A 72,089-nucleotide genomic window follows, 5' to 3' on the forward strand; every position below is an offset into this window, starting at 1 on the left:
TCACATACAGCCCCCCTGTAGATAGCTCCACAACCAGCCCCCCTGTAGATAGCTACACACACAGCCCCCCTGTAGATAGCTCCACACACACAGCCCCCTGTAGATAGCTCCACACACAGCCCCCTGCAGATAGCGTCACACACAGCCCCCCTGTAGATAGCTACACACACAGCCCCCCTGTAGATAGCTCCACACACAGCCCCCCTGTAGATAGCTCCACACACAGCCCCCTGCAGAGAGTGCAACACATAGACCCCCTGTAGATAGCGCCACACACAGTCCCCCTGTACATAGCGCCACACACAGCCCCCATGTACATAGCGCCATACACAGCCCCCCTGTATATAGCGCCAGACACAGCCCCCCCCCGTATATAGCACCAGACACAGCCCCCTGTATATAGCGCCACACACATCCCCCTGTATATAGCGCTACAAACAGCCCCCCTGTAGATAGGGCCACACACAGCCCCCTGTAGATAGCGCCACACACAGGCCCTGTAGAAAGCGCCACACACAGCCCCCAGTAGATAGCTCCACACACAGCCCCCTGTAGATAGCTACACACACACCCCACTGTAGATAGCACCACACACAGCCCCCCTGTAGAGAGCGTCACACGCAGCCCCCCTGTAGAGAGCTACACACGCAACCCCCCTGTAGATAGCTATACACACACAGCCCCCTGTAGATAGCTCCACATACAGCCCCCTGCAGATAGCGCCACATACAGCCCCCCTGTAGATAGCTCCAAAACCAGCCCCCCTGTAGATAGCTACACACACAGCCCCCTGTAGATAGCTACAAACACAGCCCCCCTGTAGATAGCTCCACACACAGCCCCCCTGTAGATAGCTCCACACACAGCCCCCCTGTAGATAGCTCCACACACAGCCCCCCTGTAGATAGCTCCAAAACCAGCCCCCCTGCAGATAGCGTCACACACAGCCCCCCTGTAGATAGCTACACACACAGCCCCCCTGTAGATAGCTCCACACACAGCCCCCCTGTAGATAGCTACACACACAGCCCCCTGTAGATAGCGCCACACACAGCCCCCCTGTAGATAGCTACACACACAGCCCCCTGTAGATAGCTCCACACACAGCCCCCCTGTAGATAGCTCCACACACAGCCCCCTGCAGAGTGCAACACACAGACCCCCTGTAGATAGCGCCACACACAGTCCCCCTGTACATAGCGCCACACACAGCCCCCATGTACATAGCGCCATACACAGCCCCCCTGTATATAGCGCCAGACACAGCCCCCCCCGTATATAGCACCAGACACAGCCCCCTGTATATAGCGCCACACACATCCCCCTGTATATAGCGCCACAAACAGCCCCCCTGTAGATAGGGCCACACACAGCCCCCAGTAGATAGCTCCACACACAGCCCCCCTGTAGATAGCTACACACACAGCCCCACTGTAGATAGCGCCACGCACAGCCCCCCTGTAGAGAGCGTCACACGCAGCCCCCCTGTAGAGAGCTACACACGCAACCCCCCTGTAGATAGCTCCACACACAGCCCCCCTGTAGATAGCTACACACACAGCCCCCTGTAGATAGCGCCACACACAGCCCCCCTGTAGATAGCTACACACACAGCCCCCTGTAGATAGCTCCACACACAGCCCCCCTGTAGATAGCTCCACACACAGCCCCCTGCAGAGTGCAACACACAGACCCCCTGTAGATAGCGCCACACACAGTCCCCCTGTACATAGCGCCACACACAGCCCCCATGTACATAGCGCCATACACAGCCCCCCTGTATATAGCGCCAGACACAGCCCCCCCGTATATAGCACCAGACACAGCCCCCTGTATATAGCGCCACACACATCCCCCTGTATATAGCGCCACAAACAGCCCCCCTGTAGATAGGGCCACACACAGCCCCCAGTAGATAGCTCCACACACAGCCCCCCTGTAGATAGCTACACACACAGCCCCACTGTAGATAGCGCCACGCACAGCCCCCCTGTAGAGAGCGTCACACGCAGCCCCCCTGTAGAGAGCTACACACGCAACCCCCCTGTAGATAGCTATACACACACAGCCCCCTGTAGATAGCTCCACACACAGCCCCCTGCAGATAGCGCCACATACAGCCCCCCTGTAGATAGCTCCAAAACCAGCCCCCCTGTAGATAGCTACACACACAGCCCCCCTGTAGATAGCTACACACACAGCCCCCCTGTAGATAGCTCCACACACAGCCCCCTGCAGATAGCGTCACACACAGCCCCCCTGTAGATAGCTCCACACACAGCCCCCCTGTAGATAGCTCCACACACAGCCCCCTGTAGATAGCGCCACACACAGCCCCCAGTAGATAGCGCCATACACAGCCCCCATGTACATAGCGCCATACACAGCCCCCCTGTATATAGCGCCACACACATCCCCCCTGTATATAGTGCCACACACATCCCCCCTGTATTTAGTGCCACACACTTCCCCCCTGTATATAGTGCCACACACATCCCCCCTGTATATAGTGCCACACACAGCCCCCTGTAGTATGTGTATGAAAGGAGGGGATGACATTCTCTGTATCTCCTGGATGTAGTGTATATATGTATATATAGAGGTATATGTAGTGTATGAGGAGGGGGTGACATTGTCTGTATCTCCTGGATGTAGTGTATATATGTATATATAGAGGTATATGTAGTGTATGAGGAGGGGGTGACATTGTCTGTATCTCCTGGATGTAGTGTATATATAGAGGTATATGTAGTGTATGAGGAGGGGGTGACATTGTCTGTATCTCCTGGATGTAGTGTATATATGTATATATAGAGGTATATGTAGTGTATGAGGAGGGGGTGACATTCTCTGTATCTCCTGGATGTAGTGTATATATGTATATACAGAGGCATATGTAGTGTATGAGGAGGGGGTGACATTCTCTGTATCTCCTGGATGTAGTGTATATATGTATATATAGAGGTATATGTAGTGTATGAGGAGGGGGTGACATTGTCTGTATCTCCTGGATGTAGTGTATATATGTATATATAGAGGTATATGTAGTGTATGAGGAGGGGGTGACATTGTCTGTATCTCCTGGATGTAGTGTATATATGTATATATAGAGGTATATGTAGTGTATGAGGAGGGGGTGACATTCTCTGTATCTCCTGGATGTAGTGTATATATGTATATATAGAGGTATATGTGGTGTATGAGGAGGGGGTGACATTGTCTGTATCTCCTGGATGTAGTGTATATATGTATATATAGAGGTATATGTAGTGTATGAGGAGGGGGTGACATTCTCTGTATCTCCTGGATGTAGTGTATATATGTATATACAGAGGCATATGTAGTGTATGAGGAGGGGGTGACATTCTCTGTATCTCCTGGATGTAGTGTATATATGTATATATAGAGGTATATGTAGTGTATGAGGAGGGGGTGACATTCTCTGTATCTCCTGGATGTAGTGTATATATGTATATACAGAGGCATATGTAGTGTATGAGGAGGGGGTGACATTGTCTGTATCTCCTGGATGTAGTGTATATATGTATATATAGAGGTATATGTAGTGTATGAGGAGGGGGTGACATTCTCTGTATCTCCTGGATGTAGTGTATATATGTATATATAGAGGTATATGTGGTATATATATGTATATATAGAGGTATATGTAGTGTATGAGGAGGGGTGACATTCTCTGTATCTCCTGGATGTAGTGTATATATGTATATATAGAGGTATATGTAGTGTATGAGGAGGGGGTGACATTCTCTGTATCTCCTGGATGTAGTGTATATATGTATATATAGAGGTATATGTGGTGTATGAGGAGGGGGTGACATTGTCTGTATCTCCTGGATGTAGTGTATATATGTATATAGATCTCTGCAGTGTATGAGGAAGGGGGGGTTCGTGTTCTGCTCCCCTCCCCCAGGATGGTTATATGGCAGCTGCTGTACAAGGGGAGGAGACACTTGGGAGCAGTGCACTGTGGGTAGAGGACGGGGCATGCTGGGAAGAGCTCGGGAAGGTGTAGAAGGATTTCAGGTTTGGTTACATTATTACTATTTGTGTACAATGTAAATTATCCGGCAGCCTGCAGATGATCTCACATGAGACGTGCTGCATATATTATCTGTACTCTCCATATATAACAGGACTGTCATTATCTGCAGATGATCTCACATGAGACGTGCTGCATATATTATATTATCTGTACTCTCCATATATAACAGGACTGTCATTACCTGCAGATGATCTCACATGAGACGTGCTGCATATATTATATTATCTGTACTCTCCATATATAACAGGACTGTCATTACCTGCAGATGATCTCACATGAGACGTGCTGCATATATTATATTATCTGTACTCTCCATATATAACAGGACTGTCATTACCTGCAGATGATCTCACATGAGACGTGCTGCATATATTATATTATCTGTACTCTCCATATATAACAGGACTGTCATTATCTGCAGATGATCTCACATGAGACGTGCTGCATATATTATATTATCAGTACTCTCCATATATAACAGGACTGTCATTATCTGCAGATGATCTCACATGAGACGTGCTGCATATATTATATTATCTGTACTCTCCATATAGAACAGGACTGTCATTACCTGCAGATGATCTCACATGAGACGTGCTGCATATATTATATTATCTGTACACTCCATATATAACAGGACTGTCATTATCTGCAGATGATCTCACATGAGACGTGCTGCATATATTATATTATCTGTACTCTCCATATATAACAGGACTGTCATTATCTGCAGATGATCTCACATGAGACGTGCTGCATATATTATATTATCAGTACTCTCCATATATAACAGGACTGTCATTATCTGCAGATGATCTCACATGAGACGTGCTGCATATATTATATTATCTGTACTCTCCATATATAACAGGACTGTCATTACCTGCAGATGATCTCACATGAGACGTGCTGCATATATTATATTATCTGTACTCTCCGTATATAACAGGACTGTCATTATCTGCAGATGATCTCACATGAGACGTGCTGCATATATTATATTATCTGTACACTCCATATATAACAGGACTGTCATTATCTGCAGATGATCTCACATGAGACGTGCTGCATATATTATATTATCTGTACTCTCCATATATAACAGGACTGTCATTATCTGCAGATGATCTCACATGAGACGTGCTGCATATATTATATTATCTGTACTCTCCATATATAACAGGACTGTCATTATCTGCAGATGATCTCACATGAGACGTGCTGCATATATTATATTATCTGTACTCTCCATATATAACAGGACTGTCATTACCTGCAGATGATCTCACATGAGACGTGCTGCATATATTATATTATCTGTACACTCCATATATAACAGGACTGTCATTATCTGCAGATGATCTCACATGAGACGTGCTGCATATATTATATTATCTGTACTCTCCATATATAACAGGACTGTCATTACCTGCAGATGATCTCACATGAGACGTGCTGCATATATTATATTATCTGTACACTCCATATATAACAGGACTGTCATTATCTGCAGATGATCTCACATGAGACGTGCTGCATATATTATATTATCTGTACTCTCCATATATAACAGGACTGTCATTATCTGCAGATGATCTCACATGAGACGTGCTGCATATATTATATTATCAGTACTCTCCATATATAACAGGACTGTCATTATCTGCAGATGATCTCACATGAGACGTGCTGCATATATTATATTATCTGTACTCTCCATATATAACAGGACTGTCATTACCTGCAGATGATCTCACATGAGACGTGCTGCATATATTATATTATCAGTACTCTCCATATATAACAGGACTGTCATTATCTGCAGATGATCTCACATGAGACGTGCTGCATATATTATATTATCAGTACTCTCCATATATAACAGGACTGTCATTATCTGCAGATGATCTCACATGAGACGTGCTGCATATATTATATTATCAGTACTCTCCATATATAACAGGACTGTCATTATCTGCAGATGATCTCACATGAGACGTGCTGCATATATTATATTATCTGTACTCTCCATATATAACAGGACTGTCATTACCTGCAGATGATCTCACATGAGACGTGCTGCATATATTATATTATCTGTACTCTCCATATATAACAGGACTGTCATTATCTGCAGATGATCTCACATGAGACGTGCTGCATATATTATATTATCAGTACTCTCCATATATAACAGGACTGTCATTATCTGCAGATGATCTCACATGAGACGTGCTGCATATATTATATTATCTGTACTCTCCATATATAACAGGACTGTCATTACCTGCAGATGATCTCACATGAGACGTGCTGCATATATTATATTATCAGTACACTCCATATATAACAGGACTGTCATTACCTGCAGATGATCTCACATGAGACGTGCTGCATATATTATATTATCTGTACTCTCCATATATAACAGGACTGTCATTATCTGCAGATGATCTCACATGAGACGTGCTGCATATATTATATTATCTGTACTCTCCATATATAACAGGACTGTCATTACCTGCAGATGATCTCACATGAGACGTGCTGCATATATTATATTATCAGTATACTCCATATATAACAGGACTGTCATTATCTGCAGATGATCTCACATGAGACGTGCTGCATATATTATATTATCTGTACTCTCCATATATAACAGGACTGTCATTATCTGCAGATGATCTCACATGAGACGTGCTGCATATATTATATTATCTGTACTCTCCATATATAACAGGACTGTCATTATCTGCAGATGATCTCACATGAGACGTGCTGCATATATTATATTATCTGTACTCTCCATATATAACAGGACTGTCATTATCTGCAGATGATCTCACATGAGACGTGCTGCATATATTATATTATCAGTACTCTCCATATATAACAGGACTGTCATTATCTGCAGATGATCTCACATGAGACGTGCTGCATATATTATATTATCTGTACTCTCCATATATAACAGGACTGTCATTATCTGCAGATGATCTCACATGAGACGTGCTGCATATATTATATTATCAGTACTCTCCATATATAACAGGACTGTCATTACCTGCAGATGATCTCACATGAGACGTGCTGCATATATTATATTATCAGTACTCTCCATATATAACAGGACTGTCATTATCTGCAGATGATCTCACATGAGACGTGCTGCATATATTATATTATCAGTACTCTCCATATATAACAGGACTGTCATTATCTGCAGATGATCTCACATGAGACGTGCTGCATATATTATATTATCTGTACTCTCCATATATAACAGGACTGTCATTACCTGCAGATGATCTCACATGAGACGTGCTGCATATATTATATTATCTGTACTCTCCATATATAACAGGACTGTCATTACCTGCAGATGATCTCACATGAGACGTGCTGCATATATTATATTATCTGTACTCTCCATATATAACAGGACTGTCATTATCTGCAGATGATCTCACATGAGACGTGCTGCATATATTATATTATCTGTACTCTCCATATATAACAGGACTGTCATTACCTGCAGATGATCTCACATGAGACGTGCTGCATATATTATATTATCTGTACTCTCCATATATAACAGGACTGTCATTACCTGCAGATGATCTCACATGAGACGTGCTGCATATATTATATTATCAGTACTCTCCATATATAACAGGACTGTCATTATCTGCAGATGATCTCACATGAGACGTGCTGTATATATTATATTATCAGTACTCTCCATATATAACAGGACTGTCATTACCTGCAGATGATCTCACATGAGACGTGCTGCATATATTATATTATCAGTACACTCCATATATAACAGGACTGTCATTACCTGCAGATGATCTCACATGAGACGTGCTGCATATATTATATTATCTGTACTCTCCATATATAACAGGACTGTCATTATCTGCAGATGATCTCACATGAGACGTGCTGCATATATTATATTATCTGTACTCTCCATATATAACAGGACTGTCATTATCTGCAGATGATCTCACATGAGATGTGCTGCATATATTATATTATCTGTACTCTCCATATATAACAGGACTGTCATTACCTGCAGATGATCTCACATGAGACGTGCTGCATATATTATCTGTACACTCCATATATAACAGGACTGTCATTATCTGCAGATGATCTCACATGAGACGTGCTGCATATATTATATTATCTGTACTCTCCATATATAACAGGACTGTCATTATCTGCAGATGATCTCACATGAGACGTGCTGCATATATTATATTATCTGTACTCTCCATATATAACAGGACTGTCATTATCTGCAGATGATCTCACATGAGACGTGCTGCATATAGTATATTATCAGTACTCTCCATATATAACAGGACTGTCATTATCTGCAGATGATCTCACATGAGACGTGCTGCATATATTATATTATCTGTACACTCCATATATAACAGGTCTGTCATTATCTGCAGATGATCTCACATGAGACGTGCTGTATATATTATATTATCTGTACTCTCCATATATAACAGGACTGTCATTATCTGCAGATGATCTCACATGAGACGTGCTGCATATATTATATTATCTGTACTCTCCATATATAACAGGACTGTCATTACCTGCAGATGATCTCACATGAGACGTGCTGCATATATTATATTATCTGTACTCTCCATATATAACAGGACTGTCATTATCTGCAGATGATCTCACATGAGACGTGCTGCATATATTATATTATCTGTACTCTCCATATATAACAGGACTGTCATTATCTGCAGATGATCTCACATGAGACGTGCTGCATATATTATATTATCAGTACTCTCCATATATAACAGGACTGTCATTACCTGCAGATGATCTCACATGAGACGTGCTGCATATATTATATTATCTGTACTCTCCATATATAACAGGACTGTCATTATCTGCAGATGATCTCACATGAGACGTGCTGCATATATTATATTATCTGTACTCTCCATATATAACAGGACTGTCATTATCTGCAGATGATCTCACATGAGACGTGCTGCATATATTATATTATCTGTACTCTCCATATATAACAGGACTGTCATTACCTGCAGATGATCTCACATGAGACGTGCTGCATATATTATATTATCTGTACTCTCCATATATAACAGGACTGTCATTATCTGCAGATGATCTCACATGAGACGTGCTGCATATATTATATTATCTGTACTCTCCATATATAACAGGACTGTCATTACCTGCAGATGATCTCACATGAGACGTGCTGCATATATTATATTATCTGTACTCTCCATATATAACAGGACTGTCATTATCTGCAGATGATCTCACATGAGACGTGCTGCATATATTATATTATCTGTACTCTCCATATATAACAGGACTGTCATTATCTGCAGATGATCTCACATGAGACGTGCTGCATATATTATATTATCTGTACTCTCCATATATAACAGGACTGTCATTACCTGCAGATGATCTCACATGAGACGTGCTGCATATATTATATTATCTGTACTCTCCATATATAACAGGACTGTCATTATCTGCAGATGATCTCACATGAGACGTGCTGCATATATTATATTATCTGTACTCTCCATATATAACAGGACTGTCATTACCTGCAGATGATCTCACATGAGACGTGCTGCATATATTATATTATCAGTACACTCCATATATAACAGGACTGTCATTATCTGCAGATGATCTCACATGAGACGTGCTGCATATATTATATTATCAGTACTCTCCATATATAACAGGACTGTCATTATCTGCAGATGATCTCACATGAGACGTGCTTCATATATTATATTATCTGTACTCTCCATATATAACAGGACTGTCATTATCTGCAGATGATCTCACATGAGACGTGCTGCATATATTATATTATCTGTACACTCCATATATAACAGGACTGTCATTATCTGCAGATGATCTCACATGAGACGTGCTGCATATATTATATTATCAGTACTCTCCATATATAACAGGACTGTCATTATCTGCAGATGATCTCACATGAGACGTGCTGCATATATTATATTATCTGTACACTCCATATATAACAGGACTGTCATTATCTGCAGATGATCTCACATGAGACGTGCTGCATATATTATATTATCTGTACTCTCCATATATAACAGGACTGTCATTATCTGCAGATGATCTCACATGAGACGTGCTGCATATATTATATTATCTGTACTCTCCATATATAACAGGACTGTCATTACCTGCAAATGATCTCACATGAGACGTGCTGCATATATTATATTATCTGTACTCTCCATATATAACAGGACTGTCATTATCTGCAGATGATCTCACATGAGACGTGCTGCATATATTATATTATCTGTACTCTCCGTATATAACAGGACTGTCATTATCTGCAGATGATCTCACATGAGACGTGCTGCATATATTATATTATCTGTACTCTCCATATATAACAGGACTGTCATTACCTGCAGATGATCTCACATGAGACGTGCTGCATATATTATATTATCTGTACTCTCCATATATAACAGGACTGTCATTATCTGCAGATGATCTCACATGAGACGTGCTGCATATATTATATTATCAGTACACTCCATATATAACAGGACTGTCATTACCTGCAGATGATCTCACATGAGACGTGCTGCATATATTATATTATCTGTACTCTCCATATATAACAGGACTGTCATTATCTACAGATGATCTCACATGAGACGTGCTGCATATATTATATTATCTGTACACTCCATATATAACAGGACTGTCATTATCTGCAGATGATCTCACATGAGACGTGCTGCATATATTATATTATCTGTACTCTCCATATATAACAGGACTGTCATTATCTGCAGATGATCTCACATGAGACGTGCTGCATATATTATATTATCTGTACACTCCATATATAACAGGACTGTCATTATCTGCAGATGATCTCACATGAGACGTGCTGCATATATTATATTATCTGTACACTCCATATATAACAGGACTGTCATTATCTGCAGATGATCTCACATGAGACGTGCTGCATATATTATATTATCTGTACTCTCCGTATATAACAGGACTGTCATTATCTGCAGATGATCTCACATGAGACGTGCTGCATATATTATATTATCTGTACTCTCCATATATAACAGGACTGTCATTACCTGCAGATGATCTCACATGAGACGTGCTGCATATATTATATTATCTGTACTCTCCATATATAACAGGACTGTCATTATCTGCAGATGATCTCACATGAGACGTGCTGCATATATTATATTATCTGTACTCTCCATATATAACAGGACTGTCATTATCTGCAGATGATCTCACATGAGACGTGCTGCATATATTATATTATCTGTACTCTCCATATATAACAGGACTGTCATTACCTGCAGATGATCTCACATGAGACGTGCTGCATATATTATATTATCTGTACTCTCCATATATAACAGGACTGTCATTATCTGCAGATGATCTCACATGAGACGCGCTGCATATATTATATTATCTGTACTCTCCATATATAACAGGACTGTCATTATCTGCAGATGATCTCACATGAGACGCGCTGCATATATTATATTATCAGTACTCTCCATATATAACAGGACTGTCATTATCTGCAGATGATCTCACATGTGACGTGCTGCATATATTATATTATCTGTACTCTCCGTATATAACAGGACTGTCATTACCTGCAGATGATCTCACATGAGACGTGCTGCATATATTATATTATCTGTACTCTCCGTATATAACAGGACTGTCATTATCTGCAGATGATCTCACATGAGACGTGCTGCATATATTATATTATCAGTACACTCCATATATAACAGGACTGTCATTATCTGCAGATGATCTCACATGAGACGTGCTGCATATATTATATTATCTGTACTCTCCGTATATAACAGGACTGTCATTACCTGCAGATGATCTCACATGAGACGTGCTGCATATATTATATTATCTGTACTCTCCGTATATAACAGGACTGTCATTATCTGCAGATGATCTCACATGAGACGTGCTGCATATATTATATTATCTGTACTCTCCATATATAACAGGACTGTCATTACCTGCAGATGATCTCACATGAGACGTGCTGCATATATTATATTATCTGTACTCTCCATATATAACAGGACTGTCATTACCTGCAGATGATCTCACATGAGACGTGCTGCATATATTATATTATCTGTACTCTCCATATATAACAGGACTGTCATTACCTGCAGATGATCTCACATGAGACGTGCTGCATATATTATATTATCAGTACTCTCCATATATAACAGGACTGTCATTACCTGCAGATGATCTCACATGAGACGTGCTGCATATATTATATTATCTGTACTCTCCATATATAACAGGACTGTCATTACCTGCAGATGATCTCACATGAGACGTGCTGCATATATTATATTATCTGTACACTCCATATATAACAGGACTGTCATTATCTGCAGATGATCTCACATGAGACGTGCTGCATATATTATATTATCAGTACTCTCCATATATAACAGGACTGTCATTACCTGCAGATGATCTCACATGAGACGTGCTGCATATATTATATTATCAGTACTCTCCATATATAACAGGACTGTCATTATCTGCAGATGATCTCACATGAGACGTGCTGCTTATATTATATTATCTGTACTCTCCATATATAACAGGACTGTCATTATCTGCAGATGATCTCACATGAGACGTGCTGCATATATTATCTGTACTCTCCATATATAACAGGACTGTCATTACCTGCAGATGATCTCACATGAGACGTGCTGCATATATTATATTATCAGTACTCTCCATATATAACAGGACTCTCATTATCTGCAGATGATCTCACATGAGACGTGCTGCATATATTATATTATCTGTACACTCCATATATAACAGGACTGTCATTATCTGCAGATGATCTCACATGAGACGTGCTGCATATATTATATTATCTGTACTCTCCATATATAACAGGACTGTCATTACCTGCAGATGATCTCACATGAGACGTGCTGCATATATTATATTATCAGTACTCTCCATATATAACAGGACTGTCATTACCTGCAGATGATCTCACATGAGACGTGCTGCATATATTATATTATCTGTACTCTCCATATATAACAGGACTGTCATTATCTGCAGATGATCTCACATGAGACGTGCTGCATATATTATATTATCTGTACTCTCCATATATAACAGGACTGTCATTATCTGCAGATGATCTCACATGAGACGTGCTGCATATATTATATTATCAGTACTCTCCATATATAACAGGACTCTCATTATCTGCAGATGATCTCACATGAGACGTGCTGCATATATTATATTATCTGTACTCTCCATATATAACAGGACTGTCATTATCTGCAGATGATCTCACATGAGACGTGCTGCATATATTATATTATCTGTACTCTCCATATATAACAGGACTGTCATTATCTGCAGATGATCTCACATGTGACGTGCTGCATATATTATATTATCTGTACACTCCATATATAACAGGACTGTCATTACCTGCAGATGATCTCACATGAGACGTGCTGCATATATTATATTATCTGTACTCTCCATATATAACAGGACTGTCATTACCTGCAGATGATCTCACATGAGACGTGCTGCATATATTATATTATCTGTACTCTCCATATATAACAGGACTGTCATTATCTGCAGATGATCTCACATGAGACGTGCTGCATATATTATATTATCAGTACTCTCCATATATAACAGGACTGTCATTATCTGCAGATGATCTCACATGAGACGTGCTGCATATATTATATTATCTGTACTCTCCATATATAACAGGACTGTCATTATCTGCAGATGATCTCACATGAGACGTGCTGCATATATTATATTATCTGTACTCTCCATATATAACAGGACTGTCATTATCTGCAGATGCTCTCACATGAGACGTGCTGCATATATTATATTATCTGTACTCTCCATATATAACAGGACTGTCATTATCTGCAGATGATCTCACATGAGACGTGCTGCATATATTATATTATCTGTACTCTCCATATATAACAGGACTGTCATTACCTGCAGATGATCTCACATGAGACGTGCTGCATATATTATATTATCAGTACTCTCCGTATATAACAGGACTCTCATTACCTGCAGATGATCTCACATGAGACGTGCTGCATATATTATATTATCTGTATACTCCGTATATAACAGGACTGTCATTACCTGCAGATGATCTCACATGAGACGTGCTGCATATATTATATTATCTGTACTCTCCATATATAACAGGACTGTCATTATCTGCAGATGATCTCACATGAGACGTGCTGCATATATTATATTATCAGTACACTCCATATATAACAGGACTGTCATTATCTGCAGATGATCTCACATGAGACGTGCTGCATATATTATATTATCTGTACTCTCCATATATAACAGGACTGTCATTATCTGCAGATGATCTCACATGAGACGTGCTGTATATATTATATTATCAGTACACTCCATATATAACAGGACTGTCATTACCTGCAGATGATCTCACATGAGACGTGCTGCATATATTATATTATCTGTACTCTCCGTATATAACAGGACTGTCATTATCTGCAGATGATCTCACATGAGACGTGCTGCATATATTATATTATCTGTACTCTCCATATATAACAGGACTGTCATTATCTGCAGATGATCTCACATGAGACGTGCTGCATATATTATATTATCTGTACACTCCATATATAGCAGGACTGTCATTACCTGCAGATGATCTCACATGAGACGTGCTGCATATATTATATTATCTGTACTCTCCATATATAACAGGACTGTCATTATCTGCAGATGATCTCACATGAGACGTGCTGCATATATTATATTATCTGTACACTCCATATATAACAGGACTGTCATTACCTGCAGATGATCTCACATGAGACGTGCTGCATATATTATATTATCTGTACTCTCCATATATAACAGGACTGTCATTATCTGCAGATGATCTCACATGAGACGTGCTGCATATATTATATTATCAGTACTCTCCATATATAACAGGACTGTCATTACCTGCAGATGATCTCACATGAGACGTGCTGCATATATTATATTATCTGTACTCTCCATATATAACAGGACTGTCATTACCTGCAGATGATCTCACATGAGACGTGCTGCATATATTATATTATCTGTACTCTCCATATATAACAGGACTGTCATTATCTGCAGATGATCTCACATGAGACGTGCTGCATATATTATATTATCTGTACTCTCCATATATAACAGGACTGTCATTATCTGCAGATGATCTCACATGAGACGTGCTGCATATATTATATTATCAGTACACTCCATATATAACAGGACTGTCATTACCTGCAGATGATCTCACATGAGACGTGCTGCATATATTATATTATCAGTACACTCCATATATAACAGGACTGTCATTATCTGCAGATGATCTCACATGAGACGTGCTGCATATATTATATTATCTGTACTCTCCATATATAACAGGACTGTCATTATCTGCAGATGATCTCACATGAGACGTGCTGCATATATTATATTATCTGTACACTCCATATATAACAGGACTGTCATTACCTGCAGATGATCTCACATGAGACGTGCTGCATATATTATATTATCTGTACTCTCCATATATAACAGGACTGTCATTATCTGCAGATGATCTCACATGAGACGTGCTGCATATATTATATTATCTGTACTCTCCATATATAACAGGACTGTCATTATCTGCAGATGATCTCACATGAGACGTGCTGCATATATTATATTATCTGTACTCTCCATATATAACAGGACTGTCATTATCTGCAGATGATCTCACATGAGACGTGCTGCATATATTATATTATCTGTACTCTCCATATATAACAGGACTGTCATTACCTGCAGATGATCTCACATGAGACGTGCTGCATATATTATATTATCTGTACTCTCCATATATAACAGGACTGTCATTATCTGCAGATGATCTCACATGAGACGTGCTGCATATATTATATTATCTGTACACTCCATATATAACAGGACTGTCATAACCTGCAGATGATCTCACATGAGACGTGCTGTATATATTATATTATCTGTACTCTCCATATATAACAGGACTGTCATTATCTGCAGATGATCTCACATGAGACGTGCTGCATATATTATATTATCTGTACTCTCCATATATAACAGGACTGTCATTATCTGCAGATGATCTCACATGAGACGTGCTGCATATATTATATTATCTGTACTCTCCATATATAACAGGACTGTCATTACCTGCAGATGATCTCACATGAGACGTGCTGCTTATATTATATTATCTGTACTCTCCATATATAACAGGACTGTCATTATCTGCAGATGATCTCACATGAGACGTGCTGCATATATTATATTATCTGTACTCTCCATATATAACAGGACTGTCATTACCTGCAGATGATCTCACATGAGACGTGCTGCATATATTATATTATCTGTACTCTCCATATATAACAGGACTGTCATTACCTGCAGATGATCTCACATGAGACGTGCTGCATATATTATATTATCTGTACTCTCCATATATAACAGGACTGTCATTATCTGCAGATGATCTCACATGAGACGTGCTGCATATATTATATTATCTGTACTCTCCATATATAGCAGGACTGTCATTACCTGCAGATGATCTCACATGAGACGTGCTGCATATATTATATTATCTGTACACTCCATATATAACAGGACTGTCATTATCTGCAGATGATCTCACATGAGACGTGCTGCATATATTATATTATCTGTATTCTCCATATATAACAGGACTGTCATTATCTGCAGATGATCTCACATGAGACGTGCTGCATATATTATATTATCTGTACTCTCCATATATAACAGGACTGTCATTATCTGCAGATGATCTCACATGAGACGTGCTGCATATATTATATTATCTGTACACTCCATATATAACAGGACTGTCATTACCTGCAGATGATCTCACATGAGACGTGCTGCATATATTATATTATCTGTATTCTCCATATATAACAGGACTGTCATTATCTGCAGATGATCTCACATGAGACGTGCTGCATATATTATATTATCTGTACTCTCCATATATAACAGGACTGTCATTACCTGCAGATGATCTCACATGAGACGTGCTGCATATATTATATTATCTGTACACTCCATATATAACAGGACTGTCATTATCTGCAGATGATCTCACATGAGACGTGCTGCATATATTATATTATCTGTACTCTCCGTATATAACAGGACTGTCATTATCTGCAGATGATCTCACATGAGACGTGCTGCATATATTATATTATCTGTACTCTCCGTAGATAACAGGACTGTCATTACCTGCAGATGATCTCACATGAGACGTGCTGCATATATTATATTATCTGTACTCTCCATATATAACAGGACTGTCATTATCTGCAGATGATCTCACATGAGACGTGCTGCATATATTATATTATCAGTACTCTCCATATATAACAGGACTGTCATTACCTGCAGATGATCTCACATGTGACGTGCTGCATATATTATATTATCTGTACTCTCCATATATAACAGGACTGTCATTACCTGCAGATGATCTCACATGAGACGTGCTTCATATATTATATTATCAGTACAGTCCATATATAACAGGACTGTCATTACCTGCAGATGATCTCACATGAGACGTGCTGCATATATTATATTATCTGTACTCTCCATATATAACAGGACTGTCATTATCTGCAGATGATCTCACATGAGACGTGCTGCATATATTATATTATCTGTACTCTCCATATATAACAGGACTGTCATTATCTGCAGATGATCTCACATGAGACGTGCTGCATATATTATATTATCTGTACTCTCCATATATAACAGGACTGTCATTATCTGCAGATGATCTCACATGAGACGTGCTGCATATATTATATTATCTGTACTCTCCATATAGAACAGGACTGTCATTACCTGCAGATGATCTCACATGAGACGTGCTGCATATATTATATTATCTGTACTCTCCATATATAACAGGACTGTCATTATCTGCAGATGATCTCACATGAGACGTGCTGTATATATTATATTATCTGTACTCTCCATATATAACAGGACTGTCATTATCTGCAGATGATCTCACATGAGACGTGCTGCATATATTATATTATCTGTACTCTCCATATATAACAGGACTGTCATTACCTGCAGATGATCTCACATGAGACGTGCTGCATATATTATATTATCTGTACTCTCCATATATAACAGGACTGTCATTACCTGCAGATGATCTCACATGAGACGTGCTGCATATATTATATTATCTGTACTCTCCATATATAACAGGACTGTCATTACCTGCAGATGATCTCACATGAGACGTGCTGCATATATTATATTATCAGTACTCTCCATATATAACAGGACTGTCATTATCTGCAGATGATCTCACATGAGACGTGCTGCATATATTATATTATCTGTACACTCCATATATAACAGGACTGTCATTATCTGCAGATGATCTCACATGAGACGTGCTGCATATATTATATTATCTGTACTCTCCATATATAACAGGACTGTCATTATCTGCAGATGATCTCACATGAGACGTGCTGCATATATTATATTATCTGTACTCTACATATATAACAGGACTGTCATTACCTGCAGATGATCTCACATGAGACGTGCTGCATATATTATATTATCTGTACTCTCCGTATATAACAGGACTCTCATTATCTGCAGATGATCTCACATGAGACGTGCTGCATATATTATATTATCTGTACTCTCCATATATAACAGGACTGTCATTATCTGCAGATGATCTCACATGAGACGTGCTGCATATATTATATTATCTGTACTCTCCATATATAACAGGACTGTCATTACCTGCAGATGATCTCACATGAGACGTGCTGCATATATTATATTATCTGTACACTCCATATATAACAGGACTGTCATTATCTGCAGATGATCTCACATGAGACGTGCTGCATATATTATATTATCTGTACTCTCCATATATAACAGGACTGTCATTACCTGCAGATGATCTCACATGAGACGTGCTGCATATATTATATTATCTGTACTCTCCATATATAACAGGACTGTCATTATCTGCAGATGATCTCACATGAGACGTGCTGCATATATTATATTATCTGTACTCTCCATATATAACAGGACTGTCATTATCTGCAGATGATCTCACATGAGACGTGCTGCATATATTATATTATCTGTACTCTCCATATATAACAGGACTGTCATTACCTGCAGATGATGTCACATGAGACGTGCTGCATATATTATATTATCTGTACTCTCCATATATAACAGGACTGTCATTACCTGCAGATGATCTCACATGAGACGTGCTGCATATATTATATTATCTGTACTCTCCATATATAACAGGACTGTCATTACCTGCAGATGATGTCACATGAGACGTGCTGCATATATTATATTATCTGTACTCTCCATATATAACAGGACTGTCATTACCTGCAGATGATCTCACATGAGACGTGCTGCATATATTATATTATCTGTACTCTCCATATATAACAGGACTGTCATTATCTGCAGATGATCTCACATGAGACGTGCTGCATATATTATATTATCTGTACTCTCCATATATAACAGGACTGTCATTATCTGCAGATGATCTCACATGAGACGTGCTGCATATATTATATTATCTGTACTCTCCATATATAACAGGACTGTCATTATCTGCAGATGATCTCACATGTGACGTGCTGCATATATTATATTATCTGTACTCTCCATATATAACAGGACTGTCATTACCTGCAGATGATCTCACATGAGACGTGCTGCATATATTATATTATCTGTACTCTCCATATATAACAGGACTGTCATTATCTGCAGATGATCTCACATGAGACGTGCTGCATATATTATATTATCTGTACACTCCATATATAACAGGACTGTCATTATCTGCAGATGATCTCACATGAGACGTGCTGCATATATTATATTATCAGTACTCTCCATATATAACAGGACTGTCATTATCTGCAGATGATCTCACATGTGACGTGCTGCATATATTATATTATCTGTACTCTCCATATATAACAGGACTGTCATTATCTGCAGATGATCTCACATGAGACGTGCTGCATATATTATATTATCAGTACTCTCCATATATAACAGGACTGTCATTATCTGCAGATGATCTCACATGAGACGTGCTGCATATATTATATTATCTGTACTCTCCATATATAACAGGACTGTCATTACCTGCAGATGATCTCACATGAGACGTGCTGCATATATTATATTATCTGTACTCTCCATATATAACAGGACTGTCATTACCTGCAGATGATCTCACATGAGACGTGCTGCATATATTATATTATCTGTACTCTCCATATATAACAGGACTGTCATTATCTGCAGATGATCTCACATGAGACGTGCTGCATATATTATATTATCTGTACTCTCCATATATAACAGGACTGTCATTATCTGCAGATGATCTCACATGAGACGTGCTGCATATATTATATTATCTGTACTCTCCATATATAACAGGACTGTCATTATCTGCAGATGATCTCACATGAGACGTGCTGCATATATTATATTATCTGTACTCTCCATATATAACAGGACTGTCATTATCTGCAGATGATCTCACATGAGACGTGCTGCATATATTATATTATCTGTACTCTCCATATATAACAGGACTGTCATTATCTGCAGATGATCTCACATGAGACGTGCTGCATATATTATATTATCTGTACTCTCCATATATAACAGGACTGTCATTATCTGCAGATGATCTCACATGAGACGTGCTGCATATATTATATTATCTGTACTCTCCATATATAACAGGACTGTCATTATCTGCAGATGATCTCACATGAGACGTGCTGCATATATTATATTATCTGTACTCTCCATATATAACAGGACTGTCATTACCTGCAGATGATCTCACATGAGACGTGCTGCATATATTATATTATCTGTACTCTCCATATATAACAGGACTGTCATTATCTGCAGATGATCTCACATGAGACGTGCTGCATATATTATATTATCTGTACTCTCCATATATAACAGGACTGTCATTATCTGCAGATGATCTCACATGAGACGTGCTGCATATATTATATTATCAGTACACTCCATATATAACAGGACTGTCATTATCTGCAGATGATCTCACATGAGACGTGCTGCATATATTATATTATCTGTACTCTCCATATATAACAGGACTGTCATTACCTGCAGATGATCTCACATGAGACGTGCTGCATATATTATATTATCTGTACTCTCCATATATAACAGGACTGTCATTATCTGCAGATGATCTCACATGAGACGTGCTGCATATATTATATTATCTGTACTCTCCATATATAACAGGACTGTCATTATCTGCAGATGATCTCACATGAGACGTGCTGCATATATTATATTATCAGTACTCTCCATATATAACAGGACTGTCATTACCTGCAGATGATCTCACATGAGACGTGCTGCATATATTATATTATCTGTACTCTCCATATATAACAGGACTCTCATTATCTGCAGATGATCTCACATGAGACGTGCTGCATATATTATATTATCTGTACTCTCCATATATAACAGGACTGTCATTATCTGCAGATGATCTCACATGAGACGTGCTGCATATATTATATTATCTGTACACTCCATATATAACAGGACTGTCATTACCTGCAGATGATCTCACATGAGACGTGCTGCATATATTATATTATCAGTACTCTCCATATATAACAGGACTGTCATTATCTGCAGATGATCTCACATGAGACGTGCTGCATATATTATATTATCTGTACACTCCATATATAACAGGACTGTCATTACCTGCAGATGATCTCACATGAGACGTGCTGCATATATTATATTATCTGTACTCTCCATATATAACAGGACTGTCATTACCTGCAGATGATCTCACATGAGACGTGCTGCATATATTATATTATCTGTACTCTCCATATATAACAGGACAGTCATTATCTGCAGATGATCTCACATGAGACGTGCTGCATATATTATATTATCTGTACTCTCCATATATAACAGGACTGTCATTATCTGCAGATGATCTCACATGAGACGTGCTGCATATATTATATTATCTGTACACTCCATATATAACAGGACTGTCATTATCTGCAGATGATCTCACATGAGACGTGCTGCATATATTATATTATCTGTACTCTCCATATATAACAGGACTGTCATTACCTGCAGATGATCTCACATGAGACGTGCTGCATATATTATATTATCTGTACTCTCCGTATATAACAGGACTGTCATTATCTGCAGATGATCTCACATGAGACGTGCTGCATATATTATATTATCTGTACACTCCGTATATAACAGGACTGTCATTATCTGCAGATGATCTCACATGAGACGTGCTGCATATATTATATTATCTGTACTCTCCGTATATAACAGGACTGTCATTATCTGCAGATGATCTCACATGAGACGTGCTGCATATATTATATTATCTGTACTCTCCGTATATAACAGGACTGTCATTATCTGCAGATGATCTCACATGAGACGTGCTGCATATATTATATTATCTGTACTCTCCGTATATAACAGGACTGTCATTATCTGCAGATGATCTCACATGAGACGTGCTGCATATATTATATTATCTGTACTCTCCGTATATAACAGGACTGTCATTATCTGCAGATGATCTCACATGAGACGTGCTGCATATATTATATTATCTGTACTCTCCGTATATAACAGGACTGTCATTATCTGCAGATGATCTCACATGAGACGTGCTGCATATATTATATTATCTGTACTCTCCATATATAACAGGACTGTCATTATCTGCAGATGATCTCACATGAGACGTGCTGCATATATTATATTATCTGTACTCTCCATATATAACAGGACTGTCATTACCTGCAGATGATCTCACATGAGACGTGCTGCATATATTATATTATCTGTACTCTCCATATATAACAGGACTGTCATTATCTGCAGATGATCTCACATGAGACGTGCTGCATATATTATATTATCTGTACTCTCCATATATAACAGGACTGTCATTATCTGCAGATGATCTCACATGAGACGTGCTGCATATATTATATTATCTGTACACTCCATATATAACAGGCCTTTCATTACCTGCAGATGATCTCACATGAGACGTGCTGCATATATTATATTATCAGTACTCTCCATATATAACAGGACTGTCATTATCTGCAGATGATCTCACATGAGACGTGCTGCATATATTATATTATCTGTACACTCCATATATAACAGGACTGTCATTATCTGCAGATGATCTCACATGAGACGTGCTGCATATATTATATTATCTGTACTCTCCATATATAACAGGACTGTCATTACCTGCAGATGATCTCACATGAGACGTGCTGCATATATTATATTATCAGTACTCTCCATATATAACAGGACTGTCATTACCTGCAGATGATCTCACATGAGACGTGCTGCATATATTATATTATCTGTACTCTCCATATATAACAGGACTGTCATTACCTGCAGATGATCTCACATGAGACGTGCTGCATATATTATATTATCTGTACTCTCCATATATAACAGGACTGTCATTACCTGCAGATGATCTCACATGAGACGTGCTGCATATATTATATTATCTGTACTCTCCATATATAACAGGACTGTCATTATCTGCAGATGATCTCACATGAGACGTGCTGCATATATTATATTATCTGTACTCTCCATATATAACAGGACTGTCATTATCTGCAGATGATCTCACATGAGACGTGCTGCATATATTATATTATCAGTACTCTCCATATATAACAGGACTGTCATTACCTGCAGATGATCTCACATGAGACGTGCTGCATATATTATATTATCTGTACTCTCCATATATAACAGGACTGTCATTACCTGCAGATGATCTCACATGAGACGTGCTGCATATATTATATTATCTGTACTCTCCATATATAACAGGACTGTCATTACCTGCAGATGATCTCACATGAGACGTGCTGCATATATTATATTATCTGTACTCTCCATATATAACAGGACTGTCATTATCTGCAGATGATCTCACATGAGACGTGCTGCATATATTATATTATCTGTACTCTCCATATATAACAGGACTGTCATTATCTGCAGATGATCTCACATGAGACGTGCTGCATATATTATATTATCTGTACTCTCCATATATAACAGGACTGTCATTACCTGCAGATGATCTCACATGAGACGTGCTGCATATATTATATTATCTGTACACTCCATATATAACAGGACTGTCATTATCTGCAGATGATCTCACATGAGACGTGCTGCATATATTATATTATCTGTACTCTCCATATATAACAGGACTGTCATTATCTGCAGATGATCTCACATGAGACGTGCTGCATATATTATATTATCTGTACTCTCCATATATAACAGGACTGTCATTATCTGCAGATGATCTCACATGAGACGTGCTGCATATATTATATTATCTGTACTCTCCATATATAACAGGACTGTCATTATCTGCAGATGATCTCACATGAGACGTGCTGCATATATTATATTATCAGTACTCTCCATATATAACAGGACTGTCATTACCTGCAGATGATCTCACATGAGACGTGCTGCATATATTATATTATCAGTACTCTCCATATATAACAGGACTGTCATTACCTGCAGATGATCTCACATGAGACGTGCTGCATATATTATATTATCTGTACACTCCATATATAACAGGACTGTCATTACCTGCAGATGATCTCACATGAGACGTGCTGCATATATTATATTATCAGTACACTCCATATATAACAGGACTGTCATTACCTGCAGATGATCTCACATGAGACGTGCTGCATATATTATATTATCTGTACTCTCCATATATAGCAGGACTGTCATTACCTGCAGATGATCTCACATGAGACGTGCTGCATATATTATATTATCTGTACTCTCCATATATAACAGGACTGTCATTACCTGCAGATGATCTCACATGAGACGTGCTGCATATATTATATTATCTGTACTCTCCATATATAACAGGACTGTCATTATCTGCAGATGATCTCACATGAGACGTGCTGCATATATTATATTATCTGTACACTCCATATATAGCAGGACTGTCATTACCTGCAGATGATCTCACATGAGACGTGCTGCATATATTATATTATCTGTACTCTCCATATATAACAGGACTGTCATTATCTGCAGATGATCTCACATGAGACGTGCTGCATATATTATATTATCTGTACTCTCCATATATAACAGGACTGTCATTATCTGCAGATGATCTCACATGAGACGTGCTGCATATATTATATTATCTGTACACTCCATATATAACAGGACTGTCATTATCTGCAGATGATCTCACATGAGACGTGCTGCATATATTATATTATCAGTACTCTCCATATATAACAGGACTGTCATTACCTGCAGATGATCTCACATGAGACGTGCTGCATATATTATATTATCTGTACTCTCCATATATAACAGGACTGTCATTACCTGCAGATGATCTCACATGAGACGTGCTGCATATATTATATTATCTGTACTCTCCATATATAACAGGACTGTCATTACCTGCAGATGATCTCACATGAGACGTGCTGCATATATTATATTATCTGTACTCTCCATATATAACAGGACTGTCATTATCTGCAGATGATCTCACATGAGACGTACTGCATATGTTATATTATCTGTACTCTCCATATATAACAGGACTGTCATTATCTGCAGATGATCTCACATGAGACGTGCTGCATATATTATATTATCAGTACACTCCATATATAACAGGACTGTCATTATCTGCAGATGATCTCACATGAGACGTGCTGCATATATTATATTATCTGTACTCTCCATATATAACAGGACTGTCATTACCTGCAGATGATCTCACATGAGACGTGCTGCATATATTATATTATCTGTACTCTCCATATATAACAGGACTGTCATTACCTGCAGATGATCTCACATGAGACGTGCTGCATATATTATATTATCTGTACTCTCCATATATAACAGGACTGTCATTATCTGCAGATGATCTCACATGTGACGTGCTGCATATATTATATTATCTGTACTCTCCATATATAACAGGACTGTCATTATCTGCAGATGATCTCACATGAGACGTGCTTCATATATTATATTATCTGTACTCTCCATATATAACAGGACTGTCATTATCTGCAGATGATCTCACATGAGACGTGCTGCATATATTATATTATCTGTACACTCCATATATAACAGGACTGTCATTATCTGCAGATGATCTCACATGAGACGTGCTGCATATATTATATTATCTGTACACTCCATATATAACAGGACTGTCATTATCTGCAGATGATCTCACATGAGACGTGCTGCATATATTATATTATCTGTACACTCCATATATAACAGGACTGTCATTATCTGCAGATGATCTCACATGAGACGTGCTGCATATATTATATTATCTGTACTCTCCATATATAACAGGACTGTCATTATCTGCAGATGATCTCACATGAGACGTGCTGCATATATTATATTATCTGTACTCTCCATATATAACAGGACTGTCATTATCTGCAGATGATCTCACATGAGACGTGCTTCATATATTATATTATCTGTACTCTCCATATATAACAGGACTGTCATTACCTGCAGATGATCTCACATGAGACGTGCTGCATATATTATATTATCTGTACTCTCCATATATAACAGGACTGTCATTATCTGCAGATGATCTCACATGAGACGTGCTGCATATATTATATTATCAGTACACTCCATATATAACAGGACTGTCATTATCTGCAGATGATCTCACATGAGACGTGCTGCATATATTATATTATCTGTACTCTCCATATATATAACAGGACTGTCATTACCTGCAGATGATCTCACATGAGACGTGCTGCATATATTATATTATCTGTACACTCCATATATAACAGGACTGTCATTACCTGCAGATGATCTCACATGAGACGTGCTGCATATATTATATTATCTGTACTCTCCATATATAACAGGACTGTCATTATCTGCAGATGATCTCACATGAGACGTGCTGCATATATTATATTATCTGTACTCTCCATATATAACAGGACTGTCATTACCTGCAGATGATCTCACATGAGACGTGCTGCATATATTATATTATCTGTACTCTCCATATATAACAGGACTGTCATTATCTGCAGATGATCTCACATGAGACGTGCTGCATATATTATATTATCAGTACACTCCATATATAACAGGACTGTCATTATCTGCAGATGATCTCACATGAGACGTGCTGCATATATTATATTATCTGTACTCTCCATATATAACAGGACTGTCATTATCTGCAGATGATCTCACATGAGACGTGCTGCATATATTATATTATCAGTACACTCCATATATAACAGGACTGTCATTACCTGCAGATGATCTCACATGAGACGTGCTGCATATATTATATTATCTGTACTCTCCATATATAACAGGACTGTCATTACCTGCAGATGATCTCACATGAGACGTGCTGCATATATTATATTATCAGTACTCTCCATATATAACAGGACTGTCATTATCTGCAGATGATCTCACATGAGACGTGCTGCATATATTATATTATCTGTACTCTCCATATATAACAGGACTGTCATTACCTGCAGATGATCTCACATGAGACGTGCTGCATATATTATATTATCAGTACACTCCATATATAACAGGACTGTCATTATCTGCAGATGATCTCACATGAGACGTGCTGCATATATTATATTATCTGTACTCTCCATATATAACAGGACTGTCATTATCTGCAGATGATCTCACATGAGACGTGCTGCATATATTATATTATCTGTACACTCCATATATAACAGGACTGTCATTACCTGCAGATGATCTCACATGAGACGTGCTGCATATATTATATTATCAGTACTCTCCATATATAACAGGACTGTCATTACCTGCAGATGATCTCACATGAGACGTGCTGCATATATTATATTATCTGTACTCTCCATATATAACAGGACTGTCATTATCTGCAGATGATCTCACATGAGACGTGCTGCATATATTATATTATCTGTACTCTCCATATATAACAGGACTGTCATTATCTGCAGATGATCTCACATGAGACGTGCTGCATATATTATATTATCAGTACACTCCATATATAACAGGACTGTCATTATCTGCAGATGATCTCACATGAGACGTGCTGCATATATTATATTATCTGTACTCTCCATATATAACAGGACTGTCATTATCTGCAGATGATCTCACATGAGACGTGCTGCATATATTATATTATCTGTACTCTCCATATATAACAGGACTGTCATTATCTGCAGATGATCTCACATGAGACGTGCTGCATATATTATATTATCTGTACTCTCCATATATAACAGGACTGTCATTATCTGCAGATGATCTCACATGAGACGTGCTGCATATATTATATTATCTGTACTCTCCATATATAACAGGACTGTCATTATCTGCAGATGATCTCACATGAGACGTGCTGCATATATTATATTATCTGTACTCTCCATATATAACAGGACTGTCATTATCTGCAGATGATCTCACATGAGACGTGCTGCATATATTATATTATCTGTACTCTCCATATATAACAGGACTGTCATTACCTGCAGATGATCTCACATGAGACGTGCTGCATATATTATATTATCAGTACTCTCCATATATAACAGGACTGTCATTATCTGCAGATGATCTCACATGAGACGCGCTGCATATATTATATTATCTGTACTCTCCATATATAACAGGACTGTCATTACCTGCAGATGATCTCACATGAGACGTGCTGCATATATTATATTATCAGTACTCTCCATATATAACAGGACTGTCATTATCTGCAGATGATCTCACATGAGACGTGCTGCATATATTATATTATCAGTACACTCCATATATAACAGGACTGTCATTATCTGCAGATGATCTCACATGAGACGTGCTGCATATATTATCTGTACTCTCCATATATAACAGGACTGTCATTATCTGCAGATGATCTCACATGAGACGTGCTGCATATATTATATTATCTGTACTCTCCATATATAACAGGACTGTCATTATCTGCAGATGATCTCACATGAGACGTGCTGCATATATTATATTATCTGTACTCTCCATATATAACAGGCCTTTCATTATCTGCAGATGATCTCACATGAGACGTGCTGCATATATTATATTATCAGGACTGTCATTACCTGCAGATGATCTCACATGAGACGTGCTGCATATATTATATTATCTGTACTCTCCATATATAACAGGACTGTCATTATCTGCAGATGATCTCACATGAGACGTGCTGCATATATTATATTATCTGTACACTCCATATATAACAGGACTGTCATTACCTGCAGATGATCTCACATGAGACGTGCTGCATATATTATATTATCAGTACTCTCCATATATAACAGGACTGTCATTACCTGCAGATGATCTCACATGAGACGTGCTGCATATATTATATTATCTGTACTCTCCATATATAACAGGACTGTCATTATCTGCAGATGATCTCACATGTGACGTGCTGCATATATTATATTATCTGTACACTCCATATATAACAGGACTGTCATTATCTGCAGATGATCTCACATGAGACGTGCTGCATATATTATATTATCTGTACTCTCCATATATAACAGGACTGTCATTACCTGCAGATGATCTCACATGAGACGTGCTGCATATATTATATTATCTGTACTCTCCATATATAACAGGACTGTCATTATCTGCAGATGATCTCACATGAGACGTGCTGCATATATTATATTATCTGTACTCTCCATATATAACAGGACTGTCATTATCTGCAGATGATCTCACATGAGACGTGCTGCATATATTATATTATCTGTACTCTCCATATATAACAGGACTGTCATTATCTGCAGATGATCTCACATGAGACGTGCTGCATATATTATATTATCTGTACTCTCCATATATAACAGGCCTTTCATTATCTGCAGATGATCTCACATGAGACGTGCTGCATATATTATATTATCTGTACTCTCCATATATAACAGGACTGTCATTATCTGCAGATGATCTCACATGTGACGTGCTGCATATATTATATTATCTGTACACTCCATATATAACAGGACTGTCATTATCTGCAGATGATCTCACATGAGACGTGCTGCATATATTATATTATCTGTACTCTCCATATATAACAGGACTGTCATTATCTGCAGATGATCTCACATGTGACGTGCTGCATATATTATATTATCAGTACTCTCCATATATAACAGGACTGTCATTATCTGCAGATGATCTCACATGAGACGTGCTGCATATATTATATTATCTGTACTCTCCGTATATAACAGGACTGTCATTACCTGCAGATGATCTCACATGAGACGTGCTTCATATATTATATTATCTGTACTCTCCATATATAACAGGACTGTCATTATCTGCAGATGATCTCACATGAGACGTGCTGCATATATTATATTATCTGTACACTCCATATATAACAGGACTGTCATTACCTGCAGATGATCTCACATGAGACGTGCTGCATATATTATATTATCTGTACTCTCCATATATAACAGGACTGTCATTACCTGCAGATGATCTCACATGAGACGTGCTGCATATATTATATTATCAGTACTCTCCATATATAACAGGACTGTCATTATCTGCAGATGATCTCACATGAGACGTGCTGCATATATTATATTATCTGTACTCTCCATATATAACAGGACTGTCATTATCTGCAGATGATCTCACATGAGACGTGCTGCATATATTATATTATCTGTACTCTCCATATATAACAGGACTGTCATTATCTGCAGATGATCTCACATGAGACGTGCTGCATATATTATCTGTACTCTCCATATATAACAGGACTGTCATTATCTGCAGATGATCTCACATGAGACGTGCTGCATATATTATCTGTACTCTCCATATATAACAGGACTGTCATTATCTGCAGATGATCTCACATGAGACGCGCTGCATATATTATATTATCTGTACTCTCCATATATAACAGGACTGTCATTACCTGCAGATGATCTCACATGAGACGTGCTGCATATATTATATTATCTGTACTCTCCATATATAACAGGACTGTCATTACCTGCAGATGATCTCACATGAGACGTGCTGCATATATTATATTATCAGTACACTCCATATATAACAGGACTGTCATTACCTGCAGATGATCTCACATGAGACGTGCTGCATATATTATATTATCTGTACTCTCCATATATAACAGGACTGTCATTATCTGCAGATGATCTCACATGAGACGTGCTGCATATATTATCTGTACTCTCCATATATAACAGGACTGTCATTATCTGCAGATGATCTCACATGAGACGAGCTGCATATATTATATTATCTGTACTCTCCATATATAACAGGACTGTCATTACCTGCAGATGATCTCACATGAGACGTGCTGCATATATTATATTATCTGTACTCTCCATATATAACAGGACTGTCATTACCTGCAGATGATCTCACATGAGACGTGCTGCATATATTATATTATCAGTACACTCCATATATAACAGGACTGTCATTACCTGCAGATGATCTCACATGAGACGTGCTGCATATATTATATTATCTGTACTCTCCATATATAACAGGACTGTCATTATCTGCAGATGATCTCACATGAGACGTGCTGCATATATTATCTGTACTCTCCATATATAACAGGACTGTCATTACCTGCAGATGATCTCACATGTGACGTGCTGCATATATTATATTATCTGTACTCTCCATATATAACAGGACTGTCATTATCTGCAGATGATCTCACATGAGACGTGCTGCATATATTATCTGTACTCTCCATATATAACAGGACTGTCATTATCTGCAGATGATCTCACATGAGACGTGCTGCATATATTATATTATCTGTACACTCCATATATAACAGGACTGTCATTACCTGCAGATGATCTCACATGAGACGTGCTGCATATATTATATTATCAGTACACTCCATATATAACAGGACTGTCATTACCTGCAGATGATCTCACATGAGACGTGCTGCATATATTATATTATCTGTACACTCCATATATAACAGGACTGTCATTACCTGCAGATGATCTCACATGAGACGTGCTGCATATATTATCTGTACTCTCCATATATAACAGGACTGTCATTACCTGCAGATGATCTCACATGTGACGTGCTGCATATATTATATTATCTGTACTCTCCATATATAACAGGACTGTCATTATCTGCAGATGATCTCACATGAGACGTGCTGCATATATTATCTGTACTCTCCATATATAACAGGACTGTCATTATCTGCAGATGATCTCACATGAGACGTGCTGCATATATTATATTATCAGTACACTCCATATATAACAGGACTGTCATTACCTGCAGATGATCTCACATGAGACGTGCTGCATATATTATATTATCAGTACACTCCATATATAACAGGACTGTCATTACCTGCAGATGATCTCACATGAGACGTGCTGCATATATTATATTATCAGTACACTCCATATATAACAGGACTGTCATTACCTGCAGATGATCTCACATGAGACGTGCTGCATATATTATATTATCTGTACTCTCCATATATAACAGGACTGTCATTACCTGCAGATGATCTCACATGAGACGTGCTGCATATATTATATTATCTGTACTCTCCATATATAACAGGACTGTCATTATCTGCAGATGATCTCACATGAGACGTGCTGCATATATTATATTATCTGTACTCTCCATATATAACAGGACTGTCATTATCTGCAGATGATCTCACATGAGACGTGCTGCATATATTATATTATCTGTACTCTCCATATATAACAGGACTGTCATTACCTGCAGATGATCTCACATGAGACGTGCTGCATATATTATATTATCTGTACTCTCCATATATAACAGGACTGTCATTACCTGCAGATGATCTCACATGAGACGTGCTGCTTATATTATATTATCTGTACACTCCATATATAACAGGACTGTCATTACCTGCAGATGATCTCACATGAGACGTGCTGCATATATTATATTATCTGTACTCTCCATATATAACAGGACTGTCATTACCTGCAGATGATCTCACACGAGACGTGCTGCATATATTATATTATCTGTACTCTCCATATATAACAGGACTGTCATTATCTGCAGATGATCTCACATGAGACGTGCTGCATATATTATATTATCTGTACACTCCATATATAACAGGACTGTCATTACCTGCAGATGATCTCACATGAGACGTGCTGCATATATTATATTATCAGTACACTCCATATATAACAGGACTGTCATTACCTGCAGATGATCTCACATGAGACGTGCTGCATATATTATATTATCTGTACTCTCCATATATAACAGGACTGTCATTATCTGCAGATGATCTCACATGAGACGTGCTGCATATATTATATTATCAGTACACTCCATATATAACAGGACTGTCATTACCTGCAGATGATCTCACATGAGACGTGCTGCATATATTATATTATCTGTACTCTCCATATATAACAGGACTGTCATTATCTGCAGATGATCTCACATGAGACGTGCTGCATATATTATATTATCTGTACTCTCCATATATAACAGGACTGTCATTATCTGCAGATGATCTCACATGAGACGTGCTGCATATATTATATTATCAGTACTCTCCATATATAACAGGACTGTCATTACCTGCAGATGATCTCACATGAGACGTGCTGCATATATTATATTATCTGTACTCTCCATATATAACAGGACTGTCATTATCTGCAGATGATCTCACATGAGACGTGCTGCATATATTATATTATCTGTACTCTCCATATATAACAGGACTGTCATTATCTGCAGATGATCTCACATGAGACGTGCTGCATATATTATATTATCAGTACTCTCCATATATAACAGGACTGTCATTACCTGCAGATGATCTCACATGAGACGTGCTGCATATATTATATTATCTGTACTCTCCATATATAACAGGACTGTCATTATCTGCAGATGATCTCACATGAGACGTGCTGCATATATTATATTATCAGTACACTCCATATATAACAGGACTGTCATTACCTGCAGATGATCTCACATGAGACGTGCTGCATATATTATATTATCAGTACTCTCCATATATAACAGGACTGTCATTACCTGCAGATGATCTCACATGAGACGTGCTGCATATATTATATTATCTGTACTCTCCATATATAACAGGACTGTCATTATCTGCAGATGATCTCACATGTGACGTGCTGCATATATTATATTATCTGTACTCTCCATATATAACAGGACTGTCATTATCTGCAGATGATCTCACATGAGACGTGCTGCATATATTATATTATCTGTACTCTCCATATATAACAGGACTGTCATTATCTGCAGATGATCTCACATGAGACGTGCTGCATATATTATATTATCAGTACACTCCATATATAACAGGACTGTCATTATCTGCAGATGATCTCACATGAGACGTGCTGCATATATTATATTATCTGTACTCTCCATATATAACAGGACTGTCATTATCTGCAGATGATCTCACATGAGACGTGCTGCATATATTATATTATCTGTACTCTCCATATATAACAGGACTGTCATTACCTGCAGATGATCTCACATGAGACGTGCTGCATATATTATATTATCTGTACACTCCATATATAACAGGACTGTCATTACCTGCAGATGATCTCACATGAGACGTGCTGCATATATTATATTATCAGTACACTCCATATATAACAGGACTGTCATTACCTGCAGATGATCTCACATGAGACGTGCTGCATATATTATATTATCTGTACTCTCCATATATAACAGGACTGTCATTACCTGCAGATGATCTCACATGAGACGTGCTGCATATATTATATTATCTGTACTCTCCATATATAACAGGACTGTCATTATCTGCAGATGATCTCACATGAGACGTGCTGCATATATTATATTATCTGTACTCTCCATATATAACAGGACTGTCATTATCTGCAGATGATCTCACATGAGACGTGCTGCATATATTATCTGTACTCTCCATATATAACAGGACTGTCATTATCTGCAGATGATCTCACATGAGACGTGCTGCATATATTATATTATCTGTACACTCCATATATAACAGGACTGTCATTACCTGCAGATGATCTCACATGAGACGTGCTGCATATATTATATTATCTGTACTCTACATATATAACAGGACTGTCATTATCTGCAGATGATCTCACATGAGACGTGCTGCATATATTATATTATCTGTACTCTCCATATATAACAGGACTGTCATTATCTGCAGATGATCTCACATGAGACGTGCTGCATATATTATATTATCTGTACTCTCCATATATAACAGGACTGTCATTATCTGCAGATGATCTCACATGAGACGTGCTGCATATATTATATTATCTGTACTCTCCATATATAACAGGACTGTCATTACCTGCAGATGATCTCACATGAGACGTGCTGCATATATTATATTATCTGTACTCTCCATATATAACAGGACTGTCATTATCTGCAGATGATCTCACATGAGACGTGCTGCATATATTATATTATCTGTACACTCCATATATAACAGGACTGTCATTACCTGCAGATGATCTCACATGAGACGTGCTGCATATATTATATTATCTGTACTCTCCATATATAACAGGACTGTCATTACCTGCAGATGATCTCACATGAGACGTGCTGCATATATTATATTATCTGTATCTCCATATATAACAGGACTGTCATTATCTGCAGATGATCTCACATGAGACGTGCTGCATATATTATATTATCTGTACACTCCATATATAACAGGACTGTCATTACCTGCAGATGATCTCACATGAGATGTGCTGCATATATTATATTATCTGTACACTCCATATATAACAGGACTGTCATTACCTGCAGATGATCTCACATGAGACGTGCTGCATATATTATATTATCTGTACTCTCCATATATAACAGGACTGTCATTACCTGCAGATGATCTCACATGAGACGTGCTGCATATATTATATTATCAGTACTCTCCATATATAACAGGACTGTCATTACCTGCAGATGATCTCACATGAGACGTGCTGCATATATTATATTATCAGTACTCTCCATATATAACAGGACTGTCATTACCTGCAGATGATCTCACATGAGACGTGCTGCATATATTATATTATCTGTACTCTCCATATATAACAGGACTGTCATTACCTGCAGATGATCTCACATGAGACGTGCTGCATATATTATATTATCTGTACACTCCATATATAACAGGACTGTCATTATCTGCAGATGATCTCACATGAGACGTGCTGCATATATTATATTATCTGTACTCTCCATATATAACAGGACTGTCATTACCTGCAGATGATCTCACATGAGACGTGCTGCATATATTATATTATCTGTACTCTCCATATATAACAGGACTGTCATTACCTGCAGATGATCTCACATGAGACGTGCTGCATATATTATATTATCTGTACTCTCCGTATATAACAGGACTGTCATTATCTGCAGATGATCTCACATGAGACGTGCTGCATATATTATATTATCTGTACTCTCCGTATATAACAGGACTGTCATTATCTGCAGATGATCTCACATGAGACGTGCTGCATATATTATATTATCTGTACTCTCCGTATATAACAGGACTGTCATTATCTGCAGATGATCTCACATGAGACGTGCTGCATATATTATATTATCAGTACACTCCATATATAACAGGACTGTCATTATCTGCAGATGATCTCACATGAGACGTGCTGCATATATTATATTATCTGTACACTCCATATATAACAGGACTGTCATTACCTGCAGATGATCTCACATGAGACGTGCTGCATATATTATATTATCTGTACTCTCCATATATAACAGGACTGTCATTATCTGCAGATGATCTCACATGAGACGTGCTGCATATATTATATTATCAGTACTCTCCATATATAACAGGACTGTCATTACCTGCAGATGATCTCACATGAGACGTGCTGCATATATTATATTATCTGTACTCTCCATATATAACAGGACTGTCATTATCTGCAGATGATCTCACATGAGACGTGCTGCATATATTATATTATCTGTACTCTCCATATATAACAGGACTGTCATTACCTGCAGATGATCTCACATGTGACGTGCTGCATATATTATATTATCTGTACTCTCCATATATAACAGGACTGTCATTATCTGCAGATGATCTCACATGAGACGTGCTGCATATATTATATTATCAGTACTCTCCATATATAACAGGACTGTCATTACCTGCAGATGATCTCACATGAGACGTGCTGCATATATTATATTATCTGTACTCTCCATATATAACAGGACTGTCATTATCGGCAGATGATCTCACATGAGACGTGCTGCATATATTATATTATCTGTACTCTCCATATATAACAGGACTGTCATTACCTGCAGATGATCTCACATGAGACGTGCTGCATATATTATATTATCAGTACTCTCCATATATAACAGGACTGTCATTATCTGCAGATGATCTCACATGAGACGTGCTGCATATATTATATTATCAGTACTCTCCATATATAACAGGACTGTCATTACCTGCAGATGATCTCACATGAGACGTGCTGCATATATTATATTATCTGTACTCTCCATATATAACAGGACTGTCATTACCTGCAGATGATCTCACATGAGACGTGCTGCATATATTATATTATCTGTACACTCCATATATAACAGGACTGTCATTACCTGCAGATGATCTCACATGAGACGTGCTGCATATATTATATTATCTGTACACTCCATATATAACAGGACTGTCATTATCTGCAGATGATCTCACATGAGACGTGCTGCATATATTATATTATCTGTACTCTCCATATATAACAGGACTGTCATTATCTGCAGATGATCTCACATGAGACGTTCTGCATATATTATATTATCAGTACTCTCCATATATAACAGGACTGTCATTACCTGCAGATGATCTCACATGAGACGTGCTGCATATATTATATTATCAGTACTCTCCATATATAACAGGACTGTCATTATCTGCAGATGATCTCACATGAGACGTGCTGCATATATTATATTATCTGTACTCTCCATATATAACAGGACTGTCATTACCTGCAGATGATCTCACATGAGACGTGCTGCATATATTATATTATCTGTACTCTCCGTATATAACAGGACTGTCATTATCTGCAGATGATCTCACATGAGACGTGCTGCATATATTATATTATCTGTACACTCCATATATAACAGGACTGTCATTATCTGCAGATGATCTCACATGAGACGTGCTGCATATATTATATTATCTGTACACTCCATATATAACAGGACTGTCATTATCTGCAGATGATCTCACATGAGACGTGCTGCATATATTATATTATCAGTACTCTCCATATATAACAGGACTGTCATTATCTGCAGATGATCTCACATGAGACGTGCTGCATATATTATATTATCAGTACACTCCATATATAACAGGACTGTCATTACCTGCAGATGATCTCACATGAGACGTGCTGCATATATTATATTATCTGTACTCTCCATATATAACAGGACTGTCATTATCTGCAGATGATCTCACATGAGACGTGCTGCATATATTATATTATCTGTACTCTCCATATATAACAGGACTGTCATTATCTGCAGATGATCTCACATGAGACGTGCTGCATATATTATATTATCTGTACTCTCCATATATAACAGGACTGTCATTACCTGCAGATGATCTCACATGAGACGTGCTGCATATATTATATTATCTGTACTCTCCATATATAACAGGACTGTCATTATCTGCAGATGATCTCACATGAGACGTGCTGCATATATTATATTATCAGTACTCTCCATATATAACAGGACTGTCATTATCTGCAGATGATCTCACATGAGACGTGCTGCATATATTATATTATCTGTACACTCCATATATAACAGGACTGTCATTATCTGCAGATGATCTCACATGAGACGTGCTGCATATATTATATTATCTGTACTCTCCATATATAACAGGACTGTCATTACCTGCAGATGATCTCACATGAGACGTGCTGCATATGTTATATTATCTGTACTCTCCATATATAACAGGACTGTCATTACCTGCAGATGATCTCACATGAGACGTGCTGCATATATTATATTATCTGTACTCTCCATATATAACAGGACTGTCATTACCTGCAGATGATCTCACATGAGACGTGCTGCATATATTATATTATCTGTACTCTCCATATATAACAGGACTGTCATTATCTGCAGATGATCTCACATGAGACGTGCTGCATATATTATATTATCTGTACACTCCATATATAACAGGACTGTCATTATCTGCAGATGATCTCACATGAGACGTGCTGCATATATTATATTATCTGTACTCTCCATATATAACAGGCCTTTCATTATCTGCAGATGATCTCACATGAGACGTGCTGCATATATTATATTATCTGTACTCTCCATATATAACAGGACTGTCATTATCTGCAGATGATCTCACATGAGACGTGCTGCATATATTATATTATCTGTACTCTCCATATATAACAGGACTGTCATTATCTGCAGATGATCTCACATGAGACGTGCTGCATATATTATATTATCTGTACTCTCCATATATAACAGGACTGTCATTATCTGCAGATGATCTCACATGAGACGTGCTGCATATATTATATTATCTGTACTCTCCATATATAACAGGACTGTCATTATCTGCAGATGATCTCACATGAGACGTGCTGCATATATTATATTATCTGTACTCTCCATATATAACAGGCCTTTCATTATCTGCAGATGATCTCACATGAGACGTGCTGCATATATTATATTATCTGTACTCTCCATATATAACAGGACTGTCATTACCTGCAGATGATCTCACATGAGACGTGCTGCATATATTATATTATCTGTACTCTCCATATATAACAGGACTGTCATTACCTGCAGATGATCTCACATGAGACGTGCTGCATATATTATATTATCTGTACTCTCCATATATAACAGGACTGTCATTACCTGCAGATGATCTCACATGAGACGTGCTGCATATATTATATTATCAGTACTCTCCATATATAACAGGACTGTCATTACCTGCAGATGATCTCACATGAGACGTGCTGCATATATTATATTATCTGTACACTCCATATATAACAGGACTGTCATTATCTGCAGATGATCTCACATGAGACGTGCTGCATATATTATATTATCAGTACTCTCCATATATAACAGGCCTTTCATTATCTGCAGATGATCTCACATGAGACGTGCTGCATATATTATATTATCTGTACTCTCCATATATAACAGGACTGTCATTATCTGCAGATGATCTCACATGAGACGTGCTGCATATATTATATTATCTGTACACTCCATATATAACAGGACTGTCATTACCTGCAGATGATCTCACATGAGACGTGCTGCATATATTATATTATCTGTACTCTCCATATATAACAGGACTGTCATTATCTGCAGATGATCTCACATGTGACGTGCTGCATATATTATATTATCTGTACTCTCCATATATAACAGGACTGTCATTATCTGCAGATGATCTCACATGAGACGTGCTGCATATATTATATTATCAGTACACTCCATATATAACAGGACTGTCATTATCTGCAGATGATCTCACATGAGACGTGCTGCATATATTATATTATCTGTACACTCCATATATAACAGGACTGTCATTATCTGCAGATGATCTCACATGAGACGTGCTGCATATATTATATTATCTGTACTCTCCATATATAACAGGACTGTCATTATCTGCAGATGATCTCACATGAGACGTGCTGCATATATTATATTATCTGTACTCTCCATATATAACAGGACTGTCATTATCTGCAGATGATCTCACATGAGACGTGCTGCATATATTATATTATCAGTACTCTCCATATATAACAGGACTGTCATTAACTGCAGATGATCTCACATGAGACGTGCTGCATATATTATATTATCTGTACTCTCCATATATAGCAGGACTGTCATTACCTGCAGATGATCTCACATGAGACGTGCTGCATATATTATATTATCTGTACTCTCCATATATAACAGGACTGTCATTATCTGCAGATGATCTCACATGAGACGTGCTGCATATATTATATTATCAGTACACTCCATATATAACAGGACTGTCATTACCTGCAGATGATCTCACATGAGACGTGCTGCATATATTATATTATCTGTACACTCCATATATAACAGGACTGTCATTATCTGCAGATGATCTCACATGTGACGTGCTGCATATATTATATTATCTGTACTCTCCATATATAACAGGACTGTCATTATCTGCAGATGATCTCACATGAGACGTGCTGCATATATTATATTATCTGTACTCTCCATATATAACAGGACTGTCATTATCTGCAGATGATCTCACATGAGACGTGCTGCATATATTATATTATCTGTACTCTCCATATATAACAGGACTGTCATTACCTGCAGATGATCTCACATGAGACGTGCTGCATATATTATATTATCTGTACTCTCCATATATAACAGGACTGTCATTATCTGCAGATGATCTCACATGTGACGTGCTGCATATATTATATTATCTGTACTCTCCATATATAACAGGACTGTCATTATCTGCAGATGATCTCACATGAGACGTGCTGCATATATTATATTATCTGTACTCTCCATATATAACAGGACTGTCATTACCTGCAGATGATCTCACATGAGACGTGCTGCATATATTATATTATCTGTACACTCCATATATAACAGGACTGTCATTATCTGCAGATGATCTCACATGAGACGTGCTGCATATATTATATTATCTGTACTCTCCATATATAACAGGACTGTCATTACCTGCAGATGATCTCACATGAGACGTGCTGCATATATTATATTATCTGTACTCTCCATATATAACAGGACTGTCATTATCTGCAGATGATCTCACATGAGACGTGCTGCATATATTATATTATCAGTACTCTCCATATATAACAGGACTGTCATTATCTGCAGATGATCTCACATGAGACGTGCTGCATATATTATATTATCAGTACTCTCCATATATAACAGGACTGTCATTACCTGCAGATGATCTCACATGAGACGTGCTGCATATATTATATTATCTGTACTCTCCATATATAACAGGACTGTCATTATCTGCAGATGATCTCACATGAGACGTGCTGCATATATTATATTATCTGTACTCTCCATATATAACAGGACTCTCATTATCTGCAGATGATCTCACATGTGACGTGCTGCATATATTATATTATCTGTACTCTCCGTATATAACAGGACTGTCATTATCTGCAGATGATCTCACATGTGACGTGCTGCATATATTATATTATCTGTACTCTCCGTATATAACAGGACTGTCATTATCTGCAGATGATCTCACATGTGACGTGCTGCATATATTATATTATCTGTACTCTCCATATATAACAGGACTGTCATTACCTGCAGATGATCTCACATGAGACGTGCTGCATATATTATATTATCTGTACTCTCCATATATAACAGGACTGTCATTACCTGCAGATGATCTCACATGTGACGTGCTGCATATATTATATTATCAGTACTCTCCATATATAACAGGACTGTCATTACCTGCAGATGATCTCACATGAGACGTGCTGCATATATTATATTATCAGTACTCTCCATATATAACAGGACTGTCATTATCTGCAGATGATCTCACATGAGACGTGCTGCATATATTATATTATCAGTACTCTCCATATATAACAGGACTGTCATTACCTGCAGATGATCTCACATGAGACGTGCTGCATATATTATATTATCAGTACTCTCCATATATAACAGGACTGTCATTATCTGCAGATGATCTCACATGAGACGTGCTGCATATATTATATTATCAGTACTCTCCATATATAACAGGACTGTCATTATCTGCAGATGATCTCACATGAGACGTGCTGCATATATTATATTATCTGTACTCTCCATATATAACAGGACTGTCATTATCTGCAGATGATCTCACATGAGACGTGCTGCATATATTATATTATCTGTACACTCCATATATAACAGGACTGTCATTATCTGCAGATGATCTCACATGAGACGTGCTGCATATATTATATTATCTGTACTCTCCATATATAACAGGACTGTCATTACCTGCAGATGATCTCACATGAGACGTGCTGCATATATTATATTATCTGTACACTCCATATATAACAGGACTGTCATTACCTGCAGATGATCTCACATGAGACGTGCTGCATATATTATATTATCTGTACTCTCCATATATAACAGGACTGTCATTATCTGCAGATGATCTCACATGAGACGTGCTGCATATATTATATTATCTGTACTCTCCATATATAACAGGACTGTCATTACCTGCAGATGATCTCACATGAGACGTGCTGCATATATTATATTATCTGTACTCTCCATATATAACAGGACTGTCATTATCTGCAGATGATCTCACATGAGACGTGCTGCATATATTATATTATCTGTACACTCCATATATAACAGGACTGTCATTATCTGCAGATGATCTCACATGAGACGTGCTGCATATATTATATTATCAGTACACTCCATATATAACAGGACTGTCATTATCTGCAGATGATCTCACATGAGACGTGCTGCATATATTATATTATCTGTACTCTCCATATATAACAGGACTGTCATTACCTGCAGATGATCTCACATGAGACGTGCTGCATATATTATATTATCTGTACACTCCATATATAACAGGACTGTCATTATCTGCAGATGATCTCACATGAGACGTGCTGCATATATTATATTATCTGTACTCTCCATATATAACAGGACTGTCATTATCTGCAGATGATCTCACATGTGACGTGCTGCATATATTATATTATCTGTACTCTCCATATATAACAGGACTGTCATTATCTGCAGATGATCTCACATGAGACGTGCTGCATATATTATATTATCTGTACTCTCCATATATAACAGGACTGTCATTATCTGCAGATGATCTCACATGAGACGTGCTGCATATATTATATTATCTGTACTCTCCATATATAACAGGACTGTCATTATCTGCAGATGATCTCACATGAGACGTGCTGCATATATTATATTATCTGTACTCTCCATATATAACAGGACTGTCATTATCTGCAGATGATCTCACATGAGACGTGCTGCATATATTATATTATCTGTACTCTCCATATATAACAGGACTGTCATTACCTGCAGATGATCTCACATGAGACGTGCTGCATATATTATATTATCTGTACTCTCCATATATAACAGGACTGTCATTACCTGCAGATGATCTCACATGAGACGTGCTGCATATATTATATTATCAGTACTCTCCATATATAACAGGACTGTCATTATCTGCAGATGATCTCACATGAGACGTGCTGCATATATTATATTATCTGTACTCTCCATATATAACAGGACTGTCATTATCTGCAGATGATCTCACATGAGACGTGCTGCATATATTATATTATCAGTACACTCCATATATAACAGGACTGTCATTACCTGCAGATGATCTCACATGAGACGTGCTGCATATATTATATTATCTGTACTCTCCATATATAACAGGACTGTCATTATCTGCAGATGATCTCACATGAGACGTGCTGCATATATTATATTATCTGTACTCTCCATATATAACAGGACTGTCATTACCTGCAGATGATCTCACATGAGACGTGCTGCATATATTATATTATCTGTACTCTCCGTAGATAACAGGACTGTCATTACCTGCAGATGATCTCACATGAGACGTGCTGCATATATTATATTATCAGTACTCTCCATATATAACAGGACTGTCATTATCTGCAGATGATCTCACATGAGACGTGCTGCATATATTATATTATCAGTACTCTCCATATATAACAGGACTGTCATTATCTGCAGATGATCTCACATGAGACGTGCTGCATATATTATATTATCTGTACTCTCCATATATAACAGGACTGTCATTATCTGCAGATGATCTCACATGTGACGTGCTGCATATATTATATTATCTGTACTCTCCATATATAACAGGACTGTCATTACCTGCAGATGATCTCACATGAGACGTGCTGCATATATTATATTATCTGTACTCTCCATATATAACAGGACTGTCATTATCTGCAGATGATCTCACATGAGACGTGCTGCATATATTATATTATCAGTACTCTCCATATATAACAGGACTGTCATTATCTGCAGATGATCTCACATGAGACGTGCTGCATATATTATATTATCAGTACTCTCCATATATAACAGGACTGTCATTATCTGCAGATGATCTCACATGAGACGTGCTGCATATATTATATTATCAGTACTCTCCATATATAACAGGACTGTCATTATCTGCAGATGATCTCACATGAGACGTGCTGCATATATTATATTATCAGTACTCTCCATATATAACAGGACTGTCATTATCTGCAGATGATCTCACATGAGACGTGCTGCATATATTATATTATCTGTACACTCCATATATAACAGGACTGTCATTATCTGCAGATGATCTCACATGAGACGTGCTGCATATATTATATTATCAGTACACTCCATATATAACAGGACTGTCATTACCTGCAGATGATCTCACATGAGACGTGCTGCATATATTATATTATCTGTACTCTCCATATATAACAGGACTGTCATTACCTGCAGATGATCTCACATGAGACGTGCTGCATATATTATATTATCTGTACTCTCCATATATAACAGGACTGTCATTACCTGCAGATGATCTCACATGAGACGTGCTGCATATATTATATTATCAGTACACTCCATATATAACAGGACTGTCATTACCTGCAGATGATCTCACATGAGACGTGCTGCATATATTATATTATCTGTACTCTCCATATATAACAGGACTGTCATTATCTGCAGATGATCTCACATGAGACGTGCTGCATATATTATATTATCAGTACACTCCATATATAACAGGACTGTCATTATCTGCAGATGATCTCACATGAGACGTGCTGCATATATTATATTATCTGTACACTCCATATATAACAGGACTGTCATTATCTGCAGATGATCTCACATGAGACGTGCTGCATATATTATATTATCTGTACTCTCCATATATAACAGGACTGTCATTACCTGCAGATGATCTCACATGAGACGTGCTGCATATATTATATTATCAGTACACTCCATATATAACAGGACTGTCATTATCTGCAGATGATCTCACATGAGACGTGCTGCATATATTATATTATCTGTACTCTCCATATATAACAGGACTGTCATTACCTGCAGATGATCTCACATGAGACGTGCTGTATATATTATATTATCAGTACACTCCATATATAACAGGACTGTCATTACCTGCAGATGATCTCACATGAGACGTGCTGCATATATTATATTATCTGTACTCTCCATATATAACAGGACTGTCATTACCTGCAGATGATCTCACATGAGACGTGCTGCATATATTATATTATCAGTACTCTCCATATATAACAGGACTGTCATTACCTGCAGATGATCTCACATGAGACGTGCTGCATATATTATATTATCTGTACACTCCATATATAACAGGACTGTCATTATCTGCAGATGATCTCACATGAGACGTGCTGCATATATTATATTATCTGTACTCTCCATATATAACAGGACTGTCATTATCTGCAGATGATCCCACATGAGACGTGCTGCATATATTATATTATCTGTACACTCCATATATAACAGGACTGTCATTACCTGCAGATGATCTCACATGAGACGTGCTGCATATATTATATTATCTGTACTCTCCATATATAACAGGACTGTCATTATCTGCAGATGATCTCACATGAGACGTGCTGCATATATTATATTATCTGTACTCTCCATATATAACAGGACTGTCATTATCTGCAGATGATCTCACATGAGACGTGCTGCATATATTATATTATCTGTACTCTCCATATATAACAGGACTGTCATTATCTGCAGATGATCTCACATGAGACGTGCTGCATATATTATATTATCTGTACACTCCATATATAACAGGACTGTCATTACCTGCAGATGATCTCACATGAGACGTGCTGCATATATTATATTATCAGTACACTCCATATATAACAGGACTGTCATTATCTGCAGATGATCTCACATGAGACGTGCTGCATATATTATATTATCTGTACTCTCCATATATAACAGGACTGTCATTATCTGCAGATGATCTCACATGAGACGTGCTGCATATATTATATTATCAGTACTCTCCATATATAACAGGACTGTCATTATCTGCAGATGATCTCACATGAGACGTGCTGCATATATTATATTATCTGTACTCTCCATATATAACAGGACTGTCATTATCTGCAGATGATCTCACATGAGACGTGCTGCATATATTATATTATCTGTACTCTCCATATATAACAGGACTGTCATTATCTGCAGATGATCTCACATGAGACGTGCTGTATATATTATATTATCAGTACACTCCATATATAACAGGACTGTCATTACCTGCAGATGATCTCACATGAGACGTGCTGCATATATTATATTATCAGTACACTCCATATATAACAGGACTGTCATTACCTGCAGATGATCTCACATGAGACGTGCTGCATATATTATATTATCTGTACACTCCATATATAACAGGACTGTCATTATCTGCAGATGATCTCACATGAGACGTGCTGCATATATTATATTATCTGTACTCTCCATATATAACAGGACTGTCATTATCTGCAGATGATCTCACATGAGACGTGCTGCATATATTATATTATCTGTACTCTCCATATATAACAGGACTGTCATTATCTGCAGATGATCTCACATGAGACGTGCTGCATATATTATATTATCAGTACACTCCATATATAACAGGACTGTCATTATCTGCAGATGATCTCACATGAGACGTGCTGCATATATTATATTATCAGTACACTCCATATATAACAGGACTGTCATTATCTGCAGATGATCTCACATGAGACGTGCTGCATATATTATATTATCTGTACACTCCATATATATAACAGGACTGTCATTATCTGCAGATGATCTCACATGAGACGTGCTGCATATATTATATTATCAGTACACTCCATATATAACAGGACTGTCATTATCTGCAGATGATCTCACATGAGACGTGCTGCATATATTATATTATCTGTACTCTCCATATATAACAGGACTGTCATTATCTGCAGATGATCTCACATGAGACGTGCTGCATATATTATATTATCAGTACTCTCCATATATAACAGGACTGTCATTATCTGCAGATGATCTCACATGAGACGTGCTGCATATATTATATTATCTGTACTCTCCATATATAACAGGACTGTCATTATCTGCAGATGATCTCACATGAGACGTGCTGCATATATTATATTATCAGTACTCTCCATATATAACAGGACTGTCATTATCTGCAGATGATCTCACATGAGACGTGCTGCATATATTATATTATCTGTACTCTCCATATATAACAGGACTGTCATTATCTGCAGATGATCTCACATGAGACGTGCTTTATATATTATATTATCTGTACTCTCCATATATAACAGGACTGTCATTATCTGCAGATGATCTCACATGAGACGTGCTGCATATATTATATTATCTGTACTCTCCATATATAACAGGACTGTCATTATCTGCAGATGATCTCACATGAGACGTGCTGCATATATTATATTATCTGTACACTCCATATATAACAGGACTGTCATTACCTGCAGATGATCTCACATGAGACGTGCTGCATATATTATATTATCAGTACTCTCCATATATAACAGGACTGTCATTACCTGCAGATGATCTCACATGAGACGTGCTGCATATATTATATTATCAGTATACTCCATATATAACAGGACTGTCATTATCTGCAGATGATCTCACATGAGACGTGCTGCATATATTATATTATCAGTACTCTCCATATATAACAGGACTGTCATTATCTGCAGATGATCTCACATGAGACGTGCTGCATATATTATATTATCTGTACTCTCCATATATAACAGGACTGTCATTATCTGCAGATGATCTCACATGAGACGTGCTGCATATATTATATTATCTGTACTCTCCATATATAACAGGACTGTCATTACCTGCAGATGATCTCACATGAGACGTGCTGCATATATTATATTATCTGTACTCTCCATATATAACAGGACTGTCATTATCTGCAGATGATCTCACATGAGACGTGCTGCATATATTATATTATCTGTACTCTCCATATATAACAGGACTGTCATTACCTGCAGATGATCTCACATGAGACGTGCTGCATATATTATATTATCAGTACTCTCCATATATAACAGGACTGTCATTATCTGCAGATGATCTCACATGAGACGTGCTGCATATATTATATTATCTGTACTCTCCATATATAACAGGACTGTCATTACCTGCAGATGATCTCACATGAGACGTGCTGCATATATTATATTATCTGTACTCTCCATATATAACAGGACTGTCATTATCTGCAGATGATCTCACATGAGACGTGCTGCATATATTATATTATCTGTACTCTCCATATATAACAGGACTGTCATTACCTGCAGATGATCTCACATGAGACGTGCTGCATATATTATATTATCTGTACTCTCCATATATAACAGGACTGTCATTATCTGCAGATGATCTCACATGAGACGTGCTGCATATATTATATTATCTGTACTCTCCATATATAACAGGACTGTCATTATCTGCAGATGATCTCACATGAGACGTGCTGCATATATTATATTATCAGTACACTCCATATATAATAGGACTGTCATTACCTGCAGATGATCTCACATGAGACGTGCTGCATATATTATATTATCTGTACTCTCCATATATAACAGGACTGTCATTATCTGCAGATGATCTCACATGAGACGTGCTGCATATATTATATTATCTGTACTCTCCATATATAACAGGACTGTCATTATCTGCAGATGATCTCACATGAGATGTGAGACAGGAGAAGTGGGACATGCAGACCAGGAGGTAACGCCCCCCGGCACGTGTTTGGCCCCTGCTTCTTCTGGGGACTCTCTTTGTCACCACGTTGAGCTCTGATTGGATACAGGAATTTATAAAGTAACACTTGTTGTATAGAGAAGATACATGTGACCCCGGTCTGGTTGTCCACCACTAGGGCACCATCTGAAGATGGGCAGCAGCTGTTATGGGGTCCAGAGGTTCAGGGGCCACTCAGGTGCAGGAACGTTGTTCTTTTTATGTGGGAAATAACAAGTTGGTGGCTTTTTCTCTCTGACGCTACGTCGGGGGTTCTCTGATATCTGGCGCTGTGATCTACACCTTTTAATTCTTGCTACTGATACCACTCATTCAGTTTCCTGTCACAGGGTGGTGGGGGCCCGTCTCGTGTTGCTATGGGGCCCTATAAACTCTGGTTACGCGCGTGCATGTGAACACGTCTTCCCCAGAGCGTCCTGTCTTATATGGTGGTCTAGATGTTCCTGGTGATTGTCTTCATCCATCTCATTGCTGGTCGTCCTTCTCTCCTCTACTTCCCACCATCTCACGAGATCTACGTCTTCTCATGATACATCCTAGATAAGGCCAAGCTTCAGTCTGGTCAACTCTGCTTCATCTTTAGTCCACGTGTTTGTCTTCTTGTTGTCCATGGTCTTCTCAGGTTTTCTCCGAGGCCCATATACAGGAGAACATGCTCCTCAGCTCATATGTATGTGATATTCTCATCATGTATGAAGACTATAATGTCCTTATACTTGTCTTCTGTCTCTGCAGGTTCTTCCGTGTATACAGCTGAGGGACCATGGCTGACTACACCATACGGGTGTACCAGAACAGGGACTACAATGCCGTCCGTATGTTGTTTGCAGAAGGCATGCTGGAGCACATCCCGGCTACCTGCACCTACTTGTTGAAGCTTCCCCGAGCCCAGTTTGTTCTTTTCATATCCTTCATCACCCTCCTCTTAATATCCGGCTCCTACTTACTCTCTCTGGTAAGTCTGGCCGTTGTGTTCACTGGAGGACGGCGCCTGCTGACCTCCGAGTACCACAAATATGTGGACACGTGTCAGAGAGAAGACTTGCTGGACATTGAAGAGTCCTACATGGCAAGTAACAACTCCAGCTTCTGGGTGGTAGAGACTGGCGGCCGGGTCATAGGCATGGTGGGCGTCCAATCAGTGCCACGCTCTAGTCAAGTCATGGTGTTGAAGCGGCTGTCGGTGGCTAAGGACCGGAGACACCAGGGAATCGCCAGCGCTCTCTGCCAGAAGGCCATGGATTTTGCACGTCAACGTGGCTACAAGGTGTTGAGTCTGGAGACGTCGATGATACAATTTGCGGCTCATAAATTATATGAAAAATTAGGATTTGAGAAAACCGATGACAAGATTGTCCCATCTCTGATTGGAAGATTTTCAAACTTCTCCACCCTGACCTATGAGTATAGGATTAAGGATTAGTAGGATGGAGGAGCCACTTGGCCTCAAAGACTGGACACTTGGACGAAGTTAACGCTTTGTAGTGTCCCTCCAATTCTGCTCTCCTGCCGATCCAACATTGAGTGTGGAGAGACGCTACGGCACGCCGGGCAGTTCATTGGTTGTGCCAATCGCACGACCCCGGAGAGTATCATACACCGATCCTATAAATTAGTATTTGTGCGTGATGCTCTCCGGGCGTTGTACGGTGCCGGAGCGTCTCCCCACACCCAATGTCGCATCGGAAGCAGATTACAATTGGAGAGAAACTTTTATTCCCAAATCGTGTTGCAAAGCGAATGAAATGCCGTACACGGGAGACGGTTTGCCTGGTGGACAATATGGCGGTTGGCGAGGTTCATCTGGACGAGTGTAATACAGAAGCGGGTTTTATGATCATTTTTATTATTTTTTTTTTCTATGTTTTATTGGAAGAACAACTTTTTGGGAAAACCCAGGCACCGACCCAGACAAGAGATCAAGTCCTGGTGGTGACGCCGCAGCCGGGGACGGACGACGCTTCTGACTCCACAAATGATTTATTTTTCACAAAAGAGAATGTAATAAATGATCTGAATAAAAATCCCTAAAATATGTGGGGAGGAGACTTGTGTATTTGGGGAGGAGACTTGTGTATTTGGGGAGGAGACTTGTGTATTTGGGGAGGAGACTTGTGTATTTGGGGAGGAGACTTGTGTATTTGGGGAGGAGACTTGTGTATTTGGGGAGGAGACTCGTGTATTTGGGGAGGAGCCTGTAGTAGTCTGATGTTGATAATGCATGGCCACTTTTTGGCCACATAAAACCCAATGTTGTGTTGGGTGAGATAATGAGTGTGATGAGCAGATTATTACCACACCGAGATTTGTGTCACGATCTGTGGGTATGTGGACCCACGGGGTCGTATCGGGATAGCTGCTGGCCAACAGAGTACCAAGTCAATATATATATACTACCGTTCAAAAGTTTAGGGTCACTTAGAAATTTCCTTATTTTTGCAAGAAAAGCCCAGTTTTTTTCAATGAAGATAACATGAAATGAATCAGAAATCCACTCTATACATTGTTAATGTGCTACATGACTATTCTAGCTGCAAACGTCTGGTTTTTAATGCAATATCTACATAGGTGTATAGAGGCCCATTTCCAGCAACCATCACTCCAGTGTTCTAATGGTACATTGTGTTTGCTAACTGTGTTAGAAGGCTAATGGATGATTAGAAAACACTTGAAAACCCTTGTGCAATTATGTTAGCACCGCTGTAAACAGTTTTGCTGTTTAGAGGAGCTATAAAACTGACCTTCCTTTGAGCTAGTTGAGAATCTGGAGCATCACATTTGTGGATTCGATTAAACTCTCAAAATGGCTAGAAAAAGAGAGCTTTCATGTGAAACTCGACAGTCTATTCTTGTTCTTAGAAATGAAGGCTATTCCATGCGAGAAATTGCCAAGAAACTGAAGATTTCCTACAACGGTGTGTACTACTCCCTTCAGAGGACAGCACAAACAGGCTCTACCCAGAGTAGAAAGAGAAGTGGGAGGCCCCGCTGCACAACTGAGCAACAAGACAAGTACATTAGAGTCTCTAGTTTGAGAAATAGACGCCTCACAGGTCCTCAACTGGCAGCTTCATTAAATAGTACCCGCAAAACGCCAGTGTCAACGTCTACAGTGAAGAGGCGACTCCGGGATGCTGGCCTTCAGGGCAGAGTGGCAAAGAAAAAGCCATATATGAGACTGGCTAATAAAAGGAAAAGATTAATATGGGCAAAAGCACACAGACATTGGACAGAGGAAGATTGGAAAAAAGTGTTATGGACGGACGAATGGAAGTTTGAGGTGTTTGGATCACACAGAAGAACATTTGTGAGACGCAGAACAACTGAAAAGATGCTGGAAGAGCGCCGGACGCCATCTGTCAAGCATGGTGGAGGTCATGTGATGGTCTGGGGTAAAGTGGGAGATTTGTACAAGGTAAAAGGGATTGTGAATAAGGAAGGCGATCACTCCGCAACGCCATGCCATACCCTGTGGACAGCGCTTGATTGGAGCCAATTTCATCCTACAACAGGACAATGACCCAAAGCACCTCCAAATGATGCAAGAACTATTTAGGGAAGAAGCCGGCAGCCGGTATTCTATCTGTAATGGAGTGGCCAGCGCAGTCACCAGATCTCAACCCCATAGAGCTGTTGTGGGAGGAGCTTGACCGTATGGTACGCAAGAAGTGCCCATCAAGCCAATCCAACTTGTGGGAGGGGCTTCTGGAAGCATGGGGGGAGAAATGTCTCCCGATGACCTCAGCAAATTAACAGCTCGAATGCCAAAGGTCTGCAATGCTGGAATTGCTGCAAATGGAGCGACCAAAGCAAAGTCTGAAGGGGAAAATCATTATTTCAAATAAAAGTCATTATTTCTAACCTTGTCAATGTCTGGACTGTATTTTCTAGTTATTTTGCAACTCATTTCATAAATATAAGTGTGAGGTTTCATGGAAAACACAAAATTGTCTGGGTGACCCCAAACTTTTGAACGGTAGTGTGTATATATATGTATATATATATATATATATATATATATATATATATATATATATATATATATATAGTCCAAGCACAAGGGTACCTGTAGTGGTTCAGACAGTAATGGAGGCTCGGCACCGATGGGACCTTGACAGCAGACACCAGAAGTGGTGTAACACAGCAGATGGAACCGGTGGCACAACACAAGTCCAATAGGTTTAAGGCACGGGGTACAGGTAGCAGGGCATGGGAACAGGATAACACTAAGGGACCATTTGCAAGGACTAACACGGGTAAACACAACAATGCTCAGGCAATGAGCAAAGGAGCAGGGCCCTTCTTATAGTCCAGGGTGATCATGGGCTAATTAATGATAATTAAATTTAAGACCTGGAAATAGGAGTGAGTCCTGCCATCTCTTGGGGAGGAGATGCAGGTCAGCGCTCACAGATCCATGGCTGCGGCCAGCGGGGGGGGGGGGAAGGGGGGGTGAGTAATCCCAACATTCCATGACCATGGACGCTACAATTCGTAGTACGGCCGGATCTCTGGGGCTCTTGACCCCTCCATGTCCAGTCATGAAAGGCGGCCCATGCATAGAGATAACTGTTCCACCAACACCTACGTTCCATCACTGACAGCTGATGCCTCTTATCTCTGAGGGAAACTAATGGATAAAGTCCAACCTGTGGGCTTGTGGTTACCCCTGAGGGGACACATTGGGGGATATATTGTTTATGGGGCCTATTGAGACTGGCAGACAACCAATATCTAATGGGTATGGCCAAACTCTGTGCCAATAGACCATCTGAGTGGCAACCGCTGCCAATGGAGAAGGAGATCCACTCCATGATGACCTCAGTCTGGGGTCCTCTGGGCCGTATAATCTGCATGAAGTGTAGGGGCCCTCAACTGACTTATTACCTGATCCCCCAGAACTATTTATGCGATGTGATATATTATATGGTGAGTATTGGCAGGGGTCGTACAGGAGCTGTATATGATGACTATATTCATGGTGGTCGTACGTATCCCCCATCCCCCACCCTGCTCTGCGTAGATGTGACCAGTGGGATCTTCCCTCAGGGACTGATTTTCTACAGGACACCAGGATTTACCTGTGGTCAAAAGTTCTGAAGGGCCAGAAATGAAAGAGAAGAACATCTGAGACTATGGAAGTTGCTGGATTCTGCAGGTGGTTTTTGGTGACAATCTAACATCTATGATTCCAGCAGGCCGGACCCTGGTTGATTTTTCGCCTCTGGGGCAGTGACCCCCCATGTGGGTGAGGCGGTCACACTAAACTTATTACAGTACTTCACCCTTCAACCACCAGGGCACATTGAGACGCCGCTGTAAAGATTTTTTTTTTTATTGGAATGGGTTTGGTTATTTCATTAGAGAATTTTCGTTCACATTACCTTAAAGAGGAGCGGTCTCCCCTCCTGACACGTCTGTTTCTATAAATACCTGCGTTCCGCATGAAATAACAATTCTGGAGCATCTTTTCTTAGAACTCTACCTTGTGCCGTCCCTCTGTTATTCCTCCTAGAATTATTTGACAATTGGGTGTTACCAGTTGGGGGTGTGTCCATATACAGACTGACACTGTCCAATCAGGGCTGACATTCCGACTGTTCAGGGACACAACTCATTGACAGGGAGAATAGTAACACCCAGTTGTCAATTTATTCCTATATTTATAGTAGAAATAACAGGAACGGCACAACATAGAGATCTAAGAGAAGACGCTCCGGAATTATTTCATGAGGAACGCAATAATTTACTAAAAAAGACATGCCCGGAGCGACAGATCCTCTGTAACAAGGGACGTGTGTTATGTGACCGCCACAGGGTGACAAGGTGCAGGGTAGTGCGGAGGATCACTGCTTCTAGTAACGACAATACAAAAGTATCAGCAAAACAATAATGAAGGTCAACAGGTCATGCAGCTCCATCAGACAGGAGGGTGTGGCTTACTGAGGAGCAGGTCCCTCCCCTGAAGAGCCTCCAGCTTTTCTTCATTCCACCATCCTCTACCCCAGTGTCCATATCAGCGCTCTATAATACCAAAAGGAGGGATAACAACCCATGTAACCACCCCCTGCCCGTAATTAGGCCGCTCCACCAGCACTGGCAACACACACACACACACACAAACCCCAATAAAGTTTTTACATTTGAAACTGTCCTTATCCCAGTCTGTACCCGATCCTCCGTGTAAACTCCTCTGACCACTTCGGGATATCTGTTATATGCTACACGTGCTGATTATTGCCACCAATTATTCTTTCCAACTAGTTCTGCAAAAAAAAATGTATGTCTAAGGCCTCATGTACATGGCAATGTGAGGGGGAGAATACCTCCGTAATATGTCATGTGTAAGAAAAAATACTGTGCAGCCATGTGATAACAGGCGTGCAGAGCCATAGTATAGAACGAACAGATAAATGTGCTAGGCACAAAGAAGTCCCAAATTTCCCAGCTGCTATAGAATTAATTAAAATATAACTTTTAATGTTTAAATTAGAAACAAGTTGGAAACAAGTTGCAGTAAATAGTTGTACAATAGTTTGTTCAATTAAAATTTTTCTTCAGAGCTGGTTAGTCTAACGTTGGAGATCTGGTGTATATTAGGATCTCAGTGTGTCAGGCATGGACGGCAGCTGCAGACTGCTCGGGCAGCCTCTAGTATGACACAGTGGTAGAGTTTGTTTGTTAGACCAGCAATGATTTTAAAAAAGAAACGCTAGCCCCCCCGACATGTTTCACTGCTTCAGCAGCGTCCTCAGGGGATAATTTCAGGGCTATTACTCGCGCGTTTGATTTCCTCTTCCTTATATAGTGAGGAGACACCTCTTTCATGGTGTGTCATCACCCTGAAACAACCAATAGAGATTGTGAACCGGGACGAGCCTTCTCTGTGTTTGACTGACACAGAGATCGGCCTATCATATGTAGAGGTCGTTGTTCCGGACATGTGGAATACTTAGTGCATGCGCACTACAGTTGAATCAGGTAATAGAATCAGGTAATAGAATTTATGGCTTTCTGGAGATCGTTATTCTCAGCGGACCTGATGGTGATGCCCGAAACTGATACGATACATTGTATATACAGGTGCATTCTATGTTGTCGGCGAAATCTAAGTTTTTTATCAAGCAATGGAGTTGTCTGATGAAATAGGTCATTGGTTCCATAGATATATATATGTCTGTGATACAGACAGGGATGTCATTGTTGAGATCAGACTCTAAGTGGCGACGCTTGCGTGCCTTAGTTAGATCCGGACATAGAATTATGATGTTAAGGGGAACCACTATTATCACTAAAGATGCCGTAAAAGACGAGAGAGAAAAGAGTAAATGTGCTCTGTATTCAGGTGCACTGCATCTTATCGGCTGCGTCTACGTTTACTGGCATTTAGTGTAGATCCTAGATTTAGAGGTAGTTGCATCTAGATGTATATATATATTTGTTGAGATGACAGTGAGATATGGCCTTTATTGAGACCACTGCTGTCATCAGAGAATACCGCAGCAGATAAATGCGCTGTATGTACAGTCGCGTTACATATTATTATCTAAATTTAGATTTGCCTGCTGTGATGTTGTTACTGTAAGTCACATCTATATTTACCCACATATGATTGAATTACTATGTGGCAGGTGTATTTTCTAAGGAGAACCAGAATATGCGCCGTGTGTGCCGGCGTGTGAGGTATTGACTACTACGTCTTAGTTTCTCATCCTAATGTAGTTGCACTGTTTGAGTAACTGTTTAGATGTATATATACATCCACAAACAGTGGTGGTAATTGAAGTGCCGCCACTTGTCCATGTCCAAAACTCTACATCGGCAAGACCGTCCAACAACTAAGAAGAAGGATCTCAAAGCACATCAGTACAATTAACACACAAGAAGATACACCCCTCTCGAGGCACATTAGATACTTTCATCAAGGAAATAGTAACACTCTCAAATTCTGGGGTATTGCACAAGTAAAACTGGGTCCAAGGTCTGGAAACTTAGACAAAAAATTATTACAAGAAGAGGCACGCTGGATACACAGACTCAATTCTCTCAGTCCCAATGGTCTCAATGAGGGTTTCACATTTGCTGCTTTCCTGTAGGTTATCCATAACCTACTCAGAAATTTCTCCATAGCTTTCCCCCATCAATTTCCCCATACATTCACTTACTTATACTACCACAGTCACTAGTACCAATTTCACACACATCTACCCTAACTACTACCTACTAACTAATAGGATGCTATACAGGACTTCCAAAAAAATAAAAACAAAAAAACATACAATTATCAATATATATCAGCATACTCAACAAGCAGTTTTGACAACAGACTCACAACGCATCGCCGTTGTACAATTTAAAATGAGACATTTTTCCTCTCCCACTATACATGTCATCACCACGGACACCGATGCCAGCACTTCAATTACCACCACTGTTTGTGGATGTATATATACATCTAAACAGTTACTCAAACAGTGCAACTACATTAGGATGAGAAACTAAGACGTAGTAGTCAATACCTCACACGCCGGCACACACGGCGCATATTCTGGTTCTCCTTAGAAAATACACCTGCCACATAGTAATTCAATCATATGTGGGTAAATATAGATGTGACTTACAGTAACAACATCACAGCAGGCAAATCTAAATTTAGATAATAATATGTAACGCGACTGTACATACAGCGCATTTATCTGCTGCGGTATTCTCTGATGACAGCAGTGGTCTCAATAAAGGCCATATCTCACTGTCATCTCAACAAATATATATATACATCTAGATGCAACTACCTCTAAATCTAGGATCTACACTAAATGCCAGTAAACGTAGACGCAGCCGATAAGATGCAGTGCACCTGAATACAGAGCACATTTACTCTTTTCTCTCTCGTCTTTTACGGCATCTTTAGTGATAATAGTGGTTCCCCTTAACATCATAATTCTATGTCCGGATCTAACTAAGGCACGCAAGCGTCGCCACTTAGAGTCTGATCTCAACAATGACATCCCTGTCTGTATCACAGACATATATATATCTATGGAACCAATGACCTATTTCATCAGACAACTCCATTGCTTGATAAAAAACTTAGATTTCGCCGACAACATAGAATGCACCTGTATATACAATGTATCGTATCAGTTTCGGGCATCACCATCAGGTCCGCTGAGAATAACGATCTCCAGAAAGCCATAAATTCTATTACCTGATTCTATTACCTGATTCAACTGTAGTGCGCATGCACTAAGTATTCCACATGTCCGGAACAACGACCTCTACATATGATAGGCCGATCTCTGTGTCAGTCAAACACAGAGAAGGCTCGTCCCGGTTCACAATCTCTATTGGTTGTTTCAGGGTGATGACACACCATGAAAGAGGTGTCTCCTCACTATATAAGGAAGAGGAAATCAAACGCGCGAGTAATAGCCCTGAAATTATCCCCTGAGGACGCTGCTGAAGCAGTGAAACATGTCGGGGGGGCTAGCGTTTCTTTTTTAAAATCATTGCTGGTCTAACAAACAAACTCTACCACTGTGTCATAATAGAGGCTGCCCGAGCAGCCTGCAGCTGCCGTCCATGCCTGACACACTGAGATCCTAATATACTCCAGATCTCCAACGTTAGACTAACCAGCTCTGAAGAAAAATTTTAATTGAACAAACTATTGTACAACCATTTACCCTATTTACTGCAACTTGTTTCCAACTTGTTTCTAATTTAAACATTAAAAGTTATATTTTAATTAATTCTATAGCAGCTGGGAAATTTGGGACTTCTTTGTGCCTTGCACATTTATCTGTTCGTTCATTAAAATTATCCCTGCCAGCTGCTAGGGTCTCTACCAATTTTTCGAGCCATAGTATAGGGCCCATATGTTTATAGTGCACCATATTGGGATCTGTGTAACAGGGATTTTAACTATAGCCACGTGCATGAGCCCTAAACGCACCTCATCATTAGTTATGATTACACATTGGGTTTAGCGATTGGCTGTTATGAATGGTGGCTATGCTGGAGCTTCTGCCTATAATGGTGGCTATGCTGGAGCTTCTGCGTATAATGGTGGCTATACTGGAGCTTCTGCTTATAATGGTGACTATGCTGGAACTTCTGCGTATAATGGTGGCTATGCTGGAGCTTCTGCCTATAATGGTGGCTATGCTGGAGCTTCTGCGTATAATGGTGGCTATACTGGAGCTTCTGCTTATAATGGTGACTATGCTGGAGCTTCTGCTTATAATGGTGGCTATGCTGGAGCTTCTGCGTATAATGGTGGCTATACTGGAGCTTCTGCTTATAATGGTGGCTATGCTGGAGCTTCTGCCTATAATGGTGGCTATGCTGGAACTTCTGCTTATAATGATGGCTCTGCTGGAGCTTCTGCTTATAATGGTGACTATGCTGGAACTTCTGCGTATAATGGTGGCTATGCTGGAGCTTCTGCGTATAATGGTGGCTATGCTGGAGCTTCTGCGTATAATGGTGGCTATGCTGGAGCTTCTGCTTATAATGGTGGCTATGCTGGAACTTCTGCTTATAATGGTGGCTCTGCTGGAGCTTCTGCTTATAATGGTGGCTATGCTGGAGCTTCTGCTTATAATGGTGGCTATGCTGGAGCTTCTGCGTATAATGGTGGCTATACTGGAGCTTCTGCTTATAATGGTGGCTATGCTGGAGCTTCTGCTTATAATGGTGGCTATGCTGGAACTTCTGCTTATAATGATGGCTCTGCTGGAGCTTCTGCTTATAATGGTGACTATGCTGGAACTTCTGCGTATAATGGTGGCTATGCTGGAGCTTCTGCGTATAATGGTGGCTATGCTGGAGCTTCTGCGTATAATGGTGGCTATGCTGGAGCTTCTGCTTATAATGGTGGCTATGCTGGAACTTCTGCTTATAATGGTGGCTCTGCTGGAGCTTCTGCTTATAATGGTGGCTATGCTGGAGCTTCTGCTTATAATGGTGGCTATGCTGGAACTTCTGCTTATAATGGTGGCTATGCTGGAGCTTCTGCTTATAATGGTGGGTATGCTGGAGCTTCTGCCTATAATGGTGGCTTTGCTGGAGCTTCTGCCTATAATGGTGGCTATGCTGGAGCTTCTGCTTATAATGGTGGCTATGCTGGAGCTTCTGCTTATACTGGTGGCTATGATGGAGCTTCTGCTTATAATGGTGGCTATGCTGGAACTTCTGCTTATAATGGTGGCTATGCTGGAACTTCTGCTTATAATGGTGGCTCTGCTGGAGCTTCTGCTTATAATGGTGGCTATCCTGGAGCTTCTGCCTATAATGGTGGCTATCCTGGAGCTTCTGCCTATAATGGTGGCTATGCTGGAGCTTCTGCTTATAATGGTGGCTATGCTGGAGCTTCTGCCTATAATGGTGGCTTTGCTGGAGCTTCTGCCTATAATGGTGGCTATGCTGGAGCTTCTGCATATAATGGTGGCTTTGCTGGAGCTTCTGCCTATAATGGTGGCTATGCTGGAACTTCTGCTTATAATGGTGGCTCTGCTGGAGCTTCTGCTTATAATGGTGGCTATGCTGGAGCTTCTGCTTATAATGGTGGCTATACTGGAGCTTCTGCTTATAATGGTGGCTTTGCTGGAGCTTCTGCCTATAATGGTGGCTATGCTGGAACTTCTGCTTATAATGGTGGCTATGTTGGAGCTTCTGCTTATAAGGGTGGCTTTGCTGGAGCTTCTGCTTATAATAGTGGCTATGCTGGAGCTTCTGCCTATAATGGTGGCCATGCTGGAGCTTCTGCTTATAATGGTGGCTATGCTGGAGCTACTGCTTCTAAAGATTACTGTGAATGTAAAGTTTCGATTGGCAAGAAACTCGCATACAAATTACTTTTGCACTGATGCAAAATTGCATGAAGGCGCTTTGCAGTGTAAACTTTTTTTTCATTGGTTACTTCTACATATTCACAGTGTCTACCCTTCAGAAAGTTATTGTTTTTGTTGACACACTTGTTCTGGTGGTTTTATAAAAACAGATGCGCCAATGACTCATGTGCCGATCTCTCACATATTGTTTGCCTGAGAAAGTGTTTTAGGAGCAATTTTTTTGTGACCTTTTGCTTACATTTATTGTTTTATGCAAAGTTGCATGAAGGTGGTTGATTGAGTTCTTTATATAGACAACATGTATGCTTTCTGAAAATGTTGATTGCATTAGCTGTGCCATGTAGGACCTTCCCCGTTTAGACTCCCAGGTTGTGGTCCCCAGAGTAGACATCGACTAGTGACAGAAACTTAGCCAAGGGTTGTCGACGGATTACCGGTTTAGGAAGAAACGACACAGAATTGTAGTCAGGAGTCGATACCAGGAGAAGAACCACAAGAACCAGGTGACAAAGTTGAAGCAGAAGCCCCCTTTAAATAGGCTACCGGGCCTGACCGCCTCCCCAAGAGCTGGTTGTCTTGACAACCCAATGCTGGGGTCCGAGCGAGGAAGGAAAGACTCAGCCCAATCCGCAGCGGACGAGAGGGGCCGTCACTGAGAAGGATGAGGTCACCAATTGCCCTGCAACCGGACACGGCAGCGGGCTGGAGCTGCGCACAGCCGCGGGGACTCCTCGCAGCATCGGGTGAGGTGGGTAACAATGAACTTTATATTTCATGCTTTGGCACAAAGTTCTATGAAGGTTTCTATAACTAAACTACTGTGTGAGACTTTTGCAGTTTTTACTTTCAGGAGTTTAAGTGTCGGGGCAAATAAAATTGTTACATTTTTGCAAAACAAAAACACAAAACACTTTGTCACAAAATTGCAGGAAGGTTCTCGTGGCTGGAAATATCTCCGATGTCGTCTGTCAGGGAATATATGGAGTTTGATGTTCACTTTCCGGGTTGTTTGATCTCTTTTATATTTATGTTTTTACTTTGTGCTCCCACTTTTTAGGTGTTTTTTTGTTTTTTTATGTAGATGTAGAAATGTCGAGTGGGTGCGAGATACGGACACCGTGGATTTTTAGAAGCTCTTGGACGTGCTTGGTCCAGCTTTAGTTCACACGGTGTTTTTTTATGCGGAAACCGCGCCAAAAAAACTGCCGAAAATGCCTCCCATTGATTTCAATGGGAGGCGGAGGCGCTTTTTTCCCCGCGAGCAGAAACAACGTCTCGTGGGAAAAAGAAGGGACATGCCCTATCTTTGGGTGTTTATGCCTCTGACCTGCCATTGACCTCAATGGGAGGCAGAGAAAGCGTATTTTGCGGCGTTTTTTGCCCGCAGCACTCAATGGCCGCCAGCGAAAAACGCAGCGAAAATTGGCGTGCAGGGAGGGGAAAATCAGAATTTTGAGGCAGATTTTCTGCCTGCAAAAACCTCTGTGTGAACCCGACCTTATAGTCAGACAATTGAACTTACATGTAATTTTTCTGAAAAGCTGCATGAAGGTGCTCACGGCTGTAAACCATGTTTTTATCCTCTTCAGGTTTTCTGCTTTCAGGACATGTATAAGCTGTGGGGTAAACACTTTTTAAGGCCTTGACTCTCATTATGTGTAGACACAGGACAGTTACAGAAATTGACTGTTTCATGCAAAGTTGCATGAAGGTGCCTGTGAATGTAAAGTGCTGCTGGGAATTGTGACAATACGACGTCTACATTGAGGGAATCTACGGCTGTGGGGGATATAATGTCAGAAGTGTGAATATTGTGCCCGTTATCAGAGGTGCGATACGTCCCGGGACCTCCGGCTGTGCGGGTGAGGGTAAAACCACCAGGACCGGCCGCCGTTTCTGCACACGTTGGATATCTTTCTTATCGCAGGTGACCTTGTAGTCCTGTTTCCAGCAGAGGAGGAGTCGGGAACGCTCGGCAGGTTCCGGAGGTCACTATGATAAGGATTCTACGGTGACTCCTCAGTGTCTTCAGGACGAGCGGAGGGGACGGTCACCTCCACTGCAGGTGGGTCATCTAATCCCCCGCACAGGACTCTGCCCCTCTGAGGTGTGCGGACAGTCAGGGCATTACAGGTGCAGCCCTCTCCTGATTCGTTTAGTCATTTCTGCTTACAGAGGGGTCATTATTACAGCTCCTCCGGGTGGTTGTCACACAGCTTTCCAGGCTCCTGATATATTAGTACATCGTCTACTACTTTATGGCTACGTGAAAGGCAGATTTATCATTTCAGGGCTCTAGGAAAGCTGGATATGAAGTCTTGTGAGAGCTGTAATAGCGGCCACTGATGGTAGTCATATAGTTGCTGATCGGAATCCTCCTCCTTATTGGGGCACATCCCCCTTAATGAGACTCCTCCCCTTAATGAGACCCCTCCCTTTAACGAGACTCCTCCCCTTAATGAGGTCCCTCCCCTTATTGAGGCTCCTCCCCTTATTGAGACTCCTCTCCTTGATGAGACTCCTCCCCTTATTGAGGGCTCTCCCCTTATTGAGACTCCTCCCCTTATTGGGACTCCTCCCCTTATTGAGGTCCCTCCCCTTATGGAGTCTCTTCCCCTTATTGTGTTTTCCCCTTTTAGAAGCTCCTCCCCTTATTGTGTCCTCACTTTTTGAAGCTCCTCCCCTTGTTGAGGCTCTTCCCCTTATTGAAGCGGTTCCTTCCTTATTGTGTCTCCTCGCTTATTGAGGCTGCTCCCTTTATTAAGACCCCTCCCATTGTTGAGACTCCTCCCTTTAACGAGACTCCTCCCCTTAATGAGGCCCCTCCCCTTATTGAGGCTCCTCCCCTTATTGAGACTCCTCTCCTTGATGAGACTCCTCCCCTTATTGAGGGCTCTCCCCTTATTGAGACTCCTCCCCTTATTGGGACTCCTCCCCTTATTGAGGTCCCTCCCCTTATGGAGTCTCTTCCCCTTATTGTGTTTTCCCCTTTTAGAAGCTCCTCCCCTTATTGTGTCCTCACTTTTTGAAGCTCCTCCCCTTGTTGAGGCTCTTCCCCTTATTGAAGCGGTTCCTTCCTTATTGTGTCTCCTCCCTTATTGAGGCTGCTCCCTTTATTAAGACCCCTCCCATTGTTGAGACTCCTCCCTTTATTTAGGCTCCTCTCTTATTGAGGGTCCTCCCTTTATTGTGGCTCCTCCCCTTATTGAGACTCCTCCCCATTATTGTGTCTCCTCCCCTTATTGAAACTCCTCCCCTCGGTCTGTAGTTCACCGTTTCCTGATGATCTTTTTCTCACTGGTGGTATAATTGCTTGTAGTTTATAATCATTCTGTCCTTGATATAATCTCTAATGTCCCTCTCCGTTCTGACGTTCTGTCTGAGCTTCACGTCAGAACAGGACCCTGACTGACACATACGGATACCATAGCTTTCCGTTTGCATCAGGATTGATTTTAATGGTGACGGATCCGGCGCTAATGGTTTCCGTTTGTGTCCGTTGTGTAAGGGTTCTGTTGTTTTGCCGGAATCAATACCATGTGCTATTCATTCTGTCAAATTGACGGAACCCTTACACAACGGACACAAACTGAAACCATTAGCGCCGGATCCGTCACTATTAAAATCAATCCTGAAAGAAAAGGAAACCTCTGGTATCCGTATGTGTCAGTCAGGGCTCCGACAGAACATCAGAACGGGACCCTGACGCAGATGTGAACGACGCCTTAATCTGTCACGCTGGTGTGAATGTCGCCTTAAGCAACATTCACACGAACATCGCCAACCCAGATGTGAAAAACTGTCGTTTTCCAAGTCCGAGGTGGAACCGTGCGAGACGCGTTGTCACGGATCCCCCACAGATCACAGTCTATGGACAGATGCGCGACACAATAAAATAGGGACATGACCTATTTTTCAATGGAGAGTTCACACCCTCTGATAAAACAACCGTTGTGTGACCGGCCCTGAAATACAAGCGGCCACGTGAACGGCGTCTTATACAGGAGAGATGACTATAAAAGCCACGTAATCACAGCTAAGATAATGACCGGCTCACGTAACGAGGACAGAGGTCAGGACTGTGGATAATGAGGGACCGGAGGCTACACTGTGTATACATATATATCTATATCCTCCATAGTAATGATGTGTGACGGGGTCGCTGTATATATATATACTGGTCATGTAATGGAGAGATGTCAGGACTGTGGATAATGAGTGACCGGAGGCTACACTGTGTATACATATATATCTATATCCTCCATAGTAATGATGTGTGACGGGGTCGCTGTGTATATATATACTGGTCATGTAATGGAGAGATGTCAGGACTGTGGATAATGAGTGACCGGAGGCTACACTGTGTATACATATATATCTATATCCTACATAGTAATGATGTGTGACGGGGTCGCTGTATATATATATATACTGGTCATGTAATGGAGAGATGTCAGGACTGTGGATAATGAGTGACCGGAGACTACACTGTGTATACATATATATCTATATCCTCCATAGTAATGATGTGTGACGGGGTCGCTGTATATATATATACTGGTCATGTAATGGGGAGATGTCAGGACTGTGGATAATGAGTGACCGGAGGCTACACTGTGTATACATATATATCTATATCCTCCATAGTAATGATGTGTGACGGGGTCGCTGTATATATATATATATATACTGGTCATGTAATGGAGAGATGTCAGGACTGTGGATAATGAGTGACCGGAGGCTACACTGTGTATACATATATATCTATATCCTCCATAGTAATGATATGTGACGGGGTCGCTGTGTATATATATATACTGGTCATGTAATGGAGAGATGTCAGGACTGTGGATAATGAGTGACCGGAGGCTACACTGTGTATACATATATATCTATATCCTCCATAGTAATGATGTGTGACGGGGTCGCTGTGTATATATATATACTGGTCATGTAATGGAGAGATGTCAGGACTGTGGATAATGAGTGACCGGAGGCTACACTGTGTATACATATATATCTATATCCTACATAGTAATGATGTGTGACGGGGACGCTGTATATATATATACTGGTCATGTAATGGAGAGATGTCAGGACTGTGGATAATGAGTGACCGGAGGCTACACTGTGTATACATATATATCTATATCCTCCATAGTAATGATGTGTGACGGGGTCGCTGTATATATATATACTGGTCATGTAATGGGGAGATGTCAGGACTGTGGATAATGAGTGACCGGAGGCTACACTGTGTATACATATATATCTATATCCTCCATAGTAATGATGTGTGACGGGGTCGCTGTATATATATATATACTGGTCATGTAATGGAGAGATGTCAGGACTGTGGATAATGAGTGACCGGAGACTACACTGTGTATACATATATATCTATATCCTCCATAGTAATGATGTGTGACGGGGTCGCTGTATATATATATACTGGTCATGTAATGGAGAGATGTCAGGACTGTGGATAATGAGTGACCGGAGACTACACTGTGTATACATATATATCTATATCCTCCATAGTAATGATGTGTGACGGGGTCGCTGTATATATATATACTGGTCATGTAATGGGGAGATGTCAGGACTGTGGATAATGAGTGACCGGAGGCTACACTGTGTATACATATATATCTATATCCTCCATAGTAATGATGTGTGACGGGGTCGCTGTATATATATATACTGGTCATGTAATGGAGAGATGTCAGGACTGTGGATAATGAGTGACCGGAGACTACACTGTGTATACATATATATCTATATCCTCCATAGTAATGATGTGTGACGGGGTCGCTGTATATATATATATACTGGTCATGTAATGGGGAGATGTCAGGACTGTGGATAATGAGTGACCGGAGGCTACACTGTGTATACATATATATCTATATCCTCCATAGTAATGATGTGTGACGGGGTCGCTGTATATATATATACTGGTCATGTAATGGAGAGATGTCAGGACTGTGGATAATGAGTGACCGGAGGCTACACTGTGTATACATATATATCTATATCCTCCATAGTAATGATGTGTGACGGGGTCGCTGTATATATATATATATACTGGTCATGTAATGGGGAGATGTCAGGACTGTGGATAATGAGTGACCGGAGGCTACACTGTGTATACATATATATCTATATCCTCCATAGTAATGATGTGTGACGGGGTCGCTGTATATATATATACTGGTCATGTAATGGAGAGATGTCAGGACTGTGGATAATGAGTGACCGGAGGCTACACTGTGTATACATATATATCTATATCCTCCATAGTAATGATGTGTGACGGGGTCGCTGTGTATATATATATACTGGTCATGTAATGGAGAGATGTCAGGACTGTGGATAATGAGTGACCGGAGGCTACACTGTGTATACATATATATCTATATCCTCCATAGTAATGATGTGTGACGGGGTCGCTGTGTATATATATATACTGGTCATGTAATGGGGAGATGTCAGGACTGTGGATAATGAGTGACCGGAGGCTACACTGTGTATACATATATATCTATATCCTCCATAGTAATGATGTGTGACGGGGTCGCTGTATATATATATACTGGTCATGTAATGGGGAGATGTCAGGACTGTGGATAATGAGTGACCGGAGACTACACTGTGTATACATATATATCTATATCCTCCATAGTAATGATGTGTGACGGGGTCGCTGTGTATATATATATACTGGTCATGTAATGGGGAGATGTCAGGACTGTGGATAATGAGTGACCGGAGGCTACACTGTGTATACATATATATCTATATCCTCCATAGTAATGATGTGTGACGGGGTCGCTGTATATATATATACTGGTCATGTAATGGAGAGATGTCAGGACTGTGGATAATGAGTGACCGGAGGCTACACTGTGTATACATATATATCTATATCCTCCATAGTAATGATGTGTGACGGGGTCGCTGTATATATATATATACTGGTCATGTAATGGAGAGATGTCAGGACTGTGGATAATGAGTGACCGGAGGCTACACTGTGTATACATATATATCTATATCCTCCATAGTAATGATGTGTGACGGGGTCGCTGTATATATATATACTGGTCATGTAATGGAGAGATGTCAGGACTGTGGATAATGAGTGACCGGAGACTACACTGTGTATACATATATATCTATATCCTCCATAGTAATGATGTGTGACGGGGTCGCTGTATATATATATACTGGTCATGTAATGGAGAGATGTCAGGACTGTGGATAATGAGTGACCGGAGGCTACACTGTGTATACATATATATCTATATCCTCCATAGTAATGATGTGTGACGGGGTCGCTGTATATATATATACTGGTCATGTAATGGGGAGATGTCAGGACTGTGGATAATGAGTGACCGGAGACTACACTGTGTATACATATATATCTATATCCTCCATAGTAATGATGTGTGACGGGGTCGCTGTGTATATATATATATACTGGTCATGTAATGGAGAGATGTCAGGACTGTGGATAATGAGTGACCGGAGGCTACACTGTGTATACATATATATCTATATCCTCCATAGTAATGATATGTGACGGGGTCGCTGTATATATATATACTGGTCATGTAATGGGGAGATGTCAGGACTGTGGATAATGAGTGACCGGAGACTACACTGTGTATACATATATATCTATATCCTCCATAGTAATGATGTGTGACGGGGTCGCTGTGTATATATATACTGGTCATGTAATGGGGAGATGTCAGGACTGTGGATAATGAGTGACCGGAGGCTACACTGTGTATACATATATATCTATATCCTCCATAGTAATGATATGTGACGGGGTCGCTGTGTATATATATATACTGGTCATGTAATGGGGAGATGTCATGACTTAAGGTATGTTTGATGCTTCCGCTATCTACGACCTTACACCCCAAACCCCAATAAGAGACCACACATGAATTTTGGTGTAAAGGCCACAGCAGCCATTTATTAAACACACCTTTTTTCTGAAAAAGAGCATAACCATAAACACATCATAACTCCATGATAACATCCTGCTCTATTTCCCAACTCCAGATAAAGGATCCTTGAAGGCACTTCAATCATTAAACTCCATCGTTTCCTTATTAGGTCTGGACCCCTTACCCTACAGCCGTTCTGCACCTGACCCGAGGGCACCAACCATGTCCAAGACCTCTCTCTCCCTTCCTGGGGACCCTGCCCATCAGGAATATATATGAGCTGGGTAACCACTCCCCAGCCCCTCCAATACTATCCCGGGTTAAACGCCCCGAGTTCTCTTGCAACAATCTCCATTGTTGCTTCTCCTTCTTACCATTCCGTGCCTCCAAAGACCCCTCCTCCTACCGCCACGACAATCATGTGTGACCCCTTACACATGATTGTCCCTCCACAACTGCAGGGCTTTCTCCATGCCCTCCTTAATGTCCAGGGTCCACATATCCAGACCCACCTCGTTTAGATGAACACCATCCGCCCTGAGGAAACCTACCTCTCTACCCTCCAACTCCTTATGCCGCACCACAACACCGCCATTGCGTGCCACAAATCTGCCAACTACCTTGTTGACCTTTGCTCGCGCTTTGTTTAAGCTATGTACGGAACGTGCCTGCCGCCACACCTTGCGAGCCACAATATCTGACCAGACAATCAGCACTCCTGGGAACGCCGACCACAACCGCAAAAGGTCAATCTTCACATCCCTCACTAAATCCCTGGACGACCGAATGCCCAAATCATTGCCGCCAAGGTGCACCACTAAGATATCCGGCGCCCTGTCCAAACCTGCATAAAATTGTACCTCTGGTAACAGCCTACACCACAGCATGCCCCGCAGGCCCAACCATCTGACCTGCACTTCTGCGTGATCCATGCCCAACTGCCGTCCGGCCGGACGAACATCAGCACGCACACCTCCCCAGTGTACGTAGGAGTGCCCCATGATCCAAATCAAGCAGGGACCTGCACCTAAAACAACACAAAACAACAACGTAACTACTCCATATCCACCTCCAGCACATCTTATCTCCACCGCCTCAAAGCAAGTGAGGCCGCACATACAACCTATATCTGTCTGACTCCCACCTGCCGATCTTCTTAACCATCGCCAGGGATAGACCCCACCGAGCTGCTTCCGTAGCTGCGCCAATTCTAAAGGAATGAGAGCTAAAACCTGCTCCACCTCTGCCGGACAACAGAATACATTTTTTGAACACCTGTGA

At 39.7% G+C, this 72,089-nt stretch overlaps 1 protein-coding gene across 1 annotated transcript; it reads left to right on the forward strand.

The window, feature by feature from the left end:
- Positions 1–3,978: 3,978 nt before the first annotated feature.
- LOC142732158 (putative N-acetyltransferase camello) lies at positions 3,979–53,021 on the forward strand. The gene is made up of 2 exons (XM_075849481.1): positions 3,979–4,044; positions 51,722–53,021. Exon 2 carries the CDS (start codon positions 51,750–51,752, stop codon positions 52,407–52,409), a length of 660 nt encoding a protein of 219 aa, XP_075705596.1. The 5' UTR covers positions 3,979–4,044; positions 51,722–51,749; the 3' UTR covers positions 52,410–53,021.
- Positions 53,022–72,089: the final 19,068 nt, after the last annotated feature.

The sequence above is a fragment of the Rhinoderma darwinii genome, unplaced genomic scaffold (assembly GCF_050947455.1).
Source record: "Rhinoderma darwinii isolate aRhiDar2 unplaced genomic scaffold, aRhiDar2.hap1 Scaffold_895, whole genome shotgun sequence".
Taxonomy (NCBI): Eukaryota; Metazoa; Chordata; class Amphibia; order Anura; family Rhinodermatidae; genus Rhinoderma; species Rhinoderma darwinii.

Bases quoted from the DNA above. Each gene is read 5' to 3' on its own strand.
- LOC142732158 (XM_075849481.1), top strand. From the start codon at position 51,750: ATGGCTGACTACACCATACGGGTGTACCAGAACAGGGACTACAATGCC.